Source organism: Pelophylax lessonae (assembly GCF_965119305.1).
Source record: "Pelophylax lessonae genome assembly, chromosome: 4".
In the NCBI taxonomy this organism is placed as follows: Eukaryota; Metazoa; Chordata; class Amphibia; order Anura; family Ranidae; genus Pelophylax; species Pelophylax lessonae.
The window spans coordinates 456,808,480-456,880,568 of NC_138771.1; the positions used below are offsets into that span (position 1 = coordinate 456,808,480).

The window sequence follows — 72,089 nt, forward strand, 5'->3', positions numbered from 1 at the left end:
AAAATCGGACGTGTTTTGACGGTCGACAAAAATTTTATAGCCTGCACACCAGGATTTTTTCGGCCGAAAAGTCGGAGTCGGTTGTCGGAAGCATCATACTAACAAGCCGAAAATCGGCAGATCGGTCGTCGGACGAAATTTCCTGGCCAAATTTCCACTCGTGTGTACGGGGCTTTAGGCCCCTTTCACACCCGTGTGACTTGTCTTGTGACTTGCTTCAAGTCCAGTCAAAATTGTGGCAAAAATCGCATCAAAAAGTCGTGGCTAGGTCGCACAAGTGTGAAAGGGGTTTTAATCAGGTTTTAGTCTATGTCAAAAGAAAGTCAAAGAAAAACTTTTTTCAAAAGCAGGAATTTGCATAGGCCCTATAGTTATTAGAATAACTAATCTGGTATATAAGATGACCAGTGGCGGCTGGTGCTCCATAGGCCGGGGGAGGGGGGCGTCAGACGAACCACACCAAACCCCCCCCCCCCCCCCGGACCACACCAGCCTGCACTCCCGTCGCCAGCTCACTCACCCCTCACCCTGGACATGTGGACAGGCAGCAGCGGCGGCGGCGGCTTCCCCCTCAGTCTTCTGCGTCTCCTTCCTCCTCCTCCTTGGCCAATGGCAATGGCATGGCTTCTCCTTTCGGCCAATCGGGAAACGGGTCCTTCCTGATTGGCCAGAAGGAGGATCCATGTGACAATAGCGAATATTCATTTGCTACTGTCACACAACTGGGTTGGCTCGGGGTGCACTGCTCTGCGCCCCGAGCCCACCCTTTTTTGAAGCCTATTAAAACCTCATTGGAATCCATAAGTCCAGGGCCCTGCAGGTAGATTAGGGGGCCGGACGCATGGATGGGGGGGCGGCGCCCCTGCGCTCCCAATGGACGGGCCGCCACTGAAGATGACTCCAGCTGGATGCTGTACTATTTTATTGTTAATAATATAAATGCCTCACAAGGATCCTGGATCTTTTTTAGAACACAGTTGCTTTTAGTTGTTTTTTTGGTAGTAGGTACTATTACATGGCCAAAACTGAGGTTTGTGTTAACTGGTTAAAAACACGACCTTTCCTCTACACACTATGGAAGAATTCATCATTTTACTGGAACAAATTACATCATATAATGCGTCATTTTAATGGTTGAAGCCTTCCCCATGTGATCATGAGTTAGATTTCTTTGATTTATAGGTTGCTGTACTATGCAAAGGGAATATAGATGCTTCATCATCTTAACATGTCCCTTGTTATCTTTCTTTAGCATCCACTCTCCAATAAACTGCTTTTATGCTGCAGGTCAGCGGAGGAAAGCGAGAAAAGAAAGCAAAGTCAAAGTGGAGCTCCATTCGAATGTGAGCATCACTTATAGAAATATACATTATAAATAAAGTATGCGAGAGAGAAGAGACAAAAAGCTAAATTCACAACAGAGCCCAAGCTATTTCAATGGAGCAGGATATAGGTGGAGATTCCCTCCAAGGCCTTGGACATCAAGAAACATTTAGAAAGGGATTCTAATTTGCCTAACTCCATTGAAAATGAAAAAAGAAAAAATAACTTTTTTCAGTTTAAGAAAAAAAATGTACCTGAGATTTTCCTGACAGCAGGAAAGATCTGGCAAAAGATTCTAATTTGCCTAACTTTTTTTTCTTAAACTGAAAATTAATTCAGTTTAAGAAAACAATTTACCTGAGATGTGTTGAAACACTGTAAAAATAAAAAGTTTAATAATTTTTATAAATACTAAAGTTATCAGGGCTTTAAAAAAATGAACAACACTCTTATGTCATATTATATGTCTTGTTATAATACTCATTGCCTATATGATACATTCTAATTACTGCTGAAACAGACTTTCTTCAAGAGGAAGTAAAGTCCCATGCATAGTTTGTACCTATAGGTAGGCCTATAATAAGGCTTGCCTATAGGCACTGTAAATATCCCCTAAACGTGCACCATTCAGGAGATATTTACTATATTAATGCAGCCGATGACATCATCGGTGAATGCGCTCTGAAGGAACGGCCACCCGTGCCGTTCCTTCAGAATCCAGTGCCGTGAATAACGGTTCCCCCGCGCATGCATGAGAGTGATGTCATCGCGGCTCCAGCCAGTCACACAGCTGGAGTTTGCAGGCCCAGAAGGAAGACGGGTGAAGATGGACGCCTCATCGCTGGAGGGCTTCATTTTCAGGTAAGTTTCATGTAATGTGCTAGTATGCAATACATACAGTACTAGCCCATTATGCCTTTACCTTGCAGATCCTTGCAGAAACATTTGCCAAGACTTCTTGATATAGCAAAACAGTAGCCTAGAGTAGTGATTGAAGTGAATCTGAATTCAGGATTTTTAGAATAAGTTGGAGTTGTGTGGGGATAACTTAGAATATTGGTCAAATTCACCTCACTTCTTGTCCAGGAAACACATGTTAGGCATAACAAGAAACAGGAGGACATCAGCATTTTAGACCCTTTTTTTGTGGGAAGACTTTAGAACCTTTGCCAGGTTTCCCCACTACTAGGTAGAGTTCCACCATATAGCTGTTACTAGATGACAGGCTTGAGAAAGAGGTGTTGCCGCCTAGAAACACGTAGCCATGCCACCTCCATGTCCTCCTGCATCTGACATCATCAGCTCCCATGCTGACTCCTACTTCATGTGAGTGGCATTTGCATATTTTTTACGAATAAATGATTTAATCTGTTGCAGATAGAAGTGCTCTCTTGTGCCTCCTTTATATAGCTCCCACTGGCTTTTGGCTCCTTTATATAGCTCCTACTGGCTTGTGGCTCCTTTATATAGCTCCTACTGGCTTGTGGCTCTTTTATATTGCTCCTGCTGGCTTGTAGCTCCTTTATATCGCTACTACTGGCTTGTGGCTCCTATACATAGCTCATACTGGCTTGTGGCTCCTATACATAGCTCATACTGGCTTGTGGCTCCTTTGTATCGCTCCTACGGGCTTGTGGCTCCTTTATATAGCTCCTTCTGGCTTGTGGCTCTTTTATATAGCTCCTACTGGCTTGTGATCTTTAATATAGCTCCTGGCTTGTGGCTCTTTTATATAGCTCCTACTGGCTTGTGATCTTTTATATAGCTCCTACTGGCTTGTGCCTCCTTTATATGGCTCCTACTGGCTTGTGGTTCCTTTACATAGCTCCTACTGGCTTGTGGTTCCTTTACATAGCTCCTACTGGCTTGTGGCTCCTTTACATAGCTCCTACTGGTCTGTTGCTCCTTTATATAGCTTCTACTGGCTTTTGGCTCCTTCATATAGCTCCTACTGGTTAGTGGCTCCTTTATATAGCTCCTACTGGCCTGTGGCTCCTTTATATAGCTCCTACTGGCTTGTGGTTTCTTTACATAGCTCCTACTGGCTTGTGGTTCCTTTACATAGCTCCTACTGGCTTGTGGTTCCTTTACATAGCTCCTACTGGATTGTGGCTCCTTTATATAGCTCCTACTGGCTTGTGGTTCCTTTACATAGCTCCTACTGGCTTGTGGTTTCTTTACATAGCTCCTATTGGCTCGTGGCTCCTTTATATAGCTTCTACTGGCTTGTGGCTGCTTTACATAGCTCCTACTGGCTCGTGACTCCTTTATATTGCTCCTACTGGCTTGTGGCTCCTTTATATAGCTTCTACTGGCTTGTGGCTCCTTCATATAGCTCCTACTGGTTAGTGGCTCCTTTATATAGCTCCTACTGGCTTGTGGCTCCTTTACATAGCTCCTACTGGCTCGTGGCTCCTTTACATTGCTCCTACTGGCTTGTGGATCCTTTATATAGCTTCTACTGGCTTGTGGCTCCTTTATATAGCTTCTACTGGCTTGTGGCTCCTTATATATAGCTTATACTGGCTTGTGGCTGCTTTACACAGCTCCTACTGGTGTACGGTTCCTTTATATAGCTCCTACTGGCTTGTGTCTCCTTTATATAGCTCCTACTGGCTTGGTTGACTAGAATGGCTAGATGTTTTCCTATTCATAGAAATGGTTTAAAGTATTAAAAAAGGCTATTTTTTTTTTTAATATTACTTAGAGTGAACAGGGATTAGAACCCCTGTCAGATTTTTATTGTTGTTTCTGCCCCTGTTAGGAAGATTTATCCTCTCTATTTGACAATTTTCCCTTCTTCGTCAAAAGTGAAAGTAAAAGAAAATCATACATTTTGGGTTGTCCGCAGAACAGTAATAGAGGGGAAATCTTCCAAAGGGGACACTAGTTCTGGTGACAACCAGAGATTCCCTCACTGTTTTGGCTATGGTACAGGAAGTGAAGAGAAATCTCCCCAATGGGACACAGATAGCAAAAAATAAATAAATAATAAAAAAAACCCTGACAGGGGTTATTGCCCTGCCTTACTCTATCCAAAATGAAAAGAAGTTTTGCATATAGTTTTACTGTAAGTATTTAGAGCATGCAGTTCTACTTTAACCACTTAAGTCCTGGAAGGTTTTACCCCCTTAATGACCAGACACTGTACCCAAATAAAATTGATTTCCTTTTTTTCCCCACAAATAGAGCTTTCTTTTGATGGTATTTGATCACCTCTGCGGTTTTTATTTTTTGCACTAAAAAACAAAACATTTTGAAAAAAAAACATTCCCAATAAAAATTTTTTTAAAAATCCCATTTCTTTATCAGTTTAGGCCAATTTGTATTCTGCGACATATTTTTGGTAAAAAAAAATCCCTAAAAGCGTATATGAATTATTTTGCGCAAAAGTTAGAGCATTTACAAACTATAGGATAGATTTATGGACTTTTTTTAAATTGTTATTGTTTTTATTTGTAATGGTGGCGATCAGCGTTTTTTAGCTGGACTGCGACATTGCGGTGGACAAATCTGACACTAAGTTACACTTTTTGGGGACCAGTGACACCAATACACTGATCAGTACTAAATAATATGCACTGTTACTGTATAAATGACACTAGCAGGGAAGAGGTTAACATCAGGGCGATCAAGGGGTTAAGTGTGCTCCTAAGGAATGTTTTCTAACTGTGGGGGGAATGGGCTGACTACAGTAGGAGAGAGATCAGTGTTCCTGATTAGTAGGAACACACAATCTCTCCCTTCCTGTCTAACAGAACAGCTGTCTGCCTTGTTTACATAGGCAGACGGCTATTCTGTCAGTCTCCTTGACAATCGTGGGAGGCCGGCGGCGATCGCGGCCACCAGTCCCGCGGACTGGCTCCCGCTGTGTCTAATCACAGCGGGATCGTGGCTCCGGCGGCGCGCGGCCTCCCCTAGACCCTTAAAGCAAAATCACGTACATATACGTGATTTTGCGCTTAAGGGCCGCCTTTCGCAGTATATGTACGGTGGGTGGTCTTTAAGTGGTTAATGCCTACTATAGACAAGCTTTTTATGGACTTTTTTTGCTCCCCTTGTGTTCATATTTTTCTCTATGTAGTATAATTTTCTTACACACCCCCAAAATAATCTGGCAGGTTGTTTTGTTCCTGCCTTAACTGGTCATAACATAGAAGTGTGCAAACCACTGCTAAATTCCACATTTTTAATATGTAGTTCACTTTTATCTAGCAGTAGAAAACTAATTGAAAAGGATTAAGAGAGGTGCATGGAAGCCAGCCAGCCCCCAGTCTGATGTACTTACCCTCCAGTCTGCCACCAACCAAGTAGACCTGTCTCATGATATAAATAAAGAACAGGGGTTTAGTTGACACACATTTGCAAACGCATGTGAAAGCTGCAGAGCCACGACACGGCACCCTGTTTTATCTGCAGTCCTAACACTTTTAAATTTGAGTGTCTCCACTCTGGGAGCACATGGCTGCTAATGGATGGATAGGAGGCAGGTGGGAGGGAGCAGCCCAAACTTCCCCCAACCCACCTCCATCCATGACTGGTCTAGTATCTCAAAACTCTAATAGCAATGTTCTTAATGTTCTTAAGATGGTACAAACTGAAAACGACCAGTCGTTTTCAGCTGCCTTTATATTATAAGGTACAACTGCTTCAACTTTGTAAAGGTAGATATGTACAAACATTACTTGTGTTATGTTCCAGAGTTAAAAGCCTGACTCCCATTTGATGCATGTATTTTAGACATGCGTTTCTCAACCTTTTTCCAGTCAAGGCACCCTTTAAAATTCTGCACAATTTTGAGGCACTCCATTCTAAAATATATAAAACTAAATCAATAGTTTTACATAACAATATCAAATAAACTGTGATTGAATATATAAATTAAAGCAAATTGTATGGATCATATAAATCATCAGTATCCAGTGAATATAAAGTGCATGAGTATTAGATTAAAATTGATAAATAAATAAATCACAAGCAATAATAAAGATTAAGTAATCCAGAATAAACAGTGACTTTTGTGCTCAAATATATATGCAAATGTCCTTAGTGAAGGTGATTCTTCAAAGTTCAAAAAAGTGCTCATGCTCAGGCTTGATCAGAGATGTATAGTAACGAAGTAGAACTACTTAAGTACTGTACTTAAGTACCGAAATGCGGTATCTGTACTTTCCTAGAGTAGAATTTTTTTCTCCTACTTCTACTTTTACTTCACTACATTTTTTCGATGATTTCGATACTTCTACTCCGATATTTTTTTTTTGTGCTGCATAGTTACTCGTTACTTTTAAAAAAATTACCACTGCCAGAACAGTAGATGGCAGGTTGCATAAAGCTCATAAAAAATGTGTATGATGTCATTTGTAAATCAGCGCATACGAAAATAAAGGCTGTGTATAATAAAAGCTGCTATACCAAATCTTTCCAATAAAAAGAAAATATGAAACAAACAAATAAATGGTGCTACAGCGCTTAAAGTGCATCAAGAAACTACTAACAAACACAGGTTAATCATTTGAATAAATCATTTGAAATAATAAAAAACAATATGATGTTCAAACTTTTGACTTCTTTCTTTAATAACTACATAACACAGTACTTGTACTTCTACTTTCAGTACTTGAGTAGAATTTTTTTTTCAAAACTACTGGTACTTTTTACTTTTAGTACTTAAGTAGCAAATTTTTTGAAAAAACTACTTGCAATACTTAAGTAAAAAGAATGTTGAATACTTTAGTACTTCTACTTAAGTAACTTTTTCTGCGAGCACTTCCACTTCTACTCAAGTCACTTTTTGATCGAGCACTTGTACTTTTACTCAAGTAGAAATTTCGAGTACTTTATACAAGTCTGGGCTTGATTGATAAAATCTCAGCTGTTTCTGATCCCAAGTGGGTAATAGGTTGGGTCACTTACCAAATGTAGTGCGTCCTAAATGCCATATGGCACTAGGACAAAACAAGCTTTGTAAGCCCCCTGGGCTAAATGGATCCCCTCTGAACGTTGTCCTATGGGCTGGTACTGGCTCCTTAGGCTCCAATATGTGCGGTCAGATCCAATGGGGAGGGAGAAAGAATGCTCCAAATAGTGTAGTATTAAGGTTAAAAGGCAGTTTATTTACCCAATTATCGGGTTAGAACATTAACCGCCTTAGCGGTAATCCCGAGCGTGACTCGGGGTTGATTTTTCATTGCAGGATCGGTAACCCCGAGTCACGCTCGGGGTGGATTGCAGAGAGCGCAGCGGTGTTCTCTTACCTTATCCTGGCGATCCAGCGATGATCTCTCATTGCTGCGACCGCCAGCCGAGAGTCCCGCCGCTCCTCCGTCGGTACGATCACTTCCTAGTTCCGTTCCCTGCAGCAGCAATGCTGCATGGGAGCGGAACTAGGGAGGGAAATTCAAAAAAAAAAAACGTTGCACAAAACACAAAACACACTTTATATTATATTATATATATATATATATGCATATATATATAAAATTATATTATTGATTCAATTATAATTCATGCGTTATATATTATATATATATATGTGTGTGTATATATATATATATATATATATATATATATATATATATATATATATGTATATATATATATATACACACACACACACACACATATCTATATATAATATATAATGCATGAATTATAATCTAATCAATAATATAATTTTATTATATATATTATATATTAAATAATAAAATAATATTATTGATTCGATTATAATTCATGCGTTTGTGTTTCAAATTTATCACATCTGGGATGTCTACTAGAGTCTTGTTTTGGTCAGGTTTAAGTCAGTAATTACTAAGAATTATAGGCCTATAATACATAACGCCAAATTTCCATGAAAAGAATTGTACCGCTTTTGGTATGTAATTCCAGACATAATCATACCGCCAGGGAGGTTAAAAGTAGGTAGGCAATTACATTGGTGGTCAGCGGTGCGGGCTGCACATCCTCCTCGCGGAGCTGGCTTCCGTCTTCCGGCTTGCGCTCCACCAACGTAACATAACGATGCTATGCGTTCCAAGCTGACGCATTTCGTCACTTCCGGTGACGTCCTCAGAGCTTCTCAAAGCAAGCGCTGTATTTGGTCCTCCAGACCAGTCACTTGAAACTACCTCATTTTTTACAGCAGCTGCTACCTCATATATTCATTTATTTATTTATTTTAACTATTTAAACAGATTGCACATTATATCATATTTACCCTTTCCCAGTGGCGCGTGGAAATATACTACGTATATTTTTCTACATAGTTTTACATAACGCAGCAACATAAACACATGTAGGACATCAAACGTTGGTGTCGAATAATTCTTTCAAAGCAAATACACCTTTGCACACTGGACTTGACTAGCATTCCAATGTTTCTCTTCTCCCTCAGTTTCTCTCCCTCACTCAGCTGATATGACCCCAGTGATGACAGAAAGGGACAAGCAAGGGACAAATAAGGATGCTGTGCAGGTGCCCAATGTCCTCCTTATCAACTGATAATGTCATTGGTTGTTAGGACGCTGGCAGCTAGAAGGTTGTAATGGTGCACAATGAAAAACGGTGGCATTGTGTAACTAAAAGGCAGGCTTCATCCTCCTGCTGGCTTGTATACAATTTTTGGTCCATTTTGAGGCATTTTGCCAGGGCACCCCTGAAGAACCATGGAGGCACCCCAGGTGCCTGGGCACCCTGGTTGAAAAAGGCTGTTTTAGACGATAAGACAGCATAGACTTTCTGTTCTGTTAATCATGTGATATGCAATATCAGCAATCTCTCTACTTCCCAGTCAAGGTCTGCATATACTGTATCTCTGTGTATCTCATGGGGTTGGAGGGTCGGATGAAGCTAGGAGGCTGTGTCTAGCCATTCTGAGGATTTTTAAGTATTACGGCTACAGAACACACTCCTACACAGAATTCTGACAACTTGAGGACTAGTATGGTACTACCAACTCTAATATATAAAATCAGTCAAGTTGTAGTAGGATACTATTTCTTTGTATACAAGATATATATATATTTTTTAATAGCCCCCTGCAAAGAGTATTGTCCCCAAATATTTTTCCTCATTATCTTAACTCTGCATTCTACAGACTTTTTACTTTCTGCACACTGTTTATTGGCCTGGGGTGATCTTAGGAAACCCTTTTGTGTAACACAAAAGGTAACTTCTCTGTAAGGGTCTGTGTCTAGCCAGCAAGTCCACACATTGAAATAGAAGGTGGAAGTCCGCCAGCTTGGCTATAGCCAGAAGTGTCCCAGTCTCCGGGATGGTTAATGCATGCTCAATTGAAAGTGCGTTTACACCCTTGTAAAAATGATGAGCTGTCTAAATTAATATTGAAATCTAGCACAGAGCACGATTATGGATAATATTATTATAATATATTATAATAATAATGTCATCTATAAAACCTCACAGCGTTTCATTTTTTAAATCCACCACCAGTGAGTGCCTGTGAGGACAGGGAGTTCTCTAGCACTAGAGTGTTTTAATGAAGCAGTAAAAAGGGCATTTGTCCAGAGTCTGCCAGGGGAGAGATCCAAAGAACAGAGCTTTTAGTAATTGTAAAAGATCCTAATAGCTTGCTCTAACCTAGCCTGTATCCAAGCCCCTCTGTGTTCTAACAATGTAAGTGTTTTTTTTCTTTTTTTTTATTAAAGTCTCTTCTTTTGTCTGGATAATTCCATGAAAAACCTAGTTGAATAAAAAAAATGCTTTAAGCCCATACAAATCACTAAGACTTTGCAGCCTTGATATTTGTTCAAAAATTTTAATAAGCAACCATTCGCATATACAATAGTGGGGCTGGTTTAGTTATCACTTGGTGGTTTGAAGAGCACCAAGCATTTATGCATTCATTAACTAATTAAGCATTTATTTAAAGCACCTCTCATACCCACACTGGGAATGGTGCATGGGGTCTTAGGCCCCTTTCACACTTGTGCAAATTGTCCTGTGACTTGGGACTTGTCATACTCCATTCATATCTGTGCGACTTCAAAGTAGTCCCTGCACTACTTTGGTCCGACTTTGATGGGTTTTGAGGTCCATAGACCTCAAGATTACACAGGCATTGCTTCAAGTCCAGTCAAAATCATGGCAAAAAAATCACGACTTTTAGGCCTCATGCACACAGGGCGTTTGAAAAAACGAGCTGCAAAGCCAGTTCTGACGCCAGGAAAAAGCAGCTGTAAAAAGAAGCGTTTTGTATTGACGTTAATGCATGTTTTAGGGTCCTTTCACACGGCCGCTCCGTGTGAAAGGTCCGCTGCGGGACTTTTTTTTTTTTTTTTCCACGGAGCGGATGACATTTCTGTCATCCGCTCTGTGTGCCCGCATATCATCCCATCCGTTTGCGGATGATATGCGGACATAATGTAAGTATATGGCACTGCGGATGTCAGCGGATGACCCCGCTGACATCCGATTTTCCTTCCTTTCCGTTTTTTACACGGAAGGAAAAATGGGGTTCTGTTCCATTCGTAAAAACGGAACAGAACTGAAAGGAGGAAAATCGGGTGTCAGCGGATGGTATTCCGCTGACACCCGCAGTGCCATTCACTTACATTATGTCCGCAAATCATCCGCAAACGGATGGGATGATTTGCGGACACACGGAGCGGCCGTGTGAAAGGACCCTTAGGCACGTTTAGCAGCGTTAGTGTTTAGTAGCCTTTCTCTGCCCTCCTCTATTTTCCAACCTCAAATCCAACTACTACAGCTTAAAAACGTCTGCGTGGCCTAACGCTGTATGCGGCGTTAAGCAGCCTTTAGCAACCTTTAGCAGCGTCAGGCGTTTTTACAGCTTAACGCTGCTGCTCCAGAACTGCGCTGGCCCTGGGTTTTTTTTTTACAGCTTAAAACCGCCTATGCCACTTTCAGCTCCTAAAAGTCTGTGTGTGCACGAAGCCATAAAATAACATGGAGGGACATTTTTAAGCTGCAAAAAAAAAAAAAAAAAACGTCTGACGCTCCTAAAAGCGGCTGTAAAAACACCCTGTGTGCATGAGGCCTTAAGTTGCACAAGTGTGAAAGGGGCCTTAAGGCCGGTTCACACTGATGCAATGCGGGAAACCCTGCAAATCTAGTGTGGGTTCCTGCATCGCACCTGAATCACTGGCAGTTTACACTGCCCTCTGTGAACCGCTGCAGGTGTCAATAAAAAGTTAATGATACTCCCAGATCAGTTCGCAGACTGCAGTGCAAACTGTGAATTCGGACAGGAATCGGATCGTATAGGTGTGAACACCCATGTGATTCGATTCTGGTGCGGACATAAAAAAAAGGTCCTGTACAAGTTTGGTAAGAATGCGATGCAAATTCAAGCCATATAGTTTTTTATGGCTGAATTTGCATCGCACAGACATCGCATGAGATCTGCACAGCAATGTAGTGTGGTGTGTGGTGTCTGGCATCACACCAGTGTGAACCGGGCCTTATGCAGGATTGTTAAAAAGCTTTCTAATACCTTGTTTAAAGTTACTACTAATGCTCCTATTATTATTTGTATTCAGCACTCCCGCCCTGGAGCAGAAGGGTGCTTTAAATTACACCTGAAAAAAAGGTTTTAATTGGGTCATGATAGCTGAAGTTTTGTTTCTTTGTTTTTTTTGGATCATGAATAAAGTGTTACTAAGCCCACAACTGTAAAATAAGTCTGTACATGCAGTAAAGCATGCTTGTTATTCTCACTGTGGTACCTAAGTGGTTAATCCTGCACATTGTGTAAAAAGGCTGTTTGACCCGGTCTTCTCTGATCCTCCCCTTCTTCCACTGTCCCTAATCCATCTCCTGATAAGACAGAGCCTTTGGAGTCACTCTGCACATGCTCAGTTTGGTATGTATTGCTAGAGGTTTTTTCTCTCTTGGGAGGGTGCATGTGATCAGCACAGGGCCAATCAGCACTGTCCAGACAGAGGGTCAGGGTTCCTTCAGCCTCATAGGACAGTCAGAGTGGAATGAAAACTCCTATTACAAGCTTTAACCAGACACTGATAGTCAAGTGACTGCTATATACCACTAAGAAGAAAAGGTATTTAGCAGTTTATATTTACTAAAATAATTGCATTTCCATGTTCTGTGTACTGTGGGAGACCAGATATAATGAATGCAGGGTCCTGGGTTCAGTAACACTTTAGGGCCTGTGTAGCTGTAACATACTGAAGTGACCACGCAGGGGTAATATGTTTGTAATTATTCAACATGTACAGTACATGCAGTGTTCTTTGAGTTTGTTTTCCCATCTTTATCAGGCTAGCAATAGTAATTTGAGGTCTTCTTCTAAACAAGGGGTCTCCAAACTTTCTAAACAAAGGGCTATTTTATTGTCCTTTAGACTTTAGGGGGCCGGACTGTGGCCAGTGGGAATGGAATTTTTCCTGGCATCAGTATGAGTAAATATTGTCACATTTGCAGGGCCGATTCTGGGCGGGTGCCTGGGGTGCACCGCACCCAGGCGCCGCGAGCTGAGGCGGAGGAGGGGCGCCGAAGCTCCAGTGGCACTGAGTCCTCTCCTCCTCCAGCGGCAGCGGCGTACCCAGGGGAGAGGTGAGCTGCGGGCTGTCAGAGTGCCCCTGCCCCGCCCCACCCATTATCAGTGCGGGAGAACAGGGGAGAGGCGAGCTGCGGGCTGTCAGAGTGCCCCCCCCCCGTTATCAGTGCGGGAGAAGAGAGAGCGGCCGGCATACACCTGCTATTCCCTCTCCATTGGCCACAGCGGAGGGCCAATCAGAAGATCCACATGCAGCACTATGGACACTGGACAGCGATCCACCCCTCTGCACTCAGCTCCTCCCCTCCCTCACGAACCTATAGTGTGTCCGGTGTCTTGAACTGTCCCCCGTCGTATTCCCTCTCTGGAGCCTGCTGACACCAAGTCACACAGGAGGCACAGCACTAATCCACTATCCACCCCTCTGCACTCGGCTCCTCCCCCTGGAGCCTGTAGTGAGCCTGATGTCTGAAGCTGTTCCCTGATGTGTCCTCATTCTGGAGCCTGACGAAAGTAAGTGTCCCCAAACAGGGGAGATACTGTAATGTAAAGAAAGACTGTAGTGTGTGAGCAGACTGGGGGGTATTTAGGGGGGTGTGATCAGAGTGGGGGGGTATCTAGGTGGTGTGTTTAGAGTGTGGGGGGTATCTGGAGGGGGGTGGTCAGAGTGAGGGGGTATTTAAGGGGGTGTGATCAAAGTGGGGGTGGATATGAGTGGTATTTTCAGAGTATGGGGGGTATCTGGAGGCTGTGATCAGAGTGGGGGGGGTATTTTGGGGGTGTGATCAGAGTGGGGGCTGGTATATGAGGGGTGTTTTCAGAGTAGGGGGTATCTGGGCATGTTATCAGGGTGGGGGTATCTGGAGGTGTGTGATAAGGATGGAGGAGTATCTGGGGGGTGTGATCAGAGTGGGGGAGGGTATCTGGGCATGTGATCAGAGTGGGGATATCTGGAGGTGTGTGATAAGGATGGTGGAGTATCTGGGGGGGGGGCGTGATCAGAGTAGGGGGTATGATCAGAGTGGGGGTAGCTGGGGGGCGTGTTCAGAGTGAGGGTATCTGGGCGTGTGATCAGGGTGGGTGGGTATCTGAGGGTGTGATCAGGATGGGGGTAAATGGAGGTGTTTGTGATCAGGATGGAGGAGTATCTGGGGGGTGTGATCAGAGTAGGGGGTATGATAATAGTGGGGGAGGGTATCTGGGAGGTGTGTGATCAGGATGGAGGGGTATCTGGAAGTGTGGAAGTGTGTGTGGAGGGGTATCTGGGGGGTGTGATCAGAGTAGGGGGTATCTGAGCGCGTGATCAGGGTGGGGGGTAGGCTGCATTTGGTGGGCACTGTTAAGGCTCCATTTGGTGGTCACTCGTAAGCTGCATTTGGTGGGCTTTGGTAGGCTGCATTTTGTGGGGACTGGTAGCCTGCATTTGGTGGGCACTGGTAGGCTGCATTTGGTGGGCACTGGTAGGCTGCATTTGGTAGGCACTGGTAAGCTGCATTTGGTGGACACTGATAAGGCTGCATTTGGTGGGCACTGGTAGGCTGCATTTGGTGGGCACTGGTAAGCTGCATTTGGTGGGCACTGGTAGGCTGCATTTGGTGGGCACTGGTAGGCTGCATTTGGTTGGCACTGGTAAGCTGCATTTGGTGGGCTCTGGAAGGCTGCATTTGGTGGACACTGATAAGGCTGCATTTGGTGGGCACTGGTAAGCTGCATTTGGTGGGCTCTGGTAGACTGCATTTGGTGGGCACTGATGAGGCTGCATTTGGTGGGCACTGATGAGGCTGCATTTGGTAGGCACTGATGAGGCTGCATTTGGTGGACACTGATAAGGCTGCATTTGGGGGGCCCTGGTGAGCTGCATTTGGTGGGCTCTGGTAGACTGCATTTGGTGGGCACTGGTAAGCTGCATTTGGTGGGCTCTGGTAGACTGCATTTGGTGGGCACTGATGAGGCTGCATTTGGTGGACACTGATAAGGCTGCATTTGGGGGGCCCTGGTAAGCTGCGTTTGGTGGGCTCTGGTAGACTGCATTTGGTGGGCACTGGTAAGCTGCATTTGGTGGGCTCTGGTAGACCGCATTTGGTGGGCACTGATGAGGCTGCATTTGGTGGACACTGATAAGGCTGCATTTGAGGGGCCCTGGTAAGCTGCATTTGGTGGGCTCTGGTAGGCTGCATTTGGGGGGCCCTGGTAAGCTGCATTTGGTGGGCACTGGTAAGCTGCATTTGGTGGGCACTGGTAAGCTGCATTTGGTGGGCTCTGGTAGACTGCATTTGGTGGGCACTGATGAGGCTGCATTTGGTAGCACTGATGAGGCTGCATTTGGTGGACACTGATAAGGCTGCATTTGGGGGGCCCTGGTAAGCTGCATTTGGTGGGCTCTGGTAGACTGCATTTGGTGGGCACTGATGAGGCTGCATTTTGTGGGCACTGATGAGGCTGCATTTGGTGGGCACTGATGAGGCTGCATCAATGCATTGATCTCTTGTATCATATCCGCAGTCTCTGACCATCTCTTGTATCAAGTCTGCAGTCTCTTACCATCTCCTGTCTGGGGGCTCTGTCTAACAGACTCTCTAACAGATGCCCTCTCTGTGTCCATTAGAGAGACCCCCCTCCAGTTCCCATTAGAGTACTCTGCTTCTCTTACTGTAATTTGTTTATTGTTAAGAGATCGTGGGAGGGTTCCTTGGTGGGGAAGACTTCTGAGGGGAGCATCTCTGTGTTTGAGTCGTTGCCATAGAAACATTTGTAAAGGGGAGGAGTTAGTAAAATGACCACACCCTTATGGGGGCACCAGAAAAATTTCTGCACCCAGGCGCCTGTGACCCTAGGATCGGCCCTGCACATTTGGTATTGGGGGAGGAATCATGCCCCAACGTTGGTATCATTGGGAGGAATTATGCCCCATTGTTGTCAGTGGGAGAAATGGTGACCCATTGTTGGTGTCAGCTGGCAGAATAGTGTCTTCTTTCAGTGTGAGGAATAGTGCCCCAAGGGCTGGATAAAGTCAGGCAATCTGGCTTCCGTGCAGCAGTTTGAAGACTACTGTTTTAAACCCTGCAAGGAACAGCACAACAGTGTCCCACTGAATAGTTGACACTAATGAACCCTTATATATGTATTTAATAAATCATTGCAAAAAGCAGTAACTTATAGTAACCAATCACTATAGTCAGATAAGTTGAATTGATATCTGATTGGCTGATGTGAAAAACTGTTCTTTGTACATAGTGGTTGTACAACTATTAGTGCCTGCTATTAGTTTCAAGAGTATGGGCTAAAGTTATGACAGACAGAAAATTTCATTGAAATACTCACAGAACATTATTCTCTAATACGAAATATGTAGAGAACATGACTTTGGGTGGACTTTACTAATAATATTGAACATTATTACTCCAGTTCCCACAAGTTCAATGAGTCTCAAAATGTTTAAACAACTTTTTTCTCTTTTGGTGTGGGTGACCATGTTGACCATGGGTGGCTAAGGATGTAAACCGTATTAACAATGCTGTGCCTTGAAAATAGATATCATTCATCTGAATGAGTAGGGATGAATGATAATGCCTGGGGTCATTTGTGAATCATTTCAAAAATGTCATTGTAAGTTTGAAGTTTGCAAACTTTGCAGTGAACCCCATTAAAGCTTTGTATTCAATCTGGTCACCAGAGACTGGGCACTGCCATAGGAGACATGTACCAATCTCAAATTGACTCTCATGACTCAGCTGTTTAGGGGCATAGGGTATGCTCTGAATTATAGGTGTTCCTTATTTATGATGGTGAACCTGTAAAGATTTTGGCCAAATGTAAGCGATTTGAAAATTTCGCAGAGTTTGAGGATTCGTCACAAACTCTTGGCAGTGCTCAACCCAAACCTCACCCCAATGAATGAAAAGTGAAACTCTTTTTTGGATGTTTACACAAAGTAGCCCATAAAAAGCCAGGACCTCAAAAGTGAAGAAGTGAAGAACATTCAGATCCCAACTACTCTACTAAATTGAACTTTTAGTTTTGTTTTCATGGACCTAAATTTCAACAAACCCACTGAACCATCTCCATCATACAGAAAGGTAAAATGTTAATATGTCTGGAAACAGCAATAGGCTGTTAGTGTGGTGCTAATCGTGAAACTTCACTATTATTAGGATCCAACTTGCCAAAAAGCATTCTGCCTGAATCCTGTCTGCGTATAGCGAGTCTGTTGTAATTGTTACTATAAGCTGTTTTATTAGGTCTACTATTGCATCCAAGTAGTGTACCTTTTATCTATATACTTAAAAGCTGCTGGATAGCCAAAAAATCTTCATAATTTGTATTGGGCCTCATTTATGACAGTTTCTGGAGCTGTCATTTTTTGCCTTCAACCTACTTCATCAATACAAATATTGTATTTTAAGCAAAAAACTCCCCAAAAACAAAAATAAAATACCTACAATTACTACCCATCCACATAGGTTACATTTGTAGTTATGCAGTTTACATCTATGGGTTAGGTGTGTATGGGCTATATGCACTGCTATCCCATTTGGGAATATAATGACATCCATCAGTGTTAAATACAGTTCTTTTATATTGATTTTTTGACTTTTGCATTATAAATAAGCTTACTCTAGTACTCATCTCCTTAATTTCGGGGTTATTGGTGTCAACCTGCAAAGTCCTTTTTTTCATTCTTTGTTTATTTTTGAGCCACTATTTATTGGATGTGGTGCCACATCAACAATTTGTGCTTAATTTTGCACTACAGATTACATTTGTAGCTATAATAAAATGTATATAAACCAAAGAACAAATGTATTGCATCTTAGAAGTCATTAGGTGTGTTGGCTGCATTCATTTTCTTATTTTTGGGCTGCTTTTTTCTCTTTATTTTCACCCTGTGATCCTGCCAGTAACAGTTTTCCTGTCCTAGAGTGCTCTCCCCAATTTGGATTACAAACACCTCCATTACACAGGCATGAGGAATTGTGTAGTTCACATAGGATGAGATGGAAAGCTTTCAACATAGTTTGTGATTTTCCGTGCACAGGAAGTAGCAATGACTTTTGATTTCTATCAGGAACAACAGGTATACATTTTTTTTTTAATTGCAGAAAATAGTTTTAAAAAAAAGTATATAAATGCAGCCATCACCATTAAAAACTTGTAATAATATATATTACCATTATTTTTAACTGGTAATATAATTATTTTTTGTTCTTGAGTTTAGGTATTCTTTAATGCCATTTAAAGATCTTAGCATATTGCTAGCCCCCCATCAACTCACCAAGGTATATTGCATCAACAAAAAATGCATGGGAGGAGCGGTGTCTCCACCCCGAGACGCAGTATGCTCCCAGATGGGGTCTCGGGGTGCCAGACATTGTTCCGGACCCTAATTCGCACATCTCGTTGCTCCTTCAACTCACAGGGGACACTACTTATGTTCTGCTGGTTATCACTACTATGAGCTGTTAAGCTTTATATAACGTTGCAACTGTTCATTGTTTGGAGATTCTCTGTTTTTTTTTTTTTTTTGAAAAACCCAATAAAGATTATTGAAATAAAAGATCTTAGCATAATAATTTTACAATTTGCTGTAGTAAGACGTAACTTTCTGATATAGCCAAATTTCAGCTGTGTATTAAGATTAACAAATATTCCTTTCAGTATATCCTTTTTTACATTATTTTATTTTACTGTTCACCTTAGTAAACAGCAAGAGTGTTATTTTTTATTGTTTTACTGCAGCAAGAAGCGTGAAGGCTTTTATAGGGGAATTCAAAATTAAAACTGAAAAATAGAGCTGAGAAGGCACTGTTTTTGATTTACTAAAGGGGTAGAACATGTTTAGCTTGCAAAATGAATGTTCCCTTAGCTTAGCAACTGAGATGAAAGTAAGTGGAAATATGCTTTACAAAGAAAATCTTGCAATTATGTGCAAGAAAAAAAAAAAAAACAAAACAGGATTTTTGCTTTCACATGATTGGATTATTGATGTCGGCACAGCTTAAAGCGGAGCTTCACCCGAAAGGGGAAGTTCCGCTTGTTTGCACCCTTCACTGCCACATTTGGCACTTTTTGGGCAGGAGTGGGTAGCTGGTTTTGACAGACACTTCCGGTTCAGATGGCCCCTGCAAACTGAGCCTTAAGATCGGCCTGGCCTTCTTCCCCTGCAGTCTTCGGGGACAAATCACAGGTCCCAGGAGACTACAAGACCATTCACAAGGCACAGCATGATTTAGTGCACAGTAGGAAACTTCACTTCCTGTTTCCCTTACTTCAGATGCCGGCACCTGCATCCGAAACCAAATGAAGAAATGGCTCGGGTGAGGACAGATCACTGGATCCCTGGACAGGTGAGTGTCTTTATACCAAAAGTCAGCAGCTGCAACATTTTTGGGGGGGGGGGGGAGTCAGGAACTCCTCTTTAACCCCATTGACTAAGCCCAGTAAAAAATGAACTTGCTAAAAGAATGGCCCATTACGTGTTGTCTCATGTTTTGATATATGTGATAAATGTCCCAAATAAGTACAGGATTGTATTAATACCTTTTTTTTAATTTAAATTACACATTCTATAGTAGTTTTGACTGCCTACATCTGTATTTGCAACCAGTGAGATTCACACTATCTCGGGAAAAATGGTGGAAATTGATTGATATACCAAAGGAGTAGAGCACGTTCACTTCCAAAGTGAATTTTTAGTTTAAGTGAATTTATATTTAGCTAAGTGAATGAGATGAGGTTGTGCTGATATCAATCATCCCAACCATGCACGAGCAGAGATCCTGTTTCTTCAATTTGTCTTGTCCAGAATTGAGTATTCTTTGCAAAGTGAATTTTCATTAATTTGTTTTAACTAATTTGCTAAGATAAGATAAAGGAAAACTTACTTTAAAAGTGAACATATTCTATAGTAAATCAGGGTCAAATTCACAAACGACACTTTGATACAAAAAAATGCCCCTAAAATATGTGTAAATTACTCTTCATTTTCAGAACACAATAATCAATCTTCAAACCAAAACTAGCTTTTTTAGAGTAAGCATCTATCCAAATGTATATATTTTATTTCATTAATAAAGTGTAAGACACAGCACAACCACAGAAAACTGAAAGGAATAAAGGAGAGAGATTTTTTAATCTTTTATTCTTTATGGAGTCCTGTGCCTCAGTTCCGATGAATTAATGCCAAATTTTCTAGAAAAATTGAAATTAACATTCCAGATAACCCAGCCTTGTGCATGGCTTAGATGGGAACTTCCCTGCTCCAAAGAAAAAAGAAGCTCCTGTCATGTGAGATCCCGCCACCTGCCTGACCCGGGGGTACGAGTCAGGGGTTAACCCCTTCATTGCTGAAGTGTCTCTGCAATAATTGGGGGGCTACTCCAGCAGGGAAGGGGTTAAAGTCCAGCTTTAATGCTCCCTTATCTTTAACTGGCTATCCCTGAACTAAAACAAAAAATGGTAAGCAACACGGGAACAGAAAAGTCTTTGCTTTCTTGAAGTTGGCGTTGAAAGCCATTCTATTCAATCTTTGTTCTCAGGAGAGTGAAAGAACGTGAAAGTCAAGAATTGAAGGGGTGTAGAAAGCAGAGAGGAAGAGAGAGAAATTTGAACTGGACAAACAATGAAATTTTGAGCGAGTGGTGATAACGCTGTCATCTCCTCCAATCGCTAATGCGTCTTGCTCTGAAGGTCTTTAGCACCGTTAATAGAACCTGTTCTAAGTTAGCACCAATTTTTTGTCTTTTTGCCGCCCAACCCCGAGAGACAAATATTACAAACTAGAGTGTGAAAAAGGAGATACGAAATAAAATATTATACAAATAATTTCAGATGAGACAAAAAAAAAAAAATAACTGGTGTGGCTTAGACGATCATGTCTTGATCCACGTCATCTGCAATAGAGAAGTACAGATATGTGTAAGTTTTTTTTATTTTTATTACAGTCTTATGGCTTTAGAAACACTGTAAAACATTCAATGTAAACATTTAACTCAAACCAAACTAGACTTTGCTGTGAGGTCCACTGATACTTTAAATCCTAACAACAAATATATACAATAAAGAAATCAACTAATGAGTTATTTTCTTCCTTGGACTATACCATTGCTCTCTGATCAGTATCCACAATGGTTGTTGAAATACTTGCCTATACTTGTTTAAACAATGTTGGAAAATCCCTTTAAACTACTTTAAATGTTTTTATCTACAGGAAGTGAAAACGACCGCTTCACTGCATGTTTGAAACAATCACAATCTGTTTTACATAAGACGTCTGCCTGTCTTGGAGCAACTGTAGGCTATTCGTAAGTACAAAAATAACTACAAGACAAGTCTTATTGGAAACACTGTAAAAGTATACAGTATTTAGAAACCATATTTTGGTCTGATTTGCAGGGGAGGGATGTTGAGGGAAGAATTTAGGGTATATAGGAGGGCTTCCTCCAGCACATTTGTAGCCCTTACTGCAGTGTACAGTGATTGATATACCAATTGTATACCATCTGTTAGTAGCCTATATAAACAATGAGGGGGAATGGAAAACTGGAGAGTGTGTGTGTGGGGGGAGTTGGGGCCGTGAAGCTAAAAGGTGAACAGATGGGACCAGAATGTGAGCAATAGTTGAGGGACGTCTTAAAGCCTACTACGCATTACTAGTTTTTTTTTCACTCAACTCTGCGAACACTTTGGTCAGTGCTCTCAGCCATGGGGAGCCAATTGACCGGCCCTTTTTGGTCAAGAACCTTCGACAGAACGGCCGACTTCTGTCAGTTCAGCTGCCATACACAGGGGCTGATGCGGTCCGACATTCGGCCCGTGTGTACTAGGCTTAAGTGTGATGGCCTAATCTTTATTACTCTAGGGATCAAGACTTCTTTGGGTAAAGTCTGCTAACAGCTAAACATAAATTGCAACTCCACCCCAAATAAAGAATGTTTTTACATGTACATCGACATTTCATGATCCAAATTTTGTTATTACTCCATACTATTCTAAACCTAAGGAGCCTAAAACCTAGGCAAGAATGTTGTCACTCTCACAACTGGAACTTCCCTGCTGGTCATTTGGGTAGATGGAGTCATTTCTATATGTAGATATGCTGTACATGTTTTGTAACAATACGTACCATCCTTGATTCCAAAGCACTTAGCCCATTCATCCAAAGCAATGTATTTGTCGTTGTCAAGGTCACACTCTTCGAAGAAACGGGTGGTGCAGTGCTCCATAGGGATGAGGGGGGCACGGAGAGGAGACAGCTCAGTGTGGGAAAGGTATCTGTAGGTACATATGGTAAATAAAGGTAAGCAGAATTGATAAAAATACATGTGTCTGGGTCTTTCTTCTTGTACTCCTTCCTTTTCTAAAATATTACCTACTCTGCATTTACATTTTCCACCCTGCCTCATTTCTCTGGAGTAAAAAAAAAAAAAAAAAAAGCAGAAGCTGGTAGACAATGTATCTAAAAATCCTAGCCCTAATTTTATGAATCCTTACTATTGCTATCAATGTGCACACAAATGACTTGGCTACTTAGGACCCAATTTACACTGTTGTAAATGTCAGGAACATGTGAAATGTATGTTAATAGTACCCCAACGGTACCCCAATGTGCCCCTTACCTGTGTTGCAACCCATGGTATTACACTGCCGTGTGTGGTAATGTGCTGTGCAAAAAAAATGCATGTCCACTCTTTAGTGCAGTCTGAAATGTTGCCATGCCATTCAAATAAATGGGCTGCATTAACACAATACATGTAAACACAAGGACTTTAACACATTTGTGTTAACGCAATGCACCGGAACCCAACAGTGTGATTAGGCTCTTAAAGTATTTGCTTTCCAAATCTACTTTTTTATGCAACTTCTCCACAGGTTTTTGAACAATCCTAGTGGGAAATCTTCAAATTTACTCATGCAGATTGTAAATGGAATGTATTTATTAGTCTGCATGAGCATTCCATAAACAATAGTAGATCACTGAATTAGCTGTTTCCTTATATCAAAATGTGATCATTTCTCAGAATAAAAGACAATCAAAAACCTAGAGGGCTCCTAAGTGAAAATGCTTACCATACAGGAACAAAAACATGAATGGCGTGTCACACAACATTCAATTCATGCAAGAACTTTTGCACTGTTCTTCTTTGGCAACCAAGGGATAATTTAGTAGGGCTTGGTTTCTAACCAAGTTTGTACGACATTAACAGTGACATTTATGGAATGTGCTCATGTTGTAAAAGAACTAAGGCCTGCCTCTTCCTGTAAGGTCATAACAATTCAACCGTTTGTAACAGATGAAGAAGGCAGTTTACCCAGCTATATATACAATCAGGTGTAAGTGTACATGACATAATTATGTAGGAAATCAAGTTCCAGCATGTATCCCAAAAAAGTGCACTAAACAGGAAAAATGCTATCAAACATGCCCCTCCCTATCCACCCCCAACTGTAATAAAGGTCCTACATACCCATCAATGGGGTGGTGGTCCAGCTGTCCAAACTGCCAGTGAACTGGGAAGATGTACATGTTGTAGTTCTTCTCAAAGTCACGAGCGAGCAGCTCAACGGGGTGGTCTCCAGCCTCCAGACGCTTCTCGTTTTCATGGATTTTCTTTACCTTTTATAAAGGATCATATTTTTTCAGTTAGAATCATCGCAGACTTCTGGGAAGCGCATTGTGCCCTAAGTCATTAGTACATTTAATAGTATTGCTAACATTTTATTGCAGTCAACTTTGAGTGTTGCAGGCTTTTATATGCAAGATCTTCAAATATTAGACATGCTGGTAGATTAATTGGATCCTGTATAAATTGGCCCTGCTATGTATGTATGAATGTGAGTTAGGGACCTTAGATTCTAAGCTCCTTGAGGGCAGGGACTGATGTGAATGTGGAATGTATATGTAAAGCGCTGCGTAAATTGACAGCGTTATATAAGAACTTGAAATAAATAAAATAAAAAAAATTAGACCCTGGAATCCTAAATGTCAGTTTGACAATGCTTTAAAGTGATCCGGTGCTACAGACATTGATATTGACATTAATATTGTCCAGCTGACACACTAGCTGATATATGTTGCAGGGTGGATGTAAACTCCAAAAAAGGTGACACTCTTTTGGTTTCTGGCTCTTGTCTACCCTCTCATTATTATTAAAATGGCCCATCACAAATAGTAAAGTAATGGAGGGAGGAAAGGGCAACCCAGAATCAGCAACCACCAAAGCGGGTTATTCTTTAATAATCAGAAGACCCTGTACTTTGTGTGCCACAAAAAAATACAATTTTCAGACAGGCACTTGAGGTGACAACTTTATGGGCACAATTTTACTTTAAGGTTTTTCTGTTTATAGATAGATATACATAAAAACAACCCATTGTGGTTTGCAACCATGTCTATGAAAATGGCGGCTATCATCAATCTAGGAACCAGCAATTAGGCAATACATTTTATTAATTCTGGAAGAACCAGTGATTTTTGCCCTCATTGTTCTTTGGTGACCAATGTACAATAACAGGAGAATGTTGCTTTGGTATTAGCAAACATATTGTAATATTTTATTTAACAAGGGATGTACCCACACTGGGCATGACAAATTCTGCATAGTGATCACTGATAATGCCAATTACTTTAATATTAAAGATTTGCTGTTTAATACTAAAGCAGGATGGAAATTTCTCTTCAAGCAAGCAAAGTTCTAAGTGAATGTGGTTTTAGTTTGATAAAGTCCATTCATTCCAAATGTTAAACGGAAACAAACGACATTTGTTCAAATGACATTCAAATGTTCTGAGAATTTTCATGAATTTTCTGAAGACTTTTCCTAAGAATTTTCTTCCATATTCTATCCATCTATGGCCAGCTTTAGTATAAAGTCTACAGCACTTCTAATTCACCTGTCAATGATTTGTGAATGGTTGCAGAATTAACTAAAACTGATCTCTCCTGAAAGCATTTTCATATTTCATTCATTCTCCTTTGTTGACTGAAGCTGGCCATAAACTGGAGAATAACACATATAGATGCCTAATTTGTATAGTTAAAGCTGAAATTGAATCTGCTTATATTTTACTTTTTCTGGTTCTTCCCCCCCCCCCCTTCCCTATCAACATGCTAATTACATTTTTAAATTAAAAATTTTCCATTTTTATGACATATTTTATTTTATTTTAAAGCCAGTAATGTCATCAAGGGGCTCTCAGCCCTGGAAGATGACAATTTTGCTTAAGCCTCCAACTGCATTCAGTAAATTGTCATTGGGTTTCTTGGGATGCTTAAAAGTCTTATGGTCTTCTTTATATCATGTGTGCTGATTGTTGTAGCATGGTCATTGGTCAAAAATTCTACCATACTTTCTGACATACAGTATAATGAGAGGCTGCGATATTATAGGATGCAAGACTGTAATATATCCTACACCCTATTGTTTTAAAATATTAAGTCAGTAACCTGCAACAAACATGCAGATAAGGACTTCTAAATCCACACTCAATATACAGTATCTGATCTGCACACTTATTCTGAGTCGTTGACTCAAAAAGTGAAGTTGAATATCAGTTAGTTTAGCAGCCAAGCAACTAAAATTTACACAAGGACAACAATCGCATTAAAGATGTACTTTAAGACAAGATTTGGTTATCTTCAAATAAGATTCCTTACCCTCAGCTTCTGCTTCTCGTTGAGTAAATTGTTGTTCTCATCGCGCTCATACAGGCTGACCAGGACATTCTTCAGCCAGTCGCGCATACGCAGAGGGAATTCAGTTAGCTCAGAATCCATGCAAGGAGGGATGTCTGAAAAATCAAGTGGAGAAAAGTTTATATTTCTTAACTAATGAAATAAGCAACAAGCCCAGCCACCTGGACAATCTTCATTTACATTGTTAACGTATTTCGAAAGAATGACAATATGAGTAACCATGTCTGTACAGCTGGTTCATAAGCCCAGGTACGTTTTATACAAAAAACATATCAAGCAATGTCATCACTTCAGGGGATTAAGTAATACACTTTGCTGAAATCCCTTTTGGCACTGTTTACATCCTCCAAGGCTCCCTGAAAGGAGTTTTTCATTAGGCCAGTTCTTGACTCTACAGCTCAGGGTTCTCATTAGGAACAGAAGCCTTATTGTTAGAGCCGTAACATCTATTATTCAGCCTGTTGTTATCTGAATACTTACTGTAGAAGAATTTCAGTTAAAAATGGAGCTTTTGTTTCCCCTCCTGATCTACTGCCTCCCTTAGTGGTTTGGAGTACTACACTGATTGTATTTCTCACTTATGATGACAGAAACAGTTCACATGCCACAGAAAGGATCTCCTTGACAGCAAGATATCCATACCCAAGAACCCACCTTCTTAGCTAAAATGAGATTTTTACAGAGATACATATAATTACAGAGGAATGTTTTAAGAGATGGGTTTAGTGGATTCTGGTAGGATAATTCAGCCATTGGCTTCTTAGCTGTTATGAGGACTTCAACATTATGTCTCTGTGGGTCTTCCACACTCTAGATTTTCCACAGAATGGCTTGCATACACAAAATTAAAAAAATGAATTACTTAACCATAATGAGCTCCTCTTAAAAAAACTGTGGTAGATCAACAGAGATGGGAACAAGGATCTTGCCACCTTTATCCCAAGGTTTGTAGGCAATAGTTGATTCAACTAGTCAACACCCATCCAAAATTAAAGTAACTGAAACTAAAATTTTCAGTAAACATAGACTTTAATAAACAGGACCAGCCTCTGGTCATACCAGAGATGTCTGAACATATGAAGTCTTAATTATAAGGCTTAGGGGAATGCTGGGGAGAGGTGGGAAATGGGAATGATACCTGTACTAAATGTACAGTTTAATAGGTAGCAACATTATTTTTTTTTAAAGAAAATTAGAAGCTTTTTTTCAAACATTCAAAAAAAATAATAGGTTTTATTTTTCACAGACATCCATCTGATTCAAAGAAACTGACAGACAGAATGTTATAAAGCAAAGCAAGCCTAAACACATCTGTGCATTGTAAGAATTATTCCCTAAGGGTGGCTTCACTGATTGTTGGCTGAGCCAGCAGGAAACTGACGGCTGACTCCCAGCAGCTGGATATCACATCTTCCCTCTTGGGACCTTCACTTGCTGGAACCAGTAATTTAAAATTCAGTCACCCTGGGGCCCTGTTACAACATTCTATTGGAAAATGTCACTAAGGGGCTTAAATTTCCAAACCATAAATGGGAGTAATCATATTACTTTAATGATAAGGTTACTGCGTGTTATAAGTAAGAATTCTAACTTTGTTCGGCATACTATTCTTACTCTATTCAGGAGGCTTCAAATTTATATTTAGAATATATTTAATTTAGGTAAAATTGTATGATTACTTACTGGTTTTTATATTTTGAAAATATCAGTGTGACAACCCTGGAACCTGCCATTTTACGTATGGCAGATGCGATATTACTGTCCCTGTGCGTTTCCATTTAGGTCCCATCTAAGTCCTGACTTAATAAGTATATGCACTTCAGCCCTAATGTCTTTTTTAATTGAAGAAGTCCCCAGTTTCATAAAAATTAAACCAACTCACTTCTAGAACTTCTTGACTGCTTCTGTATCTCTCTGATGTGATGTGTCAACTTTGTAAATGAAAATGGAGAATTGGAAGTTGGTCCTCTGTCCCAGAGTTGCATGGCAAAAGAAATTGCAGCATGCAGATTGATGGTAATTTCATGAATGTTTTTTTTTTTTTTGTGTGGTTTGATTAGCTTGTATTTGTTTTTGCATATATGTGACTTACAAGATTATGCTCTCTATGATTTCGGAAAAAAAGCTACACACTGATGATGCCTTCATAGGAAAAACTTTAATCAGCCAACAAGCTTCACCGTATGAGCCTACCCCCTGGGCCACCAAAACCTATGATTAAGCCCATCAGGTGAAATATGTTGGAAGGGTGGTTATGGGGGCAGTGCCATGCGTGCTTAGGCTAGTCCGCCTTTTAAAGTTTTGCCTGTGATAACATCATACCATCAATGTTTTATTTTGGATTATACTGAGCCATGTGTGCAGAAGTGATGGACTCTGAGCCAGCACCTGATGCAAGCATATGAGGGGAGTGCTTAAAAGGTTGGAGCGGTGCATTTTTCCTTGACTCTACAAACTTTTAAAAGAGTACCCTTTTATTAAATAGATGCATGACTCACATTTGCATGGTCCAATGTAGTCAAGGTGCAGTTTGTGGCCCTTCTTTGTGCCCTCCAAGGTGCACTTGGTGGCAAAGAAGTGGCATGAAGAATCGTAGGTCTTGTTGTCATTACCACAGACCTGCAGGAGAAAATGGAGAAAGACAATTTTGTAAGCAACAGCTTAACAATAGATATATATTAGCATAGCTGACACTAAAATCCTTCAAATGCCACCTGGCTATATGGGTATTTTTATTTTTTCAGGGTTACTCACTGGGACCCACTTTTGATGTAACAGAAATTATACTCTGGATTTGTTATTGTAATAACTACAATAACGTGTAAGAGCTTTATTTCGTATTCTTACCTTCTCAAACTCTCCTACACTTTCGGGGCAGGTAGAAGGATCCTGGCAGACACACATTGGTTTGTTGCTCTCATCGACTTCACACACCTTGCCATGTTTGCAATGGTGGTTAAGGCATGGATCTGTAAAAAACAAAAAACAAAACAAATGATTTCATGAAAAAGCTGCAACACTAGTTGATAGGAAAGATGTTCCAGTTTTGTATTGCTGTGCCCCTGTTTAGGTAGCTGCATTTTACAATGTGGAAACATTAGCTTTGAATTTAAAAAAAAAATGGTAGTGGAGGAGAAATTCCCAGCACCAGCTTATTTTGGAGTAATCAGTATCAATAGGGAAAATTTTCTAAATCACTTAAAGTGATTGTAAACAATCACCTTGTAAAACAACCCATTCACTTTAAAAGAGAAAGGAAAAGCAAAAATTTTTGTATAGATATAAAAACAACATATAGTGATCAAATTCCCTCTGTTCTCAACTGCATAAGAGCTGGGGGGAGGAGAAGCAGCAGCACACTGAGCTTGCCAGTGAATGACTGTGCAGCGGGGGCATGTCAGGAATCAGGACAAGTCTGATCATTGGAGGAGAGTACACTGAGTTCCCAGCACAGACAGCAGGACTTAGCCCCGCCCTCGTGTCACTGGATTTGATTGACAGCAACGGGAGCCATTGGCTATGAGGACCTGAGACAGCGGCTGGAGCTGCTGGGCTTCTGCTCGTAGCTGGAACATTCGAGTTCAGGTAAGAATAACGGAGGGTCTGGGGGACAGCAGCAACCAAGAAGGTTTTCCACCCTAATGCATAGAATGCATTAAGGTGAAAAACCTTGAGACTTTACAACTCCTCTAAGATTTTTTACCTTACTGCATTCTATGCAATAAGGTAAAAAACCTTCTGTGCTACAAAATCCATCCTAGCCCCCTCACCACTTTATACCTACCTGAACCTGATCCCATCCAATCTAGCCTTGTGCACATGAGCAGCAGCTCTTGCTGCTGTCTTCCTCCTCCCTGGGCAGATTGGCTCCCTCTGCTGTCAATCAAATGCTGTGCCAAGCGAGCAGGGGATGGGGCCAAGCCTTCCGCTCGGTGTCTATAGATGCAGATAGGGTGGCTGGGGAGCGAACACACAAGGGTGCCCCCATGAAAAGCGGCTTTCTATGGGGGCACTTGTCATAGAGGAGGAGCCTGGAGCACCGGCAGAGAGCCCCCAGAAGAATAGGATCAGGGCTGCTCTGTGTAAAACCATTGCACAGAACAGGTAAGTATAACGTTTGTTATTTTAATAAAAAAAAAAAAAAGAAGAGTTAATGTTACTTTAAGCTGTGTTATAAGTATAGAAATCTAGCCAGTTTAGAAGGAACCTGACGAATTTTGATCTGTGTTCAACAGAAGCTAGTTGTTAGACTGACTTCTGTGGAACGGTCCGGCTAGAAAGTCAACGTTCAATCAGTTGCTGCAGTCCATGGCTGCAGCGCTGAACAGTGTATTCTGACAGTAGAGTAGTCTCGCTGTCAGGATACAATAGCACAGGGGGAGAGTCCTGCTGGTAGAAGGAAAAAAAATACTCAAAGTGTATAGAGGCTATAATCGAATGCCTTTGGAAACGTTAATGTAATAACTCAAAGACACAATAAATCACACCTTTGATGCTATAACTGAACAATAAGACTAATTGAGACTGATTTAATAAAGGCAAATCGGATGCTCACTTTGCAGGTGAATTTTCCCTTAGCTTAGTGAACGTAGTGAAAAATTCACTTTGCAAAGAATACCCAATCACGTGCAAGGAAAAAAAAAAAAAAATAGTATTTCTGCATGCACATAATTGTATGATAGAAATGATAGAAGTCAGCAGATCTGAGGAAAATTCCTTATGTGTAAATCAACTCCATTACCTCATATCATTTAAGATCCCATTTTTACACCATACTTACTCTCAGATGTGGTCTCCTCCTCTTCATCTTCCGCAATCGCTTCATCGAATTCGCCAACTTCTACTTGCACAGGATTTGCTCCAACTACTGCCTCCTGTAATCAGCAAAGTGTAAATGTGAAAAAACTGCACATTGTAACTTCTTCCTCAGGAGGTTGGCAAGGATGGCTTGCACCACTAGCGTCCCTAATTTAATTCCACTTGAGGGATAGCTTTCATGCAGTTTATATGTTATCTCCTTGTTTGTGTGGGATTTTTTGGGCAATATACTCATTGTTATTGCTATCAAATGTGCCATTCTACCTTATGAGCAATGCTAACAGTGTCAGAGTCTGCTTCTGAGACCTTTTACTGCCTCTCCAATGAATGTACTGTATTTAGATCTGCCATCCCAAAACACCCCTTTAACACAGATAAATACACAGATACAATTCACATAGTAGTGCTTGTGCTGTTTCTCCCCAAGTCTGAGGTCTGTACAGGGACTGTAATAGGTTAATTCCAAGCCAAATTCAGGCGAAGTTCCAGCCTAATTCGCAACTATGGCTTCAACAGTAGCGCCCCCCTCCCCACTCATTTTTGGATACATTTTTGTTTTGTTTTGTATGTTTTCTGATGTCTTGAAGCTTTACTTCCGCCCTACCTCGCTGCGACGAGGTACGTCATTTTCAGTTTTCCATTGGCTCCTGGAATTGCTGTGTCCTCAACCCCAGGAGTCAATGGGCATTGATTAATGAAAGAGGTTTTCATAGCAACAGGACGGGAACTTCCTACAACATCGCCATCGCTATGGAACCCTGTCTGACATACAGTGGGGTGTGCTTCCTTCCCATTGTGCATGCACGAGATTGGGAGGTGCATGCTGGGTAGCCACTTAATCCCAGAAGAGAGAGTCCCAGTGGGCTTCAGATGCCCACAGTCAGGATGACCGCGCAGTGCATCAGGAGATACAAATAAGTAAACAATGCAGCACAAATAACAAAAAAGGGGACACTTTTGAGGATGGCCACCTTGTCAAGACCTAGCGGTGACTTTCACTGGGGTAATTTTATATATAAAAACTAAAAACGTCTGGAACTCCACTTTAAACTGCTTGCATTAAACAAACATTAAGAATATACCAGGGCTCATTTACATTTGCATTACTCTCTGAAGGTACATGGTGGAACGCTTTTCAGAAAGCGTTGTGCAGGAGCAGCTCACAGGCATTCAGGAGAAGATAATGCAGCTTCCTGAATGCCTGTTCTTTTTTTTGACAGCCTAAAAGATTTTTGAATGGGAATACAGTGCTGCAACAGCAAGTCTAGCATTAATGGTATGGTCCAATCAACACGAATGGATGTCAATATTCCCTTCGCACAGGTTCCTGGAATGAGCTTAGGGTAGCAGATCCTGAAGAAATAGAAAACTGGAAGCATCACAAATCAGTGTAAATATTGCAAGAACAAATAACATGTAAAGGTTTTATTGAAGAATGATCACATCATGGTGGGAAAAGTGCAATATTTCGGAGCCACGCAGGACCCCTTCCTCAGGTATGTGATATTACATGCATAACAAAGGGGTATAACATGCATAACATGGCTCCAAAATATTGCACTTTTCCAACTATGATGCAATCATTCTTCAATGGAACCTTTGGATGTTATTTGAAGATCCATGGTGTGCTGGCAAATATGTACACTGAATCACATGAATGGGTCAAGTTCAATGGCAGTCCAGTCTTGAATGCGACAAGAAGGATAATTTTTGCCGTGCAACAAAACAAAGCATTGTAGTTGTAGCACGTGTATATTCCTATCCGGCTACCTTTGCAGCTTGGGGGGGGGGGGGATCATGGGGGAGGCTGTGATAATATCTGTCTGTCAGCTAGACATGGCACTAATTTCCTATTTGGAGCTTGGACAGTGCAGGAGCCCCCAAAACTTCAGTAACTGGCTTGAATACGGCAGGTCTGTTTATAACTTTTCCCAAGTATTTGCCTTGCTAAATAAGCATGCCTACTACAAGGATATTTGTAGTTTACCTCTGTCACGACATCTTCAATCACCTCCTCCTCTTCTGGCAAAGCATCCTGTTGCTGTGTAAAAGAGTTAGGTTAGTTACTAAATAAATGCTAATTCTAAATACTATTAGTCCATAACAATTATATAACAACTATATGAAAACTACTTACAGGTGCAGCTAGTGCTCTGCCAGCCAGGCACAAGACGAAGAAGATCCAGACCCTCATTGTGCAGTTACACCTGAAGACAAAAAGACATTTTCATGAGTATCTGATAAAAGGTTTGTGAAGACACTTATTCATCCACCCACCCCATGGTAGTTAGTCACTTTCAACTGGACTTGTTCTATAATGTTGAAGACTTTTCTCAGCTTCTCCAAACCACTTCTTCTGTTCCAATAAGTGTTGGGAAGAGGTTTCAGCCTTTATATCCATACATCCGAAGTCTGCGACACTACAAGACAAGTCCAGTTGAATTTGACTAATTACAACTAGCTAGTATCGGGTTAACGACTGACACTAGTGATATATACGCTATGATGGAAAAGTAAGTTTAATTATGATAGACACATAGGGGTTGATTTACTAAAACTGGGGAGTGCAAAATCTGGTGCAGCTGTGTGTGGTAGCCAGTCAGCTTGTACAATTAAGCTTTGACTACAAAAAAAAAAAATGGAAGCTAATTGGGTTCAATGCACTCTCCAGTTTTATTAAATGAACCCCTATGTAACTATTGAAAAAGTGTCACATGTGGTGTCCCCATACTTGGAAAGCTGATTGGTTTCCATTCAGAGCTGCACTAGATTTTGCACTCTACTGTTTTGGCCGACCAACCCCAATGCTGTAAGTGACATATTAATCTATTAGGCTTTAGCTTGCAGTGAACCGAGAAAATCTAAAGATACCCAAAATAGTATTATGTGCCATAATTAGGAATCATAGAGGGGGGAACACTCAGTTTCCTCATGTCAATTCCCAAAGATCCTATGCACTGGCAAAGGTTACTTGACCATTGCCTAAGCACTAGAGGAATTTATATTTACCTTTATAGTATATTTTACTTTTTTCTGCTCTTTAACTTATGCTGATATCATAAAGACTATTTGTATGAATTTTTCAGCATAGCTCCAGTTTAAATGCATTCCTAAGAGCAGCATGGACAATGAAGTAAGTTTACTATACAGCTCTATCAGATATAGCTATGTATTGCAGCCATACATAACATATCTATGAATTTAATATGTTTCTTTTATGTCTGAGTAAAGTCACCTAATTAGGCTAGAACAATACAGATGTTTTTTGATAGCTCAATATTACTACTGAAATCACTATTGATTTATCACTAGGAGTAGCATTTGATCGCTAAACAACTAGAACAAACATCTATTCAAGGCTTGCTTCTAAATTGGTGGTCCACTGAAAGAAATCTGCACCTAGATAGCCTTCCAGAGACATTTGACAGACAGTGAGGAGGTGTTGTGATGCCTCCTTGCTGCCTGTTTTAACCCCATAACTGATGGCTTACCTTGACATGACAGATCGTTTTTGCTGTGGGCGCAAAGCATCCCATGTGAACACCACCTTCCACTGCCATTGCAAATTGAAGTGGGGGGGTTGAGGATGCTAAAAACGCACCTCAACCACGTGTTTTTAACACCACTAACCACAGGTCTAAGTGGGCCCTAAAGAATAGGCTACACAATTAGCATGCAGTATCATGAAATATTGCAGCGGTAGTGGTGTTCCTGCCAGTTCCTCTGCTTTCCTTTTAAAAACTGACCACACTAGGCAGGAGAGCACCCCACAGTTAGTTCTCTAGCTATGCTGGGAACTCAGTGTGCTCTCCTCCAATGATCAGACTTGCCCTGACAAGTCATTCACTGGGAAGCTCAATGTGCCTCTGCTTCTCCTCCCCCAGCCCTTATGCAGCTGAGAACAGAGGGAATGTGATCACCTCTAAAAAAAGGGGAAAAAAAGGTATTTAAAATGTTTTTTTTTAACATCTATAGAAAAAAATGTTTTGCCATTAATTTATATTTTAAACTGAAAGGGTTGTTTTACAAGGTGATTAATTACAATCACTTTAAAAAGTGCAATTATCTTTAAAGGGATCTCTTTACTTATGCATTGCAGTAATGCACAGTAACATGGACCAATGTAAAACACATTTTTGGGGATATATACTATGTTTTCTGTTGGTAGTATTGACTTGCAAAAATTTATTTTACTTTTTATGAAATCTATAGACAATAAGATGTAAAAGAGAAATTAAAGAAGGTAGCTTTACAGTTAAAAATGTATACACTGTATTTTATAATTTGTCTCATTTAAAATAACACTAAAGACTATGTTTCTGGTGCAAAGCATAGCAAAGTTATTTATAGCGCTGAAAAGAATCAAACAAATTAAAGCAAAAAATCTAACTGACTAGTAATAGTAAAAAGCTATTAAAATTTTAATCACAATAGGAGAAGAAGGTGTTAGTTATGGCTGATTAGGGTAAATAAAGGTCAATAATGGGCTGAATAGTAATATTATTAATTTTTTTTTTTTTGTTTGTTTTTTTTGCTTTTTTTTTTTTGTTTTATTGCTTGTAGGGTTCCTTTAACTGATATTATATGTCGATCAAATATCCTACATTTACATATCAATGAAATAGTAAATTCAATGAAACCTTGTTTATTGTTACATTGTATTTACTCAATGACATGACTGTAAGTACTGTAGACCAGGAGTTCCCAAACTGTGGGTCGGGACCCACTGGTGGGTCGCGAGCTGCGTTTGAGTGGGTCACACTGAGCCAGAACTCACTGGGAGTGGGCCCGCCTAAATTGTGCTGTGCGAGCTCACGCAAATTACAGAGAGCCAGAGCAGTCAAATCGCGATGGATTCAGGACCCCGCCCACGCTGTTTACGGAGGCTGGTCTGCCTTTCCCGCGAGGAGGATACTTGCATCAGTGAGTAAGTATGTGGGCTGTTATGTAGGATATGTTCATGGGGTGCAGAGCCAGCTCCTCGGGCCTGCTGGCGGCAGCGGTGGTGGCTAGACTGGCGGCGGGATTCTCCCAGCTATAGCGGGAAGAGATGGCAGCCTCGGTGTCATAGGAGGACCAGGTGGCCTGTTGGTGTCAGGAGTTCATGGCATCTTCTATGACCCCATTAGAGGATCTGAAAGAGAAGACCCAGTACACCAAGACAAGCATAGAGCTCCTCATCATGGAGACTCTGGGTGAGGTGTGCTAGGCCATGGAGAGGGCAAACAGGGGCTTCACCTTCACTAAGACCGCTGGGAGAGGAAGGAGGGTGAGTGGCATATAGCCTGCTGATCACTGTCCTGGGGTGGTTTATTTCTGTCCTCTGCCTGCCTTATATTGTCTATGAGGGTGCTAATTACTTACAACTCCGCTTATATGCCACACATGCCACAGGTTTCTGACCCCTCACTTAGAACATCTGGCAAGTGTATTCAATAATAAATTGAAAAGTAGTAAATTGATATTTTTAATTTAACATCCCCCTCAATTTAAAATATGCATTATTATTATTATTTGCATTTATATAGCGCCAACAAATTCTGTAGCGCTTTACAATATTCAATTACAAGTAAGTCGGTCCCAAAAAATAACTGTGTTAAGAAGTGGGTCTCGGCGCAAAAAAGTTTGGGAAGCCCTGCTGTAGACTATCTATGAGCTTCATTTTGACAGCCAGTCTTGCTGTGTAATACAAAGCAATTCACAGCTGTCATTTTGACAGCCAGTAATTGCTGGGGAACAGGGGCAGAGGTAGAAGAGCTGTTCATAAGAGATGCATTCTAGTAGCTTTGTAGACATTTTTTGGGAAATATATCATGTTCAAAATCCTCAAGTTGATGTCAAGGGACCTGTGCTGCAGTGTATCACAACGCACACGCTGTAGGTCTGGTTTTTAGTCCCTTGCCCAGTGTTGCAGGTGCATAAGGACAGCAATAGTCCTCAATAGATTTTAGGGGCCCTAAATAAAGCAATAAATAATATGTGAAGTGCAGTAACCAACAGCTACCATTCAGTTATTATTTTTTCATTACTCAAATAACTAAATGGGTAAATCCTAAAATCTGATTATTAGCTTTGCATTTTTAGGCCTGTGATTTGACTCTTAGATAAATCCCAAGACATATATACTAGTTACAAAAAATATACAAATTTGTAAACACATAATAAATGTAAAATGAAATCTATATTATAGTGCTACCTACATTTTAAATTTTAATATATTATTATCCACAATCGGATATAATAAATCATATATTTGATACTAGGACTTTGAAACTTGTAGTTGCTAGTTGGGCTGAACTAAAGGTCCAGGACATAATCTGCATTGGCCAGCAGGACAAAAACAGCGAGTAAATCTCTTTAACAAGATACAGCAAAAAAAATCTACCAGACATTCTAACCCCCTACCACCCTATGCATTAAAATAGGACACTTTACAATCCACCTCCACCTACAGTATCATTAATATATACTATCATTTTAGTGTAGTTTCGAGCAAATTGTGTTGTATATTGGCCTCCTATACCTCTTGGGACTTCAATAATGGGACATTTTAGCCAGATGGAAGAGTGACACTTTCAAGGTGGCCTTGAAGAAAGGGATGAAGAAGTACATCTGGGAAATGTTTTTTGCAATGGGTGACAGAAGTAGCAAGCCAGTGAGGATTATTTCTCAGAGACAGGTGAAATAGCAGTTTTTTAACGAGTAGACCCAAAGTGGTTCATTTATAAAACCCAGGCTTGGATGGGAGAGAAGAAAAATGGACATGTACAGTAAGGTGTACTCAAAAATCATAGGCTATAGTAGATAAGTGTCCATTATTTGCACTCTTTTATTACATAAACTCCTACAGAAAATGCATCATATTTAAAGCATTATATTTAATAAGACTTTTATTCTCTATATGTTAACCTAGGATTTGTCTACACGTGTATCCTTAATGGCTTTTTCGGTCAGTGTTTTTCTTTGTCAGCTGCCCCATACACCATGTAAAGTGGCTGGGCTTGTACAGCCAGCAAACTTCCTTTCATCCTATTTTCTCTGGCCACGCCATCCCCTCTGTGCTCTGTCTCTGTGCTCTTTCTCTCACACTGAGGTCACTTCAGCTTTTTTGAAGCTTTGATGAGTGTCTGGGTGGAAAATTACTGCCACCATTGGCAGAACTCTGTGCCCCTTCCCCAGTATGCACAGGCTGGGGCACCTTGTTTTATTTGGATCCTTTCTGGCACACAGTATATGAATGCTGGGAGTACATTCCTTATGTCCACAGCTAGAAGATAAACATGGCTATTTAATCACATTGCAGATCAGAGCGTGAAAAACACTTTCCTTGACCAAAATCAACAGCTGGCTGGAGATGACTGTGGTGTCCCCAATATTTTTGAAAAGCTGTTGGAAAGGTTTTTCTTTTAATCTCACTGCCTCTTCAAGGTTATGCCAAAGGCACATTTTAAAATTTAAAGATGAACTCCGGGCTAGTATACTTTAATTGAAATATACTACTCTATAGTCAAAGAGGATATAAATTCACTTTGCACCAAATGCCTTTGCAAGTTCATTTAGTGGCTTGTAAATGTAGTAGTGACAGCATCACTGTACTGCACATTGCTTGCTTAGAGATCAGTGCTGTGGGAGAACTCACACTCAGCAGCTCTGGTTTATAAATTATGGTGTGCAAGCAGAGCTATAAGTGAGATAAATCTGCATCATGGCACCATCCCGTATAATTGAAACTATGTAAGTAAAAAAAGGAAAAGCAAGGGAGGGAGAGCCCCTGTGGGACGGCTCCTGTGGGATGGCCATTTATTGTTACATCTGTGGTTTTCTGATAACTCATGATGATTTAGTGGGAATCCTGAAGAAGCTACTCTTTGCGAAACGCATTGATTCTAAACGCTTGATTGTTAAAGGGTGTATCATTAATGCCATGCATCTGATTCAATCAGCATGGTTATTCTTATATGTTTTTAAAGATGGCGCTAAGTTTTAAAAATTCTAAATAAATGCAGATTTTTATAGAGTATATTTTTTTCTCTTGTTTCCCATTCTGGCACATTTAAAGTCTCTCTTTTTCTGAAGGGTTAGCTTGGGGGTGTTGCTTCTTTTTTGTGGCTCCCCTCCCTCGCTTTTTCTTTTTCTACTTATATAACACTAGCAGCACGTACGTAATAAATCCATGAATGCTTTATTACACCTCTAGTTTCCAAAACTCCTTTTTTACAAGCCTTTTGTAAATCACCAACAATATCTTGGAGTTTGGATGAAAGGTTTAGTGTGCTATAACACTTTGGTACTTAAAAGTACATCTATATAGAGGTCTGTACATCAAACCTAGAATGAAGGAGGGATAGAGGGATTTAGTTCCAAAAATAGGGCAGTCCCTCCAAATGAAAGCAGTTGCTATGCTGCAATATGCAACACAAAATTGAATAATGCCTCGTACACACGTAACGATTATCGGCCGACCGATCGTTTGACTTTTGTCCAGAGTGGTGTTTTGTTGTTTGGAATGTGCCTAGACTGCACACAAATTTTCTCGGCCAACAAAAATCTACTTCAGAAGCGATGTCATGTGCTGGTTTACTTTCCGTGTGTTTTTTCTTCTCTGAGCATGCCCAGTCTTGCTCATCAGATTTTTTTCTGCCGAAATCTGTACTGACTGACGGAAAATCGGCCGTTGTGTTGACGGCCAACAAAAATTTTATAGCCTGCACACCATATTTTTTTCGATTGTCGAATGCATCATACTAACAAGCCGATCGGACGTTGGCCGAAAATTCCCGGCCAATAATCGATGCGTGTGTACGAGGCATAAGGCAGGCCAAACACGGTTCCTGCTGAACCGGCCGAGATTCGAACTACGTATGAGCAGACTAACTGTTGATCGATCAATCAACTTGGGTAGAACCAGCATGCTGGGTTTATCTGCGATTATCGCTAGTGGCTGCTATAGCGGCTAGCAATAATCACTGTCTTTTCCCAGTGGGACAGCCTGCAACCCATGGTTAGGAGAGAGAACATAAGTATGTACAGCTGAGAAAGGGTGCATTGTGTGATCTTTTGTTTTACCCTAAATGGGAAAAGCAAAGGTAAAATTAAGGAAATCTAGACAAATGCTATAAACAGTCAAGAGTAACATACAAAATGTAACCAGGTCAACCAGGCCAAGTCAAAAACATCTAATGCCCACTAAAAATAATAGCCTTGCTCCTAACCTAAAACTGATTATTTATGTTGATCTGGAATCCCAAAAAACAATCTTTAAAAAAAATGAGAACCAGCAATAGTAGCTCCCATATTTCTCAGAGTTCAGGTTTCATTCAACATAGTAGGACTGATCACTAAAAAGCAACAAATTGGTTGCTCTTGAGTAAATGTACCAAAGCAGGTATTCAATTAAAACCTCTAAATTCACAAAATAACATTATTTAGGGTGACCTCTCTTTTATTTTACGCCATAATGTTTCATCTGTGAACGCCATTAGGATGAACTGTTCATTTTCAACTGCCCCCAGCAAAGTAACAGATGGTCCTTAACTGCTAAACCCATAGACGTAGAAGTAAAGAACCTTGTGTGTTTTGGTTGGAGAGCTGTGAAGAGAAACCGTGTCCTGTAGCAAACAAACCTCAGGTCTACATGATCTCATTGCAAGGAAAAAACAAGTTTATTTCAGAAGAGTAAACTAAGTTTATGAAAAGAGACTTATGCCTGAGCCTCATCTATGTCTGGAAATACTTCACTTTGTACACTTCCTGGACAGAGAAATACACATTGGCTGGTTCATCATGGAAGACTGACCAGAAGATCCAATTAACCCAATATAAGAATTGCCAAGCATGAGCTTCCGTAGAGGGGTAGAGATTTGACTTTCCTACTTCTCTATAAAAATGGTCTCAGAAATGACTATAAAATTGGAGATATTTCAAGTTTGAATTTTCACTTTTTGCTGCACTAATTAAAATACCAGCTAAGGAATGTCCCAAGTAAAACAGTGATCTGGCTCAAGTTCCTCCAAGTATTTGTTTGCAATAGTGACATTCTGGATCTTGTCATATGAAGCCTATAAACTAATTTCTTTTTTTTCTATATGAGTTTCAAAATTATATGAAAAATCTAAATAGGTGATGTTTACAACACAGACAGTTTTTAAAAGACATTTTTTGAATGTGAGGCCTACTTTAAGTTGACAAGCACTCCTTGTTTGTCACATAAAAATGGCTTCACACCACTTTACCAAAGCATCTCTTCAAAGAAAAGTACACAAACATCCTGATGCCATGCTTGGCAAATCAGTATATCATTATCAGTAACTAACTATGCAAATAGCAGACTGCAGTGAGTCACCTGCCCCTAAATTTTCTAGAATATTGTATGTTAATTGCCATTGAGAGTTTAAGCCATCAACAATGCATCATCATGTCTGAGTTAGGACATTTTTGGTGTCTCCAGGCAAGCATGTTGGCAAACCCTTTCATACCTCTCACACATCAGCCCAAAGAACATAATTGTTCACCTTCAAACTTGAATTAAATCCCTTTTTTCTCAAAGCATTCATCAATTAAAAAAAACAGTCTAGTTAAATGACAGTTTGGAGTTTCAGCTCCTTTTTTGTGGGCATTCAATTATAGGTTAAGCTTGATAATCAATACCCAGTGCATTTCTGACTTGCTCCAGCCAAAATCCTTTTTTTTTTTTGTTAGAGTAAGCATTAGAACCCATGTCAGGTTTATATTGATGGGGATCTGGGGTTCTGGTAAAGCCGAACTTCAGGGAAAAACTAAAACTAAACTTACAGTGGGGCACCGTGCTGCACTGCAAGGGTTGGAAGCTCCCATTTGTCTAGATTACCATTAAATGTGTTTTTTACCTACACTCCTTTTCCCTCTGATGCTCCATGTTGTGGATGGGCCATCGGTTCCTTCACTTACAATGCAGGACTACTGGTCTTGCATTGTAGGTGATGATGCCAGGGTGGGACTGATGGATGGAATGCTGAAGAGTAACTGAGTAATACGTATGTATATATATATATATATATATATATATATGTATATACATAAAAAGTACAGTAAAACTGCAGGAAAGGGCACTGGGGGGCAAACTAATGTGAATTTATTTTATTTTGCAATGTATCAGTGTGTTTGGTGTGTTTTACATTTGAATTTGCCGCTGGTTCCATCCCCCTGTGAACGTCACGTCGCAGGAGACGGAAGCCGGGGCACAGAGACGATCAGGAGGAAGAACTGCCGCTAGACACCGCAGGGACACATCGCTAGATCCCGGTGACAAGGTAAGTAACCCTGCTTACAGGATCCAGCGATGCTTCTGGCGGTACCCCGAGTGTGGCTCGGGGTTACCGCTTTTGGCTCTGAAATTTAACCCCGAGCCATGCTCGGGAATACCGCTAAGAAGGTTAATGTACACTGTTGATAAGAAGTTGTAAGATAAAATATTGCTATTTACTGCCTGTTCATATTCTCTACTCTTCTGCTGGAGACAGGCGGTGGATGGCATGGTTGGAAGATCCACTTTGCTTATAGAACATGTTCTCTGATGATGATGAGGTATTTGTATGTAAGCTGGTTTTACTTTTAGCCATACAAAAAAAAATGTTGAATGCTTTATATGGTTCTACACTAGGTCAAGCAAAGTTACTTTTGTTAAACTTGCCCATCATTTTGCTAGTGAACATCTGAAAATTGCAGCTGCTTGGTTCAAATCTTTTGAAGAAAATATAGCAAGAAATTTTATCTAAAGTGGCATGGCTACAAACACCAAGGGTCGCTCTTTAGGTAATAAAGGGGAGAAGGTCCCTTGTGCCTTGGGCTCTTGCAAGTTGAACTTCTATCATGTACTGCTGTTTCCTTTGGAAAACAACCGTGGCCTAGTAAAATGAGATTATACTAAAATAAAAAATAAAGAAAATATATTAAAAAACGTAACGAGAAAATATTTAAAAGAAAAACAGAAGTAAGCATAGTGTCCATGTTTTAGTAGCAACCATGGAAGTACTTGTTATCTTCTATTTTACATACATAAAAACAACAGCCAAAGTCTGATTAGCTGTTATGGCCAACAGTGTAAATGAGCCCAAGTCATTTATCTGAGTTATATCAGAGCCGTAGTATTTATTCAAGAACCACAGTTATATTACACTTGCATGTCCATCATGAATGAGGTAAGGATGGAGAAGGAAATTTATCTTGGTCTGCAGCCCAAAGACATCCACCTGTGAAGCAGGGCTGTGTGTACATACGGATCATCGCGCTAACGTCATCGACCAGCTAGGTCAAAAACTGAATCATGCCAGGGAAAGTGTTTGGGCATCTGTGCAAACTGAAATTTAACATTAGATTACTAAACTATCCAAAAGTATGTTATGCTAAGATTATGTCATAGGGGGTGGGTGCTGGGGTGATGTGGGAAGGGTTGGTTATGAAACTGGATTGACAATGATTGGACCAAAGGAAATTAAATATGTTGTCTATTTCAACCTTTTAGATCCCAGCTGGCATTTTTCTAATGCAGGTTACAAAATGAAAGCAAAACATTTTCTGCTATGGGTGATATACTTGTCATTCATCTGGTTTTAATAAATCAGCATGGGCAAGGTTGTAGATGATAAAGACACTATAAAAAATCATTTTAGACTTCCCAGATGCTTAAAATTGCAGTGAAGCATTAGCTATTCTATAGTAAATACCTAGCTGAATGCGATAGTAGGCACTTTCAGGTGGCTACATAAAATGTATATTTTGTTTGCAGTGGTATGGGCTACTCTGTTTTGCAAATACTGATTTCATTCAGGAAGCTGTCGCTTTGACCTTCCTGTCCCCTGCATGTATTGGATTATGTATGAGAGTAGCTTAAAGCTAAGCTAATATAAAAGACACAAATGAATGCAGCTCTGTAAACATTAAAGTGGTTGTAAACCTCAGATATGAAATATGAACAAAGCATATCCCTCTATAGTGTGTACATGTCTCAATTAAGTGCACTAAGTGTCATTTCTCTCTGCTGCTTTGTTCCTCTGCTATCAGCATGAGTCACTTCTGACATGTTTTCCTGACACCAAGAGAAAAAAGGGGGCAGGGGAGGGATCTCCAGCTGATAGACAGCCTTAGTTCAGTTCCTGTGTGCTTTGTGAAGGAGTTGTGTCCCTTCTCTCTAATTAGCTCTCCTCACTGTGCTCTGCAGCGTAATTCTGCTACCTCTTTTTTTTTAACTCTCAGACAGGTTGATAAATTCTTGACTTTGAACGGATGTAGAGAATATTACAGATAAATAGGTATAACTTATGCTTTGTCTAGTTTTGTCTGTGTATCACCTGTTACCAGTCACTTCACTGGGTATGGGTAAGGGATTACAACCACTTTAGCGCCGGTTCACACTAATGCATTGACAGACATTGCATGTGATTCAGAGCGCACTGCTCTGCAAACCACATGCGATGTCTGTGCGATGCAAATTCAGCCATACAGATTGTATGGCTGAATTTGCATCGCATTCGGACCAAAGTCATGCAGGACCCTTTTTTTGGTCCACACCAGAATCTGATTGCATGGGTGTTCACACCTATGCGATCTGATTCATGTCTGCTGGGGGTGTCATTAACTTTGTATTGACACCCCCAGCGATTAGCATATGGCAGTGTGAATTGCCTGCTGCGAGTTGAATGCGATGCAGAAACCTGCAGTGGATTCGCAGGGTTCCCGCATCGCACATGTGTGAACTGGGGGTTAAAGTGGAACTACACTGTATTTGAGCACCTCAAACCAAAAATGCTAATTAATTTTTAATGTTCAAAGGAAACTCACCCATCCATCCATGTCTCCATGCTTTATTTTGCTTAGAAATCACTCTGAGAAACACCCCCTAAGCATTTCTGACAGTGGCCATCGTGAGTAAGAGCAGATGATTCATGCAGCATTTACTACCTAGAATCTATATGCCCTTAGCTCAGGCATGCAGACAGGAGGGCGTGCTTAGCTGGGCAAACCCCTGCTGAAGACTCCTGGGATGTTTGGCGATATTTAACTAGGCCTGGAAACCAGGAAGTAACAGAAGAGATTTAAAAAAAGTTTATAACAAGTAAATATGATATACTGTCCTATCTATTTACTAAAGTTAGCATCATTACTATTAAAAATAGTCAATATTGATTGAGAGAATGAAGTTCCACTTTAATACATGATTAAAGTAATTGTAGACCTAAATGTTTTTTTACCTTCATGCTTTTAATGCATGAAGGTAAAAAACCTTCAGTATGCAGCTCCACCCTCCTAGCCCCCCTAATACTTACCGAAGCCCAACCTCGATCCAGTGATGTGCATGAGAGCAGCTGCTGTCCCAGCTCTCTGCCTCCTTGTTGGCTCAAAGACAGCAGAGGGAGCCATTGGCGGGGCTGAGCCCCACTTTGTGTGTCTTATGGACACAAAGAGAGTGGCTCGGGAGCGAACACACACGAGTTCCCCCAGAGCAAGCGGCTTGCTATGGGGACACTCAGCGTGGGGAAGAGCCAGGAGTGCTGGTGGGGGACACCAGAAGAGAACTAAAAAGAGGAGAATCGGGGCTGCTCTGTGCAAAAACCATTGCACAGAGAAGGTAAGTATAACATAATTGTTATTTTAACTTAAAAAAATTAAACTTTAGTTATACTTTAAGTTCTTATGTGCTTAGTAGTTTAAGTCTAGGTTCACATCTATGTGGACTGCGCTAGTAGCGTTTTTCAGGTACATTTTGCGGTGCATTTTGCATTTTTAAACCTTCATTTTTTATGCATTTTTGTATGCAGTTTTGATGCATTTTGTGTTTTGCATTTTTTTTCTCATGAAACACATTGTAAATACGCTGTATATAGCTGTATATAGCTGGTTGCTAAGGAGTGGGCCAGGAAGCCGGCCGCCGCTTCCCTAACAACCAATGAGTCATCAGCTGTCAGCACGTGATGTCACCGGATGGCCACGCCCCATATATAGAAGAGCTGACAGACATCAGAGCTGACACAACGGAGGGAGCCAGCGTTGGAGGCCGCAGACGAAGAAGACATCACTGTAAGAAAAAGACATCACCAAAGGGAGAAGACAATGGTGGCAGTACGGGAAAAAGAAGACACGTTGGAGCTACCACGGGGGGACTTTCTTTATTTTTAATAGAGGACTTGTCAAAAACCGTCTCTTGTTTTTTGTAACATAACACTACTTTTTTTTTTTGGTGAATGGGTCATGCACAAGGGGGGCGATATCCGGGGGCTTCTAGATTCTAATAAGCCCCCTACCTGCAGATCCCCACAACCACTGGCCAGGGTTGTGGGGAAGAGGCCCTTGTCCCCATCCACATGGAGATAAGGTGCTTTGGGGTGGGGGGGGCAGAGCACCTCCCTGCCCCAAAGCACCCTCCTCTCATGTCGAGAGCATGCAGCCTGGTAGGGTTTTGGGGGCGGCACTTGCTTGTAAGGGAGCTGGTATGGATTTTGGGTGGGACCCTATGCCATTTTTTTTTTTAAATAAAAATGTAGGTCCCTAAGAGCCTGGTATGGATTTATTTTTGCCTGCAATTAGATTTTTCACATTCAGCTGTCAGTGGAGAACCCGGCTGACAGCTTATGACTCCTCAGTTGTTAGGGACACGGCAGCCAGCTACCTGGCCCGCTCCTTAGCAACCAGCTATATATAGTGTTTTTAGGGAAAAAAACACATCAAAAATCGAATCACAAACGCAATACTTGCATTTTGGTGTGACTCCATTAAAGTCGACTATGCCCAAAATGTGGGAAAAAAAGTCCATGATCCTCTCCAAAAAGCACCGGCTGCAAAACACGTAGATGAGAACGTGTACTATAGGAGGAAACCATGTTAAATGGACTGTAGTGTGTTTCTGCAAAACGCACAGGTATGACCGTAGGGTTAGACAATGATTTTGTTTTCCTTCTTCTCTTACTCAGAACTTGTTATTTTAAACAAATGTTTAAAAGTAGTCAGATGGCAAACAATTAGTCACCAGTATTACTTGTGGTCTCCCTGCAGCTGATCTTTTCCCAATACTGACTTTCCATCCCTTGTTCTGCACTGTGTTTTAGAGTGGGGATGGCCATCTTTGAAGAGGAAGGGCTTTTCTTCCTCATGTCAGAGCCTCCAGCAAGGAGAACAACCAAGTCTGAAGACTAACAGTCAAAGGCAGCAGTGTCTGGGATCTCACACTGCACATATACAGCTACGGTAGTTGTAGGTGTTGATGTGCCTTGGCTCATTCACACACCAGGAATTACACTGGTATTGTGTAGGAGGGATTCCAGTCAAAACTTATATTTTCAGGATACTGTTTAGGCAAAATTCAAAATTTTCCATATAACATAGCAAACCTCACTTTTGCGTTACACTCCACTTAAATTGTATTTTTAAGAAAGTTCCTAAACTTGGTTTGGTTGATTTGGTATGTTCATGAAGTGTAGAGTTAAAGTCTAGAGCAGGGATCCTCAAACTACGGCCCTCCAGCTGTTGCAGAACTACACGTCCCATGAGGCATTGTAAAACTCTGACATTCACAGACATGACTAGGCATGATGGGAATTGTAGTTCCTGAACAGCTGGAGGGCGATAGTTTGAAGACCCCTGGTCTAGAGTTATCCTAACAGTTAGGTCTAGGATTTTCTGTGCAACCAGTCCTCCGAAGCTCTTCTCTAAGATGCTCCAGCAGTCGCATGCTGACATCATTAAAGTACACTGCAGAGCAAATAGTCCTGCATTTTAAGTGAGGAAGGGAGCATGGAGCCTTGGAGAGAGTAGGAGGACACTGAAGGCAGCAACTGCAAAGTCTAATAAAATCTAATGATGTATAAAATGAAAGGTAACAACATTTAAAGATGAACTGTAGAAATTATCTTTATTGCATATTTACATTGGTCTAGCTTAGTACAATCTAAATGTGCCTATCCCATACCTGAGGGACTCTGAGGAAGTTGACAATCAAGCAGTTTGCACTACTACAGTGACCACTGCAATCTTCCAGGTCCTGCTCCGGTTCTGTGCATACTAAACCCCTCTGCGTACTAAACACAGGGCGGTTGCTGGTTCAGTACTACCACCATTCATAGAAGACCTAGTATTTTTTTCATTAAAGAGAAGTGTTCTCTAATTGCACGAGGTGGAGAGGATGGGAAGTAATGTCACAAGCTCCACCTCACACCAACTACTATAGTGACCACTGCAATCTTCCAGGTCCTGCTCCGGTTCTGTGCATACTAAACCCCTCTGCGTATTAAACACAGGGCGGTTGCTGGTTCAGTACTTCCACCATTCATAGAAGACCTAGTATTTTTTTCATTAAAGAGAAGTGTTCTCTAATTGCACGAGGTGAAGAGGATGGGAAGTAATGTCACAAGCTCCACCTCACACCAACTACTACAGTGATTTTGCCCAGTGGTCCATCAGAAATGAGATATACATACTTCCATTGTGCCAAACTGGACCAAGGTCTCTGAGTAATAAACACAATTCCTGTAGCTCAGTTTTAATTCAAGTATAGTATTGCTGATGTATAAATAACTTGTAAGGCCATATATTAGGTGAGGTGCACTGTATGCAGGACATTTGGAAAGGGGCCAAAGGTGGGCAACTAAGTAAAAGGGTCTTGTAGTAAAAGGTTAGACAAATTTGTCTTGTGTTGTTTTGATTAAAGATATTAATTATTACATACAACTTTATTTAATAAAAGTTAAAAATGATCCCAAGAACTGCACACAGAGCAAAGAGACATCAGTTTGGACTGAGCTTAGATAGCATAGTTGAAGGTGAAAATGGTTAAGTATGAAGGAATGCCATACCCTAAGGAAGTTTTAATAGAAAAAATCTGCAACATAACTGAATGAAATCACAAATACTCAAGTGATATTAAAGGATTGTGTGGGAATATTTTTACCAATGGCCCAACTCTCTATATGGACCCAAACCATTGGGATTAGTTATGGTTAAACTTGATGGATATTTGCCTTTCTTTGTCTAGGTAACTGTAGCCATCAACAAAGCTTGCATGCTTTACAACTTTGTGACTTGTGATGAAAGTGGACAATGGAGAAAATAACTTGTGATGAAGGTGGACAGCAGAGAAAATAACTTGGGATGGACAGTGGAGAAAATAAAGATTTGACATAAGCGTGCTCCGTCATACCATTTAGGACCTGACTATGTTACCACAGCAACTAGCATTCCTCTGGGCCTGAGTAATGTGAGGGGGGAGCCAGGCAGGGTGGAGCTCCACTAAGAGCAAGTTTGAAAAGTTGATTCTCTCCCACACAACATCACCCCCCCCCCTCCTTTCTTTTCTCTCATCCCACCCATCCCCCTTTTTCTGCCTATGTGGCAGACAATGGCTGTGTTAACCCCTTTTTACAGCTCTATATAGGGACCTGCCACGCAGTGACAAGCAAGCTTTATGGCTACTCTTGCTGTCCATCATCAGTACTTTTCTACTATGTCTGTTATACATCTGTTGACTATTGGAAATATTTATTGCCATTTCTGCTGCACCGATTAAACTAAAACATGTTTAAATGTTTTATATTATAACATATTATATTTAGAATTTAACATGACATTACGTAATAACATATTATCTCTTCTATTTTTTTTTTTACACTATTCTGCGTAACATTGTTATACTCAATGCCAGTCGTTTATCACTGGATTATTTTCCAGTCACTGCTCCTCAAGGGCATGCTTAAAATACTTTAATAACATTCCAGTGATAGAAGGTACTCCTGCCTGTCCTCATCCTTCTCTAACATCTATTATGTGATCCACAACAGACCTCTCTATATTGCATATATCAACTAACACCTCCTATGGCACTTGCATTTCACAGTGAGATAAAAGATTTAAGGTTATAATCATACTTATTAAAAAAAAAATACAGTGAGGCTCTACATTTTCTACACATAACTGAGCTGTAAGTCTCAAAAAAAATTCCAATTTGCAAAATATATTTCAAATTGTGGCTTTAAATAAAGTATTTAAAATAATGGTGATAAAATCGTAATATATGTTACGTTAAAAGAGTAAGGATGTTAATGTAGGTTGGCAACTATAGAGATTAAAGTACTACATCTGACCACACCACCTGGCTGAAGGGGATATTTCCAATATATACTTGTTATAAAGTTATATAGTTAGTCAGTCAGGTTGAAAAAAGAGACAAGACCATCTAATTCATGTAAATAAAAGTAAGTAAAATAAAATCAGTATAACATTTATATAATAATAACTTAACCAGTTTGGCTGTAACTTTCAAGCTTACCAAAGATAATTGGCTGATATTGGATGAGCTATATCCCATATATTCTGATAAAATGTTACAGTAGATGTGTGTGTGTGTGTGTATATATATATATATATATATATATATATATATATATATATATATATATATACATATATACATAAACATACATACATATACATATATATATATATATATATATATATATATATATATATATATATATATATATATGTAATGATACAAGCTACAGAAGATACCATTATTTACATACACAGTTTTCTTCCTGTTTTAAGTCATTTTCCCTTTACTGTTGTAATTGTAATCACGACTTTTTTTTAAGTGGATTGTTCAAATTCTAGTGCATCTCTCCAATGTTGCCAATGTAATTCCTAACCTCTAAAATTTTTAAAAAGGTAATCTTAACACCAGGAAAAAAAAAAAAAAGAAATAACCCCTTAAGTCCCTTTGATCAATAGTAAAAGTGTGCCTATCAGTGGTAGACAAAGTCCCCGGGTAAAAATTACATTTTTGGTGAACTATCTTAAAATATTTCCATTTAGACATATGTAAAGCAATGTATTAAAATATTATAAGCATATATGTAACAATTATTCTAAAATATCAATACAATATATAAAACAGACTATAGTAATTATGTCGCCACACCTATGATTTTCAGGTCGTTAATAGTTACGCTTCCCAAGATGTACCTATTCCCTAAAGAGCAGCATTTCTATACTTAGTTTCCAGAGTGAGAACTTGCAGTTCTACTTGGAAAGTTCCAGAATTTATAGAAGCAGCTGCATTATTTAGGGATTATAGGTAGGGGAAGCCTATTTAGGAGATAATTCATACCTTGCTACAAGAGAGGAGAGAGCTTCAGCCTCAGGGATGGTCTGAAGAAATCTGAAGGGTGCACAATAACTTAGCACAGAGCACAAGCAGGATGGGTGGGACTGAGCTGTCTGTCTTTTTCTCCTTTTTTTTTTTTTTTTTCCAGGGGAGGCTGTGCAAACTCATCCAGCCCCCTGACAAGCCTATTCTAAGGATGAAGCCAAAAGTACATAAAAAAAAAAAAAAAAGTAACCGCAGTTTTCAGACCAGAACAATCCATAGAGACTCCTAAAACTAGGAGAGGAAATGGGTAATATGAATAGAAGGTGCCTGGTCTGTTGGTTGAACAATGTTAGTTGTGATGAAACTTGTATAGTTTGTAGGAAACAATGGCAATAAATAGCAACAGTGTAACCAAACCTTCTGAATGTTTTGCCAGGTGTTGGGAACAAAAGCCAATATTTTAAAAGTGGGGATATAAAGTGTAAAAAATGGCAGCAGCACAAAGAGTTTAAGTGCCGGTTCACACATATGCGATGCGAGAACCCTGAGAATCCACTGTGGATTCCCGCATCGCACACGACTCGCAGGCAGTTCACACTGCCATATGCGAATTGATGGGGGTGTCAATACAAAGTTAACGACACCCCCGGATCAGTTCATATATCGCCGGTCAATTCGGACATGAATTGGGTCGCAAAGGTGTGACCACCCATGAGATCAGATTCTGGTACGGACCAAAAAAAGGGTCCTGCTATACTTAGGTCCGAATGCGATGCAAGTTCAGCCATACAATCTGTATGGCTGAATTAGCAACGCACAGAAATCGCATGTGATTTGCAGAGCTGTGCACTGTGAATCTCATGCGATGTCTGACACCACATATGTGTAAACCCGCTCTAAAAGAGAAGTATGGGAATAAAAACAAACATACATACTGTACATACTCACCTAGATGGCTACAGCATTGATTCAATACTGCAGCTGTCCCCTGCCAGCTCTACGATGCGAACTAACCCATCAAAGACTGTTGATCGCTCAGTTCTCAGGACCGCACTGAATGCAGAGCCATGACTGTTAGTCAACGTTTTGTACTATATCCCTTCAGTGCTCACTGGGGCACCGGACTGTGGAGGAGGCAGGAGTAGCTGGCTTAAGCCTAGTACACATAAGCCAAATGTTGATCAGTTAAAAAAAAACCTGCCGACATTTAGCCCGTGTGTACGGCAGCCGGTCCGACTGTCGAACGTCATGACCGAAGAAGGTCTGCCAACCTGTTCCCGATTAACGTTCTCAGCCAATGGCTGAGATCACTGATCAGGAACTGGCCAGCAGACCTTTTTTGGTCATGAGCCTTCGACAGTCGAACTCGCTGTCATACACAAGGGCTGAATGGCGGCCGATTTCTATTGAATTGGCCAACATTTGGGAACTAGTTGGCAGACCAAAGCCAATGGCTTAAAGCGCTGATGGAGTGTTCTGGCAGGGGGGGCTCTCAGAACACAATAGAACAGCAGGGGAGATCGCTGCAACAACATAGGATATTTAGTACTGTGGCTCCAACCTAAGCTGTCGGGTTTATTTTGATCATCCAGCTGGGTTGAACGACTAAAAAAAAATAGTAGTGTGTGTAAGGCTTTAGGCTCTTAGTGGCACGCTGAAAGGCTGAGCCAGCTGTTTGTCAGGCATCTGGGTGGATCCCCATATTATTGTCGGGATCCCTGCAGAGACTGGACCAGCTCTGTGATATCTAGGTCAGAGGAGTGCAGACCTAAGTGCGCTCCTGTGATCTCTAGGAGAAGTATGGCTAAAAGAGCTTGACCGTACTTCTCCTTCAACAGCAGAGCTCTTCTGAGAGTTGGAAGCTATTTTATGTAGGGATCATCTCACATGCTGGAGGCAACCATTCCTCCTTCTATTGAGAAAAGGGTATGGGCCTTTATTTATTACAGTTATTTTCACAGCACCTTACATACTATACATTCACATAAGTCCCTGCTCCCAAGGAGTTTAGAATCTAAGGTACCTACCTCATATATATTCATATACAGTACTAGAAACAATTTACTACCTACCAGCAGGGCTGCCATTAGGGGGGGGGCAGCCCATACACATGTAGGGGGCACAGGCATCCTGAGGGTCCCAGCGGTCCGTCAGGGACAGGAAATGGCAGGGGTGGGAGGAGCACCTGCCTTTGGTGCATTCTTTTCATATGGGTGAAGGGGCACTGCGAGGTCCTAGGGAATGTTGGTGGTCAAGCCTGGGGGGGGGGGGGGCCCAGGTCTAAAGCTTTGTAAGGGGCCCCAAATCTTCTGATGGCTGCCCTGCCTACCAGCATGTCTTTGGAGTGTGGAAGGAAACCTATGTAAACACAGGAGGAACAAGCAAACTCCATGCAGGCAGTGACCTGATTGGGATTTGAACTGAAGACCCCAGTGCTGTAAGCCAGAGGTGCTAAGCACCAAGCTGCCTCTAGTCAATGCTTTTTTATTTAGTTTTGGATGGAGTGGGAAAGTGTTTGAACTTCTGTCATGTTTTATTGTTGTTTGAGAAGTTTACCTTCACTATTTATCCTAGTGACCATTATCACTAAGACAGAAAGTTAAGGGAAATCCAACATTTTATAGCTGTTACAAAGGCTACATTTAGACATGCAGCTAACATCGCTGCACATCTGAAAAGTGATTCATGGTGGATTGCTTTTCAAAGGCTTTTGACAGGAGATGAGAAGACAATATGTTGCCTTCTCACTACTTGTTTTACCCAGTAAACGCTTCTCTAACACCACATATTACACACAGTTGCAAGTGCAAAATCGATCACATTGAACGGTAGTACTGTCTGCGACAGGGGGGGATCCTTTTTGCTGTGTCTGTGATGCAAAGCATCCTGGTTGGGATTTGAACCGAAGACCTAAGTGCTGCAAAGTAGACATGATAACATGATATCAGTGCAACTTTATAACAGACTATATTTGGAGCTATGTGTATCTCATAGGAGAACTGCTGCTTTAGTAGTTTACGTTTTAAGAAAATAGCGCCGTTTTCACTCCTTGATATAATAGACATGGTAACACGCAAGCCAGTGTGCTGCCTCTAGGCAAAGCTTTTCTGTGAGTTTGAGTTTTGGATGGAGTTGGAAAGGGTTGGGACCTCTGTCAGGTTTTATTGCTGTCTGTGTAGTTTACCTCGTTGTCACCAAAACAGGAAGTGAGGAGAAATCCAAAATGTTATAGCTATTTCAAGGGCTGCGGTTAGACATGCAGCTAACATTACCGTACTTTTGAAAGGCAATGCACAGCAGATTGCATTTTAGAGGCATTTGACGAGCAATGAGTGGGCAGTATGCTGCCTCCTCACTGCCTCTTTTAACCCTGTTAAAGCCACACCACTGCGAGGGAAACTGCGGTTTTGTCTGGCGGTTTTGTCTGCGACAGGGAGAATAATTGTTGCTGTGGCCATGAAGCTAAGCATCACATCGACAGCATGTGTACACTCCTGTCTGGCAAACTTTAAATTTAAAGGGGGGCAGTTAGCGGGCAGTAAACTGTGTGTCAACCACCTGATTTTACTGCCAAGCCCCCCCTCCACCGCAAGTGCAAACAAGCACTTTAAGAGAAAGTGAGGGGAAATCTTTCAATGGGGACACTTGACAGCTGTCTAAGATTGGAGGATTTCCTCTTACTCTCTGTTGTGTTACTAGGATAGAAAGTGAAGGGGAAATCTTGCCAACAGGACAAACAGCAAAAAATAGGTTTTAGCTCTTCCCCACTATAATACTTAAAAAAAGTTACAGCTATATGCTGTATATATGCTCTAAACTGAACTAGATATTTTCATTGGAGTCAGACAGATGGTCAATGAGACTCTTGATGGAACCTGTGTACCGGTGTCTGTTCAACAGAAGACTAAGAAGTCTAACTAAGGGCTTCTATCAAACTGTCCTGCTGGAAAGCCAGCATTCCATCAACACTCACAGCCAATGGCTGCAACGCTGATCTGTGTATTCCTTTGAGTACATGGAACAAAGGGTGCTTTTGTTAGAGAGATCAATCCTCCATGATGAAAGGGGAGGGGGAAGGAGTGTTGATAGGCTTCCATGGTCATGCAGGGAGTGCCACGCTGACACTGGGGAAGCTCTTCTTGAAAGTAGAAGCAACTCCAACTGACAAGGCAAGAAAAGGAGAAGGCGCCTCTAAGTGCAGCATAAACTACTATGGATGTCTGTAGGCTTGGAGGCAATCAACAAGCCTTATTATGACTATATGATGGGATCTGTTTTTAATGGTTGAATCTGCAGATACCTCTTTGCTGCAGGGTTCTGCTAGATCTTTGACTCCATTTCACATGTGGTATTTGGCTTCTTGTATGGTGAACAGAGAAGCCAAACACTGCATGTGAAATGGAGTCACAGATCTAGTTGAACCCTGCAGCAAGGATGTATCTTCACATTCAACCATAAAAAACAGATCCCATTATATAGTCATTATAAGGCTTGTTGATTGCCTCCAAGCCTACAGACATTCATAGTAGTTTATGCTGCACTTAGAGGCGCCTTCTCCCTTTCTTGCCTTGTGTATTCCCATGCGGGGAGGAGTTCCCGCTGTCAGAATACAATAGTGCAGCACCGGAGGTTCCTGCATCCACATAACTCGTGTGAATGTGGGGAATCGGTCAGTTTTTTTTTCATTCAACCCGCAGGTTGAACAAAAAAAAAACCCCTCAAGGTGTATACCCTTCTTTAGTCTTCCTTTCGGTCTTCCACAGAGCTATATGATTGGGTGTTCAATTGGAGCTCTATGCAGTGACCATAGTAGCAGTACAGCCAATTACAAGAGGCTCCCACAACCTCAACGCGTTTCTTGGATAAGAATCCACTTCATCAGGAGTTCATTGAAGGAGCATATGTAGAGAAATGTATACGTACATATAAAAAAACATTCATATGTAGAGCTCCAATTGAACATCCAATCATATAACTCTGTAGAAAGGTTTCCGTACAGTGTTTATATATGTTTTAAACTGCCTGTTGCTTTTATGAAAATATATTTGTAATAAACCTTTGTATAATTTTCAAAAATTTTGTAAGTTGTGCCTTAAAAATCCTGCCATAATTGGGGGTTTTACCCTCTATAGTCCTTTCGTATCAGGAATATGAAATGCTAGGGTAACTAATGCTTTAACATCCCTCCTTTAAAGTGGACCTGTCATCTTGCCTAGTATGGGCAAAGTACAATTTCACTGTAAGTTGTATTAATTAAACACTTCCAGCCAGTTTGTGATTGCCAATGAGGCTTTACAAACCATACGTCCTACTACAGGGATGTGAGTTTTCAATAGACACTTGCTTGTAAGAGCGGGGCTGACAGCTATATGAGTTATACTTCCTGCCTGGCAGTAGAAAATATACAAGCCTACAACAGTCTATTCATATATTTGGTCTGAGGTTTTTCCAGGTGTAAACATGTGGTCAGACATCAACCACAGCTCTTGCACCCCCATAAATAGATAGGAAACCCATTACCTGTACTGAGACTTCAGTGTCCTTTGAATGATCCGTTTTATGCATTGGCTGTGAATAACTGCAACATTTTATTTGGCCAAAAAGTAAATGTAGCACCCTCCTAGGTAGGTACTAGAAAGAAAGTATAGTGTTGAGTCCTATCTGCTTACCAGAGGGACTGCAGGTAAATCTATATTGTTCTCTGCCTACCAGAGAGCAGGATCTGTTAGTGAGGTCTGCTCATTGTTCTCAGGTGCAACTCGTTCAGTCTGCAGAGTGTTTTCACACTGGTCCAATAGGGAGGCATATTGGACAGTGGGAGGAAACCTGACAAATGAGTCAGGCACAGGCATTTAAAACAGCCCTGGTGATTTGGCAGAGGAAAAGTGCCTTGGTGAATCCTGGGATACTGTATAAAAGCCAGGAGCACATGTGCTCGGAGTCTTTCGGCTGGATAACGGAGTCCTGGAGGGAGGGGGCGCCTGCCTCCTCCTCTGTAGAGGTGCCATGTGGCCTCAGGTAGTCAACCTGAGGGGCTGGAGAGTGCTAGTGAGAAACTGAACCCAGAGGTCCAGTGAAGCTGACTGAAAGGGGAGACACTGGAGGATCTGATTCTGCAGTACAGTAAGTACGGATCTGTGTCAAGGGGTCTGACCTGAGGGGGGCCACCCCCACAGCTAGAGTCAGTGGATGGGTGTCCCAAAGATAATGTAGATTCACCAAGTCTATTGCTGGAGAGAAAAGAGCAAGGAGACTAAACCATTTACATACATATGGCAGTATAGATTAAGCATTGCAGCTGCTACCACAAGCAACCTGGTGATGCCAAGTCAGAGTTGTCCTTATCCATTGTTAATAGTTTCAGTTGGAGTATGCCACTATTCCCTTCCCCCATCCAAGTTCCAAAATAAACACTAAAAACCAATACCCCTGGACTGCTTATTGTGTGACGAGCCATCGGGAGTAAGGAGGGATGCGTGAACTGTTCCCTAAGTGGCTGTGTGCTGGTAATTATAGGGGGCCCAACAAGTCATCATACAGTAAGCCCTATGGGGCAGTGCTATGTAAACGATCATATCATATAATGGAATCATTTATAAAAAGCATAGAAAAAAGGACATTTTGTGCATATAAATCACAAGCTGCTAGGATTTTAAAATTACTTTATCTCTATGCTAAGGTTCCGAAGCAAAGCTATACCTGTAAACTTACTGCTTAGATGAGATAATGTCCATCTAGCTCTAGCTACCTTCCAATGCAAGCCTGACAGAACTCCACTGCCATATTAATAATGTTGTTCACACTGTGCTGATAGGAGATCTTTCACGTCCGGCTTCCCAGGTCTTCACTCGGATAGCCCTCGTTGTGTCACAGGATTTTCAATCACCGCTAGTGATGACGTACCATCCAGTATTATTTATCCGGTTATCCGGATTGCGTGCTTCTCCAAACAGGGGCTTGCTCGTCTGACAGTCCAGTGACGTGTCTGTGACTGCAACGTGTTTTCCTACGTCCTTGCGTAGCTTTGCCCTGACCGAGTGAAGACCTGGGAAGCCGGACGTGATAAATTTCTTATCGGCACGGTATGAACACCACTATTAACCACTTTAGGACCGCCCGCCACACATTTACTGCAGCAGGCTGCCTCTCCTGTGCAAACCGACATAGCCCTACGTCGGTTGTGTGTGTGGTGCTGGGGGGTGAGCACGACCCGGCCTCCACTAGGCAGCGGGGATGCCGATGCACAGGGCCGGCATTTTTCAGGAGGAATTCAAAGCAAATGGTAATTTCCCAGGGTAATGCTTTGGCATTTCTAAAAGTTCCCTATAAGATCTGCATTTAGGAGATACTTGCGAAGCTGATCTCATCTTGAGTAAACGGTACCGATCATCTAGAAAAATATCTTGAATAATCTTTTATTTCTCAAGATCAAATGGCCATGTGGTGTTTGAAAAATGTACAACATACCAACAGGCGAACTGTTTCCAGGGTCAAATGTTATCATCTAGATCAGTCAATAATTATCACCAGTCTATTGGAAGCCTTGAGGTGATCATAAATGATCAAGTAATGCGCTCCATTTGGGCATTGACTGCAACAGTTGTGCCCTTTATGATTTCACTTAATGGTATCAACATATCAACAAACACATCTGACCCTAGAAGATCATGTACAGAGTGGGTACATTTCTGGTGGTCATTGATCATTGGTCATTGATCCTTCCCTCTTCAGTAAAGTAGAGAGAAAGCAAGTACTACTGTGCTTGGGTGGAGCTGGATCGCGTGACGTCGCCGCGTATGAAGGTCGGCCATCTTGTTGGTTGAAAACATCTCCTTGTATCCATAGGTTTACATGCAAGTTTATGCTGGCCGTTTGGTGAGTGTATTGTATTGTTTTTTTTTTTAAAACGTGGAATTTTAAATACTACACCATTAGGTTTTCTTGCTGATTTTGATCCTTATGTTCCTGACCTTGCAACTGTGGATCAGTTTCTTACACCAGGAGGACAGATACCATTCAGTGGCTGTGTGATCCCTGTAAATCACATAAAGTGTATTCAACCACTATGAGAATAGTGGTACATCCCTGACGGTAAGGGTCAGTGTGTGGAATACTTTCGATAGAGGATTTCTCATGGCACTGTGGATATGTGGATAAGCGAGCACGCACAGCAAACTTCACCAATAAGCACCTAACAGGCTGCAGGTGACCCTGTATCTCTATTCAGCTCTTTTTCCTCTCTGTAATATGCGCTCTCTACCACTCCTGCTGGCAATGGTGTCCTCTTTTCTCAAACTCTCTTACCTTCCTCCTTCTTCCCCACTCCACAGCTTTTATATATATATATATATATATATATATATATATATATATCACCCTGCCTTCTGTCCTCTCCCTATTACTACTCCTACCAACTCTTGCTAATTTTACATCCATATACTGAGAAAACCTATAGGACTCTGGGGCATGTCCCTTCATATAAATCACACTCCCACATTACCTCCCTCACCCTTCTTCTTCACCTTACCTCTGGTGACATATCCCCAAACCTTGGGCCTCCATTTGGCTTTGCCTGATGCTCCCACCACCCTAGACCCTCTGGCAGCAGCTGCAACCCACAGAACTAAATCTCCATTCCTCTTCTTCCCAATACCAGCCTCCCCTTCTCCTGTGCCCTCTGGAACACCCACTCTGCCTGTAACAAACTCACCTCCCTCCACGACCTCTTTATCACAAATTCCTTTAACCTACTCGCCATTACCGAAACCTGGCTTCATGATTCCAATACTACTTCTCCTGCTTCCCTCTCCCATGGTGGCCTTCTCTGGACTCACTCCCCCAGTCCTTCCAAGTGGATGAAGGGAGGCATAGTGGGAATTCTTCTAGCCCAATGCAGCACCTATCAGGTACTTCACCCACCTCCCTCTCTGACATTTTCCTCTTTTGAGACACATTGTATTCGTCTATTTTCTCCTGTGAATTGCTGTCATCTATCGGTCCCCTGGACCGGTCTCATCTTTCTTGATGACTTGGCTACCCTACTTTCTTTCTTCTGAAATCCCCACAATCATTCTCAGCAACTTCAACATCCCTGCTAATGCTAGTACTAATACTGCTTCTAAACTTCTCAGTCTAACCTCATCTCTTGACCTTAAGCAATGGATATAGGCTCTTACACACTGCAATGGCAACACCCTTGACCTTGTCTTCCCCTGTCTATGCACTCCATGCAACCTCTCCAACAATCCTCTCCCACTCTCTGATCACTACCTTATTAGTTTTGCTCTCTCCCTGTCTTCCACTTCCTCTCTCTCCAACCGCCTAACAGTTACCCTTAGAAACCTTCGCCACCTCAACCCTTCTCTTCTCTACTCTGCTACTGACCATCTATATGACAAAATCTCACCCCTGTCATGCTCCAACCTAGCCACTTCCATCTATAACAGCTCACTGTCATCCTCCCTAGACAAGCTGGCTTCCCTCACTACATGCAGAATTTGGCCCCCGACCACTACAACCCTGGCAAACAGATGACACCAGAAGTCTCAGAAAACATAGCTGCGCTCTTGAGCGCCTGTGGCGTAAGACTAAGCCCCAAGAAGACTTCAACCAATATAAATCTCCCTTCTAAAATACTATTCCTGCCTCTTCACTGCCAAGAAAACCTATTTTATCACACTCATTACCACATTCTCACCCAGTCACCGTCAATCAAGGAGATCACTAATCACTTAAAAAAAAAGATCAATACAATTCACGAGGAGATCTCCAATGTGCAGAAACCTCCCCACTTAACACCCCATGTCCACAGGTACAATCATTACTTCCCTCGTTTAACCCTGCTAGTATTAACGAGGTTGCTGGACTCTATTCTACACTCTCTAACTCACATCTTCAACCTCTCCCTCTCGTCTGGCATCTTCCCCAACTCTCTAAAACATGTGCTAGTCACTCCCATCCTTAAAAAGCCCTCACTGGACCTCACCAATCTTCACAATCTATGCCCCATCTCCTTACTCCCCTTCTCCAAACTCCTTGAATGACTGGTCTATAAAAGACTGAGTGACCATCTGACTAAGAACAAACTTCTTGATCCCCTTCAGTCCGGATTTTGCCCTCAACACTCCATGGAAACTGCTCTCCTTAAACTCACAAACGACCTACAAATGGCTAACCCCAATGGACACTATTCTGTACTACTCCTCCTTGACCTCTCTGCTGCCTTTGACACAGTGGACCACGTTCATCTTCCCTTGATTTCTCTGTCAAAATCAACAGCTCCACTATCAAACCGTTCCCCCATGCCAAGGTCCTAGGTGTAATCCTTTCATCCCCACATCCAGTCGCTGTCCACAGCTTGCCGCCTCAACCTTCGCAACATCTTCAAGATACGCCCCTTCCTAGCCAACGACACCACAAAGCTAATCCACTCTCTGTCATCTCTCGTCTCGATTACTGCAACTCCCTACTCAATTGACTTACCTTTAAATAGGCTATCCCCCCCTTCAGTCCATCATGAACGCTGCTGCCAGGCTCATCCACCTCGCTCTGTGTCTGCTACCCCTCTTTTCCAATCCCTCCATTGGCTGCCACTCAACCTACAAATTAAATTCAAGATACTAACCATAACTTACAAAGCCATCCATAACTTGGCCCCCGGCTATATCACTCACCTGGTCTCAAAATATCAAGCAAATTGTTCTCTTCGTTCCTCCCAGGACCTCCTGCTCTCTAGCTCCCTTGTCACCTCTTCCCATGCTAGCCTCCAGGACTTCTCCAGAGCCTCTCCCATCCTCCGGAATACTCTACCCCAATCTGTCCGACTATCTCCTACTTTGTCCACTTTCAGTTTGATCCGTGAAAACAAATCTCTTCAGAGAAGCCTATCTGGCCCCCACCTAACAACTGTACTTTTATTTTCTCCATCAGCACATCCCCCCACAATTATTACCTCTTGTGTCTATTGATCCTCCTTCTTAGATTGTAAGCTCTAATGAGCAGAGCCCTCCGATTCCTACTGTATTAAAGTGTATTGTAGTTGTACTGTCTACCCTCAATTTTAAAGCCCTGTGTAAACTGTCGGCGCTATATAAGTCCTGTATATTAATAATAATAATGTATACAATATTTGCAAGAGGTTTCCATGTACTATGCTAATCTTTTACAATATAAGCCTGTTCTGTGTGTATTTTGTTGTTAATTTTATAGTTAGGTATACGTAGCAGATGTCATAACTTTACAGAGCAGACCTCTCATTTTCTGACAACAGGATATAGCTGACACATTATGTTCTGTTTAAGTGCCGCAAATTGTGACCTCTTCACCTTTGTCTGCACAAGAGTTATGGCTGAGAGTATAAAACACACAGAGGAGCTCATTATACTAAGTGTTTTACATTGCATACTTTTCTAACAGTTACCTTAATTTGAAAACTGATATATTTGCTTTGCTATATGTACACTAACACTGCTGATATTTTCAATTTTAACAATCACATTCATGTTATTAATAAAAAACAACGATAAAAATGATCCACTCAGATACCCATTTTGATATAAATGTAACACCACCTCGTAGGAGTGGCAGACCACAGGGTTCCCCACTCTTGCACAGCCAGGCAACAAGTAACTTCCACGCTTTAAGAAGACTGCTTCTGTTGTTAGGATCCTCCCAGGCCAGCCCAAGCTCCAACTTGAGGCAGAGCACCCCCCCCCCCAGACTAGGGGGTTCACCTCAAGGGCCACCCACAGTCCCCTCAGCACTCCATTCCTATTTAAGGGTTGGCTTAGTCCCATGCCAGGCCCACTGCCCGGGGTTAGGCTAAACTCCGCTAAGTATGCAGAGCAACCCTCTTAGCCTCCACCCTCCAGTTTCCAGAACGTTCTCCAACTTTCCTGAACCAGGGGGAGACACCAGAGAGTTGTCTGTATGAGTCACCCAGCCCTGACCTAAAGTAAACCCATGACTTAGCTAAAGTTTAACCATGAGTCGGACATAAATTTGCACATATACTCACTAGAAGCACACTAGAGGCTGCTACATAATAAAAAGCAATAATAAATGGCAAAACGAACCAGTATACTTGGGACTCAAATTTGTGAGGTCCCTCCCTAAAGGGTACCAGCCAAGCATGTGAGCCATATAGGTTGCTATCCCAGTTGCTGAAATATGTGAGGGCCTCCTGCCATGTTGACTGTCTAATATATATTTGCTTTGCTAGGGGAGTAGGGGTGTTGTTTTTGGGAGATTTAAGTGGGTATGGGTGTTGTTGTGGGGAGGCAATGGACATTTGCACAACAAAGTTCAGTGCTAAAATCCAGGCTAAACAAATATTACCTAGCTACACGAGTCATATGTATTCTTACTTAAAGGGCAACTCCTTCATAGGAAGTAAATAGAAAATAAAAGCAAAATAATAATATAGCATATACAATTGCGACTCGAGTCATATTGTATTAGAATTTTATTAAAAATTACCTTTCCTTTTCAATCTACAGTGCTGTAATTTTCTGTAAAATGCAATGCAATATGGCTACCTGAATGTGTTCTGTACACAAATGTTGTACAGGACACCCCAAAAGGAAATCACATCTAAAGGGATGCAGACCCTGACACTTTCCTCATTTGAGCCCTGCAGAAGCAGCAGTTGATTGATAATTATAACAACAATCCCATACAGATTCACTCAGAACATGAAAACAGACAAATAAACAGCTAATTCTTAAGAATAGCAAAAGGCAGAAATCCGTAACATTGTTTGTTAAAATCTCTGCCCATGTACATAGATCACCCAGAGGGGTTTGTTTTTTTTCTCACCAAAAGTTACTCTTTAAATATTGGTGTCCTTTGTATTTTTCTTGCAGATCTGTGCCGTAATTTAGAATTAATCTATTCTGGCGCTTTGGCTCTGTGCATTTGCACAAAGTGGTTTCATATTCGTTATCAGGAAATAAATAAAGGTTTATGTGCTTGGAGTTCAGCTTTTTCACTAATATGCCAGGCAGCATGGTGGCTAGGTGATTACCTGTCTGGAGTCTGCATGTTCTCCCTGTATCTACGTGGGTTTCCTCCGGGTACTCTGGGTACTCTGGTTTCCTCTCACACTCCAAAGACATGCTGGTAGGTTGATTGGCTCATGTCAGAATTTGCCCCAGTAAATGTATGATGAATGTGAGTTAACATACTTGCCAACTGTCCTGTTTTTGCCGGGACAGTCCGGCAAATAGGAACCTGTCCCGGGTAATTTACATTGTCCCTTGCACTTTATTTATATTTACATATTACATTTTTCTCTATGGCCTTACCTGAGCACATTTGACACTTTAGAATTGCAGGGAATTGTGATGAGAATTTTAAACTTTAGGCAGAAGTAGTGCAGCTGAATGGGAGAATTATTTCAACACTGCTACTTTGGCTTTAAGTTTGAAATTCCCTTTTCAATTTCCTGTAATATTCTCTTTTTTTTTTTTTTATTAGACCCTATTATCTGATGATAAGTAAGCAGAGATTAATTATGTGGAGTGGGCGGAGCTTCAGGGAAGTGGGTGTGGTAAGTAATTATTAGCTGTGCTGCAAAGTGTCCCTGGAATTTTTTTTTCAAATGTTGGCAACTATGAGTTAAGGACCCTAGACTGTAAGCTTATTGATGACAGGGACTGATGTGAATGTACAATATACTAGATACACTATGTTACCAAAAGTATTTACTGCCTTTACACGCACATGAACTTTAATGGCACCCCAGTCTTAGTTCATAGGGTTAAATATAGAGTTGGCCCACCCTTTGCAGCTATAACAGCTTCAACTCTTCTGGGAAGGCTGTCCACAAGGTTTAGGAGTGTGACTATGGGAATGTTTGACCATTCTTTCATTTGTGAGGTCAGGCATTGATGTGGACAAGAAGGCCTGGCTCGCAGTCTCTGCTCTAATTAATCCCAGAGCAGGACTTGTGCTCATTTACTAAGATATGGAGCAACTGCACTTGCAGGGTTCAAATGAGTAAGGGCCTGAGTTAACAATTTGAAATGCACAAAATTGTGCCTACAGCATTTAAGTATGTGACAATAAAGGCTCAGCCTTTAAATAAAGTTCTCAGTTTCAGTTGTTCAGTATGACACACGTGGTTTTACTCTCCTTTACAATTTAACTAAATGACCTTTAACAAAGTTAATAGCTTTGCAAATGCTGTGCAAAAGTTTGCTTTACACATTGCTCCTATTCAAGCTAAAGCCTGTGTGAGGAAGGCCTAAATGTATGGTGCAGGGCCTGTGACTTGAGCGCACACGATGGATATATTTTGCAATGGCCTGGATTGAGGGTTTTCCGAAATGGATTAATATAGTCTGTTCCATACACAGACCTGATTATAGCCTTCAAAGCAGCAGCTGCTCATCCAGTACATGTCTCTACAAGACACAAAACATCTGGGCTGAAGCTCACTTAAACAACAGTCAGAGAGCTGATTGGGCTGAGGACGTGGCAGAAGGGAAATCCTCCCATTCTTGGCCCAAAGCTCACCCCTCCTTCTTTTAAACAGAACCAAATGGCAGGGATGCAGATGTCAGTCGATGTACGTGGCGTCTCTGCCACAAGATTGCAGTTTATTTTATTCGAAATTACCTTTTTAAAAATAGTCAACATTTCTGTGTGCAATTTTTCAATCCAGACAGCTAGCGCTAACAGAACAGGGAACCCTTAAAGTGTGTTAAAATATTACAGATATTTTAATTTTACAGAGTTAAAATATTTTCTGATTATAGGGGAAAAAATTTGTGATAAAATTGCATTCCACCAAAATTTGTGGAAGTGCATTTCATAAAAATTATCCGCAATGTCGCTGAGTAACTAATCAGGTTCAAAGCTGAAGAATGACAGTTGGGAAGTTAAAGCCTTACTCTTACTGTTTGTTATAGGGGATTATAGACAGGTCTTATTTCCACCTCATTCACAAACTAGACCTTTAAATAATGAGTTTGGCCCTTTTACACAATGTGTCTGATCAGGTTTGCTTGTCAGTTTTTCAGGGGATCTGATCAGACCCTCCATTCAGCCCAATGGATCGGTGGGTGTAAACGGACTTGTGTCCGTTTACACTCGCCTACTGCCAATCCAGTCCGCTAAACAAAAACAGAAGAGGATTCGTCCCCTTCCATCTAGGCAGATCAGAGCGGAAGGCAGTCAGGTATTAATGGACAGCAGAGTCCATTTACACCTGGCCATCCATAGAACAGTGCAGGGTTTGTCCATGTAATTTCTGCATAAAATGAGTGGACATGAACCTGTCACCTGCCTGCTCTGCTCTGATCATCGAACACTTGCTAATCAAAATTGAGTAAGCCCCATGTGAAAATAAAATAAAAAAATAAAAAACAGGTAAATAGAAGGATGAAGGAAAGCATTGCAGGTCATAATAGTAAACGTATTATCATTTGATATGGGATTCCTTGGGGGCGCATGCGCGGATTGGTCCAGGCAAGACATGATTGCCTAGAGCTCTGTGACTCCGGCGAATACTCAGTCTGATTGCCGCATAACCCGAACCCCATCTGGGTCTCAATTGCCTCTGATGCCTCCGTGAACATCTGGGGCAAGCCACAATGGTATACGGTGGCCCCAAATAGGAGCCTAAAGCAAAAAAACATTTGAGTCGCTATGCTCAAGGCCTCCTCCAAGATGACGCTGACCCCCTCCTCCTCCCGTGTGGAAGCCCCGCCGACGCCTCACTCTTTCAGGCTTACCCAGCGGTGTTCTCCTCATGAGGGTGAGTCAGATCCTGACTTCCACATTACTCCCCTAGCTTTGCAATTTGACAGCCCACACCCAGATCTGCTAAAACAGTTTGAGAATCTCCTCACCAAAGCCTTAAAACAAACGTCTGACACTATTACAGACAAGCTGACCCGCAAAATCAGGCACCTAGACCGCAGCACCTCTGAACTTGAACAGAGGACTGACGACGTGGTGATCCTCACACACAGACATTCAGAGGAGTTGGAAGCCCTCCATGAAGAGAACCTGTCCCTTCAGTCCCGCTTAAAGGACTTTGAAAACCGAGCCAGAAGCTCCAATATGCATATAAGGGGTATCCCGGTGATGAATATACAATCCACCATTACATCACTATTTCAAGATCTGGCGCCATCTATACCCATGGAGCGCATAGAATTTGACAGGAAACTGAACGCTGGCACTGCGTCCTGTAAAAGGTCCTCTCCGTGACATTGTTGTCAAGCTGCACTTCGTTCGTACTAAAGAACAGCTACTGACTGCATCCCTCCACAAGGAACAATTCATTTTCCAAGGCCACCGCTACCAATTTTTTCAGGACCTGTCCCAAGCGACCTTAGCTAAATGGAAGGTTGTGAAACCTCTCCTCCAGGTCCTCCAGAACCACCGCATCACCTACCGGTGGGGATTCCCCTTCTCGATCCGCTTCTTATACAAGTGTACAGCATACCGGTGAAAATCAGCCGAGGACCTCCAATCGACTTTTCAAGAACTCCAACTAGTTCCTCCCAAACCGGCAGCTATGGGCTCCCACCATCGTTCAGCCTCTCGCTCAGCTGCAAAGCTCCAAGCCTCTCCTGGCCCAAAATCCTCCATCCCCAAGCAAAGTCGCTACGTCTTCCCTGTTCCAGGCCTTGAAGACTCCATGGACTGATATAGCAATCCTTGCAATGAAATTTTTGTATCCTGAAAGCCTCATTTCTACCATCTATCATTTTTTACTTTCTAGGGTCTGAAATCATGTAACCTTTCTCAGTGCAACTTCCACTAAACTACTCCAATGAAGAAAAAAGCATCCAAGGGTGCTGGAACTTTAATGTGAGTTCATACAAAGTAGTTAGAGGACAAAGACTGGCTTAGGTTAGGATGCTCACAACAGACAAGGCTACCCTCCAGTGGGTATCCCAGCAGGTTACCAGAAAAAAATATGCATAAGTGGAAGGAGCGCCAGACCAAATGATAAAAGTCATTGATAAAACTAATTTATTCGTTTGTACTAAAAAACAGTCAAGGTGTTTCGGGGGTCAAAAAAACTCCCCCTTCATCAGGGCTTCAGTTAACTGATTTGCGCCAATCGCTTCTTGCGATCGGGAGCTTTTCGATCATGTGACCACCGTGACAGCCGATCGGCATCTGAAATCCCCTAAATGGCCGGGAGGCAGTGCGAGATTTATGATTATGTGACCGCCGTGATTAGCTGTAATGGCAGTCACATGATTGGAAAGCTCTCGATCGCAAGGATTGGGAGACTTCTGTTAGCTGGCAATAACTGTGCTGGGAGCGTACAGGCCTGCTAATTGGTAAGCAAATATGCAGCCTCATGGCACCAAGGCCCACCCGCCGAGAGGCCACATATTTGCGTGCCGTCGGCTCCTAGGGGTTAAAAAATAAGAACCTTGAATGGACTCAAAATAGAGTGTTCCTTTGTGAATGTGTGTAGGGAAGTAGATTGCTGAATAAAGAGAGTTACTGGGCAGCAGATTTTGCACAAGCAGTCAAATAAATTATTTTGGACTTTTTTAATCTTTAGTCTGGTGCTCCTTCCATTTGTGCATTTTTTTCCCAATAAAGGAGACTGGTAATCCACCACTGCCCTTTTGCTGCTATCCTGTCTCAATGCCTTTAAAAGCTAATGCAAACAATTTTTTACCCTTGCACACGTCAAGCGCAATAAGACCTCCTATGATTTAAGAGGTCTACTTTTAAGATGAGCAGTTTGATAGGCATGAGGTGTAGAAGGGACACTTTGTGGAGGCATGGGACATGGGACAAGTTTGTGTGGAAGAAGATCACTTTGTGAACTTTTTTAGTATACTTTGTTTAGTATATTGCTTAGTAAATTAAATTTTTTTAAGCACAATATTTTTATATATACTGGAATAAAATAGGTGTGTTAGAGGTACCTTGGTTTACACGAGTGATTATACTTGAGATAGAGCTGCAGTTTTTTCAGACTTTTTATATTCCTACCTGCTTCTGCTTTGCAGAAAAAGCTGTCTTACATGTGCCCCCTGCTGACCTGTGCTGTGATTGCTGTGACGGGACACAGTACAAGTTTGGCAGCAGATTTCAGGCAATCATTTTGACTGAAACTTGCTGATTAGCTAAAAAGCAAGGAGAAAAAACAGCTAGATTAGTAAGTAAAAGCAGCACGCATTACACTTGTTGTTGTTAGGAACACAGCTAACACCTTGATTGCCCCTAGATGTTAACCCCTTCCCAGCCAGTGTCATTACTACAGTATCAGTGTACAGTATTATCACTGGTCACTGTATTAGTGTCACAGCAACATCAGTCAGTTAGTGACCCTCCCAGCCAGTGTCTGTTAATGCCAGATTGTCCGCCACCCTATCACAGTCACACTATATGTCACTGATCACCGCCATTACAGTATAGTGTCTATAGTTGCATAAATTCCAGTATAAATGCCATCGTTTGAAGATGCTATATCTTTCACATAAACCAATTAATATACACTTATTGGTATTTTTTTTTATACCAGAGATAAGTCAAATACCAGAATTAATTTTAGCCTAAATGTATGAAGAAATTTGATGTTTTGATTATTTTATTATAAATGTTTTATAACAGAAAATAGAAAATATTGGGGGGGGGGGGGGGTCAACATTTTCAGTCTTTTTTCATTTATATCGCAAAAAAAAGAAAAAACAGTGGTGATCAAATACCACCAAAAGAAAGATCTTTTTGTGTACATTTTTTTTAAATAAAAATTTAATTTGTGTACAGTGTTGCATGCTAGGGCAATTGGCAATTAAAGTAACATGCTGAATAGCAAAAATGGTCTGGTCATGAAGGGGGGTAAAATCTTCTGGAAGTCAAGTGATGTTGGTCACGTCACAATTCCCTTTCAATTACAACCAGCTACCAGGAATTGCAAAGAAATCAACATAAACTAAGCAATCTACCATCTATGAGTTTGATCAACTATCGGAATTCAGTGGACTGTGCTGTTAATGGTCAACTTTAGTAAAGTTATGTACAAGGTTAAACTGGAATGAAATTGAAAACGAAACAAAATTTCAATGTCGCTGAAACCGATCAGATTTTTCCTCCACAGTCGATTACCGTAATCTTGATTCCAGATTCCAATTACTTGAATCTATCTTTCTATGTCTGATTGCTTTGTAACCTTGACAAAAAATGTAGAAGAAAGTTTGATTACTCTTTCTCCTTGACAAGTGTATAGACAGATTAGGAGGTGTTTATTACTTCTCACAGTGATCCCACCACACTTCTATAAATCTGCACCGCTTAGATGACTGTGCTACAAGGGTTGGTACTGGATATACAGACACAAGAAAGAAAAGCCCTGTCTCAAAACATCATCATTCCAAGCAATCCCTTTTGAGCAGTGGTGGGCACTTGATATAAGGGGCCTCAAGTGCAGCCACTGACATCACCAAAAGGAATGCACATACTATTCAGTGAATGTAATGCTACAAAACCTGTCAAGGGTTGTAGAGGTGGTATGGGAGATGGTCAGAGACTGCAGGAATGCTATGGGTGATAATCAGAGACTGTACACATGCTGTAGGTGCTGTGAGAGACTGAGAACATACTTAAAGAGCCAGTTAAAGACTGGAGACACATCACATTAAACTGCTAGAGATCACTGTTATTACAACTTCTTTACAAATCAGTGCTTTTACATTTGGGCTCCTTACAGCTAGTGATGAGCAAAGATTTTTCCACAAACCTGAGGAAAACTGTCACATGTGGGGTTGCTGGTGGCATCATTGACCTAATATAGTCACATTCCCATATTTGGACTAAATAGGGCCATGCAGCCCTATTAGGTCATCATTATCTACAGCCCCTTAAAAAACACTTTTACCTCATTTGATATTTCTCTCCGCAAGATCTATTGTAAAATATCAGAGGAAAAAAAAAATTAAAAAGTATATGGACAGTACAGAAACATGTAGCGTGAAAGAAATTAAACCAATTAACTACAGGAAGCCAGTCTAAAGCCTAGAACACACGGTCGAATGTCAGCTGGCATTGGCCGGTTCAATGGAACCCAACCAACTCGTGTATATGGCAGCCGGAAGGCTCATAAATGAAAACAGTCTGCTGACCGACTCCTGATCATTGGCTGAGGCCAGAGCTAACCGGAGTGTTCTGGTGGGGGGGGGGGGGCGCCCCCTGTCAGAACACAATAGCTCAGCAGGGGAGGTCGCTGTACTAACATTGGATTCTTAGTACAGCAGCTCTGACCTGATCTGTTAGTTTTTTTAATTAAAAAAAGAACAAAAAACGAGTGGTGTGTACCAGGCTTAACGAAAAATGTTCCTTAATTTGGGAGCACCAAGATGAAAAAAACACAGATTACTGTCTGCAGGTACCCAAGAGCCACATAATAAGTGTCAAAATGCTGCATGTAGTCCCTGGGTTGCAGGTTGAGCACCAGGGCTTTTAAAACATTATTGGTAGTTTTATTGATAGTCTTTATATAAAAAACATACATTGAGCCCCAACCCTAACCCTTAAAAGCAACATCAGCATAACAAAAAGTATACCTATACGTATATCTGATAGACAGGTTTGCAGATGCAGTGGTCAGACCCTGGGCTTTATCCACTATGCATGTTTCTCCAGGTTATTTATTCAAATCCCTGACCTCCAAAGGGTTAAAAAACATAACCATTATGTAAGTCCTAGAGCCAGTTATAAGTCCTGACAAGATTGCCAACCTTTTCCTCCTACAGTCATCGTGATGAGCACTTAATAAATAACCCTATTACCCATCGATGGTGGTGTCAAATAAAAAACTGAAAGTCTAGTTATATGAAACAGGAAAGACAAGCAGTTTGCTAGGGAATTGAGGGTCAGCCAAGTATATTTTAGGGATTTGCTGCCTTGTAGTTGTTTGGGCATTTTATTAAGAACAAATTTGAAAAGTAAACATTTTGTTAGGCTGCAATAATATTTGGGGGACTGAAGAATATAACAAAACAGGAGGGGGTATTTGTGGGGTAACTTCAACCAAGCATGGGAAGAATGGCGGGAAGGGGATTTTGGATTAAATCATGTGATGGGGGCTGAGTTAATTGGGGAGCTTTGTGATGGGAGTACTTTGATGTGATACGAAAACTCAGTGATGGGGGGAAATTTAATGTGATAGGGGGAGTCTGATGTATGGGAACTGAACTCTGACATATACGGGCAACCTTGATATTATGGGGAGACTCTGATGTAATAGGGGGGACCTTTGATGTGAAGGTAATTTCATTAAGGCAGTTGTATGACTTGTCCCAGGCTCAGGTTTGCATTGATGTAGTAATATTTATGTTTTTCTACATTTATATGCGGCCGCGGTTTCAGCGCGGGAGTCTGGTGTGGTTCTGTTCACTGGTTCAGGTGTGATTCAAGTGCAATTTTTTACCTGAACTGGAGTAAAAAACACACAGGGGCCTTTTAAAACTGCACCGCGGCCGCCTCACCCATGTGTGAACCGGCTGCATTGAGAATGCTGCTGGTTCACATTGTATGATGTAACATTCACTTTTTACAACCATGTATCAATCCAGCCCCTATTATTCCTGCAATTATTATATCACACTCTGATTATTTATTGGAGTGAGGAAACTTTCTAGTCATTTTAAAGCTCCGTTCACCTC

The 72,089-nt window shown here is 41.3% G+C and overlaps 1 protein-coding gene across 1 annotated transcript; it reads right to left on the reverse strand.

Moving 5' to 3' along the window:
• Nucleotides 1-19,944: 19,944 nt before the first annotated feature.
• Nucleotides 19,945-50,549, reverse strand: SPARC (secreted protein acidic and cysteine rich). The gene is made up of 10 exons (XM_082257188.1): nt 50,461-50,549; nt 32,470-32,539; nt 32,320-32,373; nt 30,295-30,388; nt 28,362-28,483; nt 28,013-28,133; nt 25,476-25,609; nt 23,287-23,435; nt 21,945-22,093; nt 19,945-20,712 (listed from the first exon to the last, which is right to left on the reverse strand). Exons 2-10 carry the CDS (start codon nt 32,524-32,526, stop codon nt 20,684-20,686), a joined length of 909 nt encoding a protein of 302 aa, XP_082113314.1. The 5' UTR covers nt 32,527-32,539; nt 50,461-50,549; the 3' UTR covers nt 19,945-20,683.
• Nucleotides 50,550-72,089: the final 21,540 nt, after the last annotated feature.

Bases quoted from the DNA above. Each gene is read 5' to 3' on its own strand.
- SPARC (XM_082257188.1), bottom strand. From the start codon at position 32,526: ATGAGGGTCTGGATCTTCTTCGTCTTGTGCCTGGCTGGCAGAGCACTA. The intron at 22,094-23,286 runs GTATGTAGGACC...ATGTACCTACAG, and splicing joins GACCACCACCCCATTGATGG to ATACCTTTCCCACACTGAGC. The intron at 20,713-21,944 runs GTACGTATTGTT...TCTCTATTGCAG, and splicing joins GTGCTTTGGAATCAAGGATG to ATGACGTGGATCAAGACATG.